Source organism: Emydura macquarii, unplaced genomic scaffold (assembly GCF_026122565.2).
Source record: "Emydura macquarii macquarii isolate MOO-44397 ecotype Brisbane River unplaced genomic scaffold, CSIRO-AGI_Emac_v2 contig_1836, whole genome shotgun sequence".
Classification (NCBI taxonomy): Eukaryota; Metazoa; Chordata; order Testudines; family Chelidae; genus Emydura; species Emydura macquarii.
The window spans coordinates 138,727-210,516 of record NW_027131973.1 but is presented as its reverse complement, the minus strand read 5'-3'; the positions used below and the strand labels follow the sequence as shown (position 1 = coordinate 210,516).

The window sequence follows — 71,790 nt, the reverse complement described above, 5'->3', positions numbered from 1 at the left end:
ACTCTTTCAGCACCTTAACAGAATAGCTCTCGCTGCTGCAGGACCTGAAGCCAGGATCTTAACAGCAGGGAGCCTAAAGTTCCACACTAAGGGTGAAATCTTGGTCCCATTCACATCAATGGCAAAACTCCCGTCAGGGCCAGGATTTCACCCTAAATCCATGTTTAGGGACTTAAATAAAAGGCCTGATTTTCACTGGCCATAAGCCTCCAGTGACTCCTACTGGAGTCATCCTGTGGCCTCTAAGGATGGGTGAGCTCATCTGGACCAGAGAAGAACTGACAGGAGAGTAGCTGAAATCTTAAACTCACAACTTAGAGGTTCAAAACAATTAGAGTAAAAATTTGGGGTGGAGGGTCTGCTCTGTCTGTTTCCCTGCCTCTCTGGTTCCATAGAGGACAAGAAATACCAAAATGCAGTACAAATAAAAGCATGTTTCTGACTTAAAGGAAACCAGGCTGTGTTGGAAATCTCAGTGGGGTAGATTCAGGCACACAGAATGTGTATGTGTGTGGGGGGAAAAGGGGGAGCGGAGGTGCACTAACCAGATCGCAGTGGCACGGGGTCCTGAAACAGGGCGAAAAAGAGGTGTAACGAGACCTCCTGCAATCTCCCAGGGCATAGGGATGTCTCAGACTGTAATGTAAAGTGGACACACTGTAGTAGATTGTCTGATACCTTCCTCCAACCAGCCCTTCCCTCCTCCTGTGACCAATCTCACAACAGCCTCATGGCAACTTCAGCAATTCCGAGTATGGAAAAGCAACATCAGGAAGTTGTGTCTGGGTTTCCAACTGGCGAGAATATGCTAAAGTTTTGTGCCATTTTGAGGAAGAGTTACTCACTCTGGCTCCGTTTAGCCACCATGTCTTTTCTCCCCTCGCCTCGGGTCTGTCCCTCTTCTCTTCCCTGCACACACTAAGCTGCTCCTGGGATTCCTTCTACCCCCGGACATGCTGCGCAGTCTGGTCCTCCATCCCCCCTTTCCCTGGTGCAGCCAGACACAGAGTTTAATCTAGGCTGTGCTGATATTTCTATGATCTGTCACTGTGTGGTGTGTCCGGCACCTGGTGTTTGTTCCGGGTGAGTGAGATCACTGTGTGGCAGGGCAAAGGGCTGTGGGAGTTTTGAGGTGGGTGTAGACGGACAGGCTGTCAGCACTGCTGAAATTCAAATTTTCTTCTGATTGTTGGACCCAGGCCAGTGCTGGGAGCTGTCCTGACCCCCAGTGTGTCTGCACAGGTCTCAGGGGCTATTTCACCTTGCGAACCAGGGAATTGCAGCTTGGGTGTCACAACCTTTCCTCATTTTTTTCCAATTTTTTTTTTACAGTTGTTGAATATTAACCAACTCTTGTCAGGGCCAGGATTTCACCCTAAATCCACATTTAGGGACTTAAAGAAAAGGCCTGATTTTCACCTGCTGTGAGCCTCCAGTGACTCCTACTGGAGTCGTCCTGCGACCTCTAAGGATGGGTGAGCTCATCTGGACCAGAGAAGAACTGAGAGGAGAGTAGCTGAAATATTAAACTCACAGCTTAGAGGTTCAAAACAATTAGAGCAAAAATGTGGGTATCTGCTCTCTCTGTTCCCCTGCGTCTCTGGTTCCATAAAGGATGAGAAACACCAAAATGCACTAAAAAGAAAAACAAGCCTCTCACTTTAGAGGAAAGCAGGCAGTGTCGGAAATCTTACGGGGGGAGATCCAGGCACACACAGTGTGTGTGGTGGGGGCGGGACATGTCCTGTCCAGATCGCAGTGGCACGGGGTCCTGAAACAGGGCGAAATAAGGAATGGACATCCTGCCTAATTCACACATCAAAGAGGTGTAACTAGGCCTCCTGCAATCTCCCTGGGCAGGGGTGTGTCTCAGGCTATAATGTAATATGGACACACTGCAGTAGATTGTCTCTGACACCTTCCTCCATCCAGCCCATCCCTCCTCCTGTGACCAGTCCTACAACAGCCACGTGGCAACTTCAGCAATTGCCAACACTGAATTTGTAGCCTATAGAACTAGCCTGCTTGCTTGCATTATTATTAGAGATATTTTTCATATATATTTTCATACGATTGTGATATTAAATAATACAATTATATATTTTATTCAGGTGTAATGCAAAAGTACCTTATAGGCCACATCCTGGATGACAGCTACCGTTAGTATATATATATATATATATATATATATATATATATATATATATATATATATATATATATATATATATATTAACTTTTGGCTTAGATAAGTATCAATGTATAACAGGATAAGACATATATGGTCATAACCTTTACCCTAGACAAGTCAAGGGACATTAAAAGAGGAAGGGGCTGTCCCCGGTTACTAAGAAACTTTACAAGAACACCACAGAACCCACAATAAGCTAGAAATAACAAAGGTGAGATAAAAGACCACCTGGAAAAGGATGTGGATACGTCAATAATACGTACGAACCTAGTAGCCAATAGATTATATGTACCCCAAAGGTTTGGAGGTGGAAAGGCCAAGTATGGGCCGGAAAGGAGGATCCATATTCTTGGGGGTATAAGAAAGATCAAATCCAGCTCATCGGGGCAGTCGACTGTCAGCTATCCCTGCTTGAAGTTTTATTTAGTGTTAAGATTCATTCTTTATTTTATATTCTTAAAGTTGTAATGTTAGTCTTAGCTTATAGCTCTTAGCTTTGAAGCAGTGCTTATTCCACTCAACTCCAATTTGAGAAATTAAACATCTCTTTCAACCAAGTCCAGGAAGAGTGTGAGTATACTAGTTTAAAGCATATCATAAATATATGTATCAAATAAGTCTTTACATTTAAGATTGTATTAATCCATTATTCATTTGATTATTCATTTTATTGTCTCTATATCAGTCATTTGTTTATTATTTGATGTTATCTTAATAAATTTTTAAAATTATACAAATATTGGTTATCACTGGAATTTTTCCTGTGTTGTACCCGGGGTCCTTATAAAACTCACCTGAAGCCTGATTAAGGATACGAACCTCATAATCCTTTAATTAGAGCAATTGGCAAACTTCTTACCCTATTCAATAAATTAATAACCATAAATCAGGCTACAACTGGCAGGAATACGCTAAAGCTTTCTGTCGTTTTGAGGAAGTTACTCTCGTTGGCTCCTTTCAGTCTCCATGTTCTCCCTCCCCTCCCCTCGGGTCTGTCTCTCTCTCTTTCCCTGCACATGCTGAGCTGCTCCTGGGATTCCCTTCACCCCTGGACAGGCTGTGCAGGCTCCTCCTCCATCCCTCCTTTCCCCGGCGCAGCCAGAACCAGAATTTAACCTAGGCTGTGCTGATTTTTCTATGATCTGTCACTGTGTGGTGTGTCCAGCACCTGGTGCTGGTCCTGGGTGAGTGAGATCATTGTGTGGCAGAACAAAGGGCTGTGGGAGTTATTAGGGGGCTGTAGATGGACAGGCGGGCAGCACTGCTGAAATTCAGTTTTTCTTCTGATGGTTGGTCCCAGGCCAGTGCTGGGAGCTGCCCTGGCCCCGAGTGTGTCTAAGCTGCCCTCAAGGTCTCCTTCCCCTGGCAAGACAGAGAATTGCAGCCTGGGTGTCACAACCTTTATTCATTTTTCTTTCCATTTTTTTTTCGGTTGTTCAATGTTAATTACGCAACTTCAGGCATTTCCCCAGTGGAAAGAACCATTGATCTTTGCTCTGCAGCTGGTTCTGTCTCCCATCAGATCTGACCCTGTCTATAACCTCCTTCCCCCTCCCAGGCTGCCCTGATTCCAACACTACGCTGAGCGACTGTCTTCTCCAGTCTTCCCAGTTACCCGTGGTCCCCACAGCCTCTGAGCCGCCCCAAGCTCCCCACAGCTCTTCCTCTGCAGGGGTGAGAAGCCCCCATCTTCCGTCTCCTGTGTCTAGGGGAATCAGTGACGGTTTCTCTCTGGTGAGAACGTCACACACACAGTGACAGATGCCAAGGCACCTGTGCTGTGCTGCTGCTCTTGTTGCTCCCACACACACCACGTGGGGCTTCGGAGGCCGCTACACAGCGGCAACGAGCAAGCTGAGAAGTGTGCACAGTGTATAATGAGAGCTGGCAACTCTAGGTCATGTCAGTGTTAGCTAAATACAGCTGCCACCTGCAGCAGCCCCTGGCCATTGGCTGACACAGTGAGCCACTGGGACACAGACGCTAAACCCGGCACTCTCAGGGATCATTTGTTAGCCAGCTCTGCTCGCCATTAATGTGACAGTTGTACATACATTCCTCAGGGCGGAGATTTTATGAGGTCACGTCAGTATTTTTCTCATCTGAAATATTCATCCATGCCGTGTCTCACGGGATCCCTCAGCCCTGTGAAAAAGACACCAGAGTATTGTTTTCAAGGCTCCAAAGTCACATGACACTTTTTCCTCCTGGGGTTAAATTCAGCACTGTCATGAGGAAAAGAAATGCCTTCAGTAAAGTCAGGAACCAGCTTGCAGGCAAAATGCCTCCAGCTTACTCCTGTATGTGCTGCAGGGACATGTTCCCAATTTCCCAGGGCAGAAGGCACCACTGTGATCATCTAGTCTGATCTCCTGTATCGCACAGCCAGAGACCTGCTCAAAGGAATTCCTAGAGCAGACCTTATAGAGAAACATCAACCTTGTTTTAGAAATTCTCAGTGACGGAAAATCTGCCATGACCCTTGGTAAATTGCTCCAATAGTTAATTACTCTCTGTGTTTAAAAAGTGCACACCTTATTTATAGTCAGAATTTGTCTAACTTCAACTTCCAAGCACTGGATGGTGTTAGACCTTTCTAGGCTAGCCTGAAAACCTCATTCTTCAATATTGCTTACCTATGTGGGTATTTGTAGACTGTGATCAAGTCACCCCTAAACCATCTCTCTTAGACTCAAAGAGCTCAATCTATTTAGTCTATCACTGTAAGGCAGGATTTCTAATCTTTAAGGATTCCTCTGGCTTTTCTCTGAATCCACTTCAGTGTATCAACATCCAACTTTAATTGTGGACACCAGAACTGGACACATTAGTCCAGCAGCAGTTGCACACTGCCAAGGAAAGAGGTAAAATAACTTCTCTACCTCAACGTGAGATTTCCCTGTTTATCATCCCAGGATCACTTTAGCTCACCACAGGATCACACAGGGACCTCATGTTTAGCTAATTATTCCTTCACACTCTCAAAATCTTGTTCAGTCACTGTTCCCACCTTTGTGTAAGTATCGTCTTCCTTCTTTGTTCATAGACACATACATCTACAGAGCTATATCAAAACACATATTGTTTGCTTCGACCCAGTTTACCATCCAGTCCAGATCCCTGTGAATCAGTGAGCCGTCCTCTTCATTATTTATGATCTCCCAATTTTTGTGGGATCTGCAAACTTTATCAGTCTTCAAGCATGAGAACGGTAGGGATCTGGGTTCCTGCGGGGTGTCCCTGCTTACCCCTGTCATTTAACAAGGCAGAATAAAGTTTTTCCTCCCAATGGACATACACGTTGCACCTGTTGACTTTGAATATCGTCTCTTATCACTATGTTTTGTTAGGTCCCTCTCAGGACATCTCTTCACCAGACTATCGCCTAAATAATTTGGTGACATCTGCAAATAACAGAATCATAAAAAATTAGGGACGGAAGGGATCTCAGGAGGTATCTAGTCCAACCCTTTGCTCAAAGCAGGACCAACCCCAATTAAATCATCCCAGCCAAGGCTTTCTCAATCCGGGCCTTAAAAATCTCTAAGGGTGGAGATTCCACCACTTCTCCAAGTAACCCATTACAGTGCTTCACCACCCTTCTAGTAAAAAACGTTTTCCTAATATCCAACCTAGACCTTCCCCACTGAAACTTGAAACTTTTGCTCCTTTTTCTGTCATCTACTACCATAGAGAACAGTCTAGCTCCATCCTTCCAGGAGCCCCGCTTCAGGCAGTTGAAGGCTGCTATCAAATCCCCTCTCGTTCTTTTCTTCGGTAAACTAAACAAGCCTAGTTCCCTCATAAGTCATATGTTCCAGCCCCCTAATCATTTCTGTTGCCCTCTGCTGGACTCCAGTTTGTCCACAACCTTTATCTAATGGGGGGCCCAAAACTGGAAACAGTACTCCAAATGTGTCCTCACCAGTGCCAAATAGAGAGGAATAATGTTGCCACCTCACTGTTCACCCCCCTTTCTAGATTGTTAGTAACTATAAAATATTTACTGTGCTATTTGTTAACAAGTGCCTAATCCCCCTCGCTGTGTTTCTCTCCCTTCCTAGGCACACTGAGCATTTCCGAGCCTGATCAGTGCCTCGACACTCTCATGGCAGCTTTTAACCTCACCCCCTCCGACCTGTCAACATTCATTCTAAACGGCATCCCAGGGCTGGAAGATGCCCACATCTGGATTTCCATCCCTTTCTGTATGTTCTACATCATCAGCCTATTGGGAAATTTCACGGTACTGTTTGTTGTTGGCAAAGAGCAGACCCTGCACAAGCCCATGTTCCTTCTGCTCTGCATGCTGGCCCTCACAGACATCGGCCAGTCTAGCTGCATCGCGCCGAAGGCTCTGAGCATATTTTGGTTCCATTCCAAAGGCATCACTGTGGATGGCTGCCTCACCCAGATTTTCTTCCTTTACGTGCTTGGTGTTACGCACTCAGCCGTCCTCATGACAATGGCCTTTGATCGCTATGTCGCCATATGTAATCCTCTGAGATACGCCACCATCCTCACCAACGCACGAATTGCTAAGCTAGGACTAGTGGGTTTGATTGGAGCTGTGCTCTTGGTTCTGCCCATGACCCAGCTATTGCAGAGGCTGCCATTCTGCACCCACCGCATTATCCCCCACACATACTGCGAGCACATGGCTGTGGTGAAGATGTCATGTGGGGACACCACCGTCAACCGGATGTACAGCCTGGTGATGTTATTAGTGATCATCGGGTCAGACCTGATACTCATTGGCCTGTCCTACGGACTGATCATCAGGGCCGTCCTCAGGATCTCCTCCAAAAAAGCCAACCGAAAAGCCCTCAACACTTGCACACCCCACATGTGTGTGCTGCTGCTGTCTGGTATTCCCTTCCTCTTCTCGACCCTGACACACAGGTTCGGTCAGGGCATCGCTGCCCACGTTCATATCCTTTTGGCCAACCTCTATCTCCTTGTGCCCCCCATGCTCAACCCTCTCATTTATGGGGTCAAAACCAAAGAGCTTCGTGACAAAGTGGGAAAATACACCTGCAGAATGTGATTGCCTGTGGTCACTGACTTTAAACTTGCGTGACAGGAGGGGGAAAGGATGTGTCCTCATTAATCAAGGGTTCTCTGCCCCATTTGGCTGAGCTCAGCCTTGTGGCAGTTCACAGTCTGAGAAGTTCCTCACACCCGGGGTCTCATCACTCCATCACCAAGCACTGCCCTCTCCCACCATCACCTGATCTTTTTCAGCGTCATCACACATCATCCCCCACCCCCTCACACGATGTGACTCAGCCTTTCCATGACTTCCCGACCACCAGTACTTATGGCTTCCCATATGCTTTCACACCTATTTCCCATCAGTATGGTTGCTGACTCTCACCATTCCTCACTCTCCCCCAGCTTTCACTCTTTTGCCCCTCTCTGCCATCACAAGATCACCAGCTCTGCCACCCACCAGGCCCCAACAATCCATTCCACTCCTGAGTCTCTCCAAATCGGTCATCAGAAAGGATGTGGACAAATTGGAGAGAATCCAGCGGAGAGCAACAAAAATGATTAGGAGGCTGGAGGACAAGACTTATGAGGAGAGGCTGAGGGAACTGGGCTTTTTTAGTCTTCAGAAGAGAAGAATGAAGGGGGATTTGATAGCAGCCTTCAACTACCTGAAAGGGGGTTCCAGGGAGGATGGATCTAGGCTGTTCTCAATGGTAGCAGCTGTCAGAACTAGGAACAATGGTCTCAAGTTGCAGTGGGGCAGCTCTAGGGGAGCGAGAATCCAGCCGGTCTAGCTGGGAGGCTGGTCCTGCTCTGCCGCTCAGGAGAGCTGGGTTCATTCCCTTGGTCTGTGTGACTGTGGGCAAGCCCCAGAGTGTCTCTGAGCCTCTGCACGAGCAGATAACAGCCCTGCCCTGCCTCACAGAGGTGGCAGGAAGATGAATACTTTCAAGGTGATCAGATACTCTGAGGAGGGTGCAGGAGGAGACTCTAAGATCCCGTCTGTCAGGCATTCAAATAGCAACACCCCTGACATTTGACTGTCTGTTGTTCCAATATGAGGGCCTACAGCTGCCAGTACTGATATAATATTCGGAAATATTTGCAGACTAAATATCCCCCAGAGACACTTAGGGATTGATTCTGATAACACTCAATCTGATGCCAATAACTACCAGTTTTCATTCCATGATTCTGTAAAGACAGCTGGACAATAGCATCACACCCCACCCATGTCAGCTTCCAACAACAGCAGCTTCAGTGCTTCCACCTTCATCTTGATTGGAATCCCAGGTTTCAAATCAGCCCATGTCTGGCTGGAGTTCCTTCTGTGCTCATTGTACCCATTCTCTCCTGAGGAATTGTAGCACTGTTTATATCATTAAAATTGAGCATAACCACCAGGCCAAGTTTGAGTGGGTGGCTGTGTGATCCCATGAGTGAGTGGGCTTGCCAGTGGGCGCATGGGGTTGCAACGCCACTCAAGTTTGTCCTGGCTGATCCTTCACAGGCCAGCTGAGAAGGGCTCTGGTGTTACAGCACCCTGCTCTGGGTGACCAGAAGTGTGTGGTCCGGTAACATGAGTGACAGAAGCTCACTCTTTGAGCTAGAGCTGGGCTGGAAAACAGAGGAATTTCCCCCATGAAAATTTTGACCTATAGTAAAATGTTTCCATTTCATCCATTTTTGTGGGTGGGTTTTCATAGAAAAATGATAATTTTCCAGTAAAAATTCAGTTGCCATGGCCCTGCCCATATCCCCTAGAGAAATTGCAGTCTTATCATCTGCCTCTTTCTCATAACAACAATGAATCTTGCACTGACTGAGTCTATGGCTGCACTCTGGGTATGGAAAGGTGTAAACCTCCCACCCAGTCAATGCTTCACCAGCTACTCTAAGCAGCCTTCACATCTCCATGCAGCCCTCTCCATCCTCTACAACAGCACCTTCAGCAGATCCTGTGGGCAGTGGCTACTGTGACAGGCCCCAGTAGCACATCTCCGATGAACCTGTGCTCTCAGGGAGTTGGAGATGGTCCTAGAGCATTGTGCAGGTACAAAGAGAGTTTGGAATGTGAAAACCCCAATACCCTGAGCCCTGAGTCAGGATTTCTCAATTGGTCCCATTTCCAGAGGTACACTGTGCTCTGGGACGGAGAAGAGCCCATGCAATATCAGTGAGTAGTTCTCAAATCCCTTAAAGTTTATTTGCTCCTGGAAGTTTAATGAGCAAATCCCTGTTCAAAGCTTTTATTCTCTGGATCAATTGTGAATGTAGGAATTCAGAGCTGTGTTGCTTTGTGGTAAATGTTTGTATAAGGCACATGGAATAGTTTTGTTTCCTGACTGGATGATGGCTCCAACATTTCTGCCCTGTATCAGCCCCTCATTTACAGGGCATCCTGCATCTCTGCCCCCTCTCTGGTCTCCGAATGCCAGATGTCAGCCACCTCCTATTCACTCTCTTGGGGTGGAATCCCACCATTCTCCCACCCTCAGACTGGGCCCTGGGCAACAGCACACTGAGAGTCAAATTAGTTTGCCCAGCAGCAGCAAGTTCTGCACCTGTGGTTCTTCCCTTTGGGAGTCTGTGACCTGTGGTGATAAGAGGGACCAGCCTTCCTGAACCAAAATATAGTTCAATCTGGACTGTAGGAATCAAGCATCACATAAGAGAATAAGAGAGTTTTAAAACAAGCCTGTACATTTATCTCAAGCCGTTCAATTCTGATGGGGACCCAGGCAGGCTGAGTGTCTTCTGATTTCCCTGACGGTGTCCGTGTGTCTGTTAGTCTGACGCGCTTCTCAGCACCAGCTGCCCCACCTCTGGAAAGACTCTAAGCGCTGGCAGAACAAGCTGTGTAACTTGGCTGGAGCCCAGAAATGGGTGTTACTTGGCAGTCCTGTGTTCTTGGGGAACCAGGGCACAAAACCCCTACTCTCTCTGGCTCATCTGAATACCGCACCCCAGCCCCTGCTTGAACCAGAAACCAAAGGCTGCTTGTACCAGAAACCAAAGGCATCTCAATATGAAAAGGCAATGGAAGACACACCTAAAACCCTCCCAACAACCCCTAACCTCATCTACATCGAAGATGTAAAAAGGAGGCATCTCAATTAGCACATCGAATGGAGAACAGAACCCTCATCTACATCGAAGATGGAACAAGAATTAGCATAGCGTATGGAGAACCAACCTCCAAAGCAGGGACCTCACTCAACTCTGGGATTGCCAAAGCAGGGACGCACTGCATGATGGGAGATCTCTGCTCTTGATGTAAATGGACTCACACCTGCACACACCCAGCTCCGCAGTTATCAGACCATTCTAGTTATTGATATGCAAAACACCAAATCTGCCTAGTTGCTTTGTGAGCTCCCTCAAGGAACACTGCCATAGTCAGGAGTGATCAGCTCCTATCGTCCAGCATAAAGAAAACCACTCTGGGATACTTCCTTGAGACATTGTTTACCCATAAACCAACCTGGGGTCTACAAAAATCCCTACCCAAGTTCAAACCCCTGTTTTGATGCTTGGATCCAAACTCTGCATCAGTTCCACTGGAACCTGTCTTCTCTTCCTGACTGATCGTGTTGGGGGCTCTGCCTATCTCAAGAGCTCCGGACCCTCAGCTGAACAGCCTGTCCCCTGGGAACCTCTGAGCTGCACGCAGTGGTGAGACCCCCCCCCCCCAATCTTCCCCCAACACTCTCTCTCTCTCTCTCTTAGTCCAGGTATAACTTTGGTCATCAAACCTGGGCTAGCTTTCTCCAATGCCCCAACTGTAATTCTGTAGTATTGTAAGCGTTTGATTGTTTTTTGTCTCCTTGCATGGTATCACTGTTAGTATCATAAGTTTTATATACCTGACAATAAACTAACTGTTATAATCAAGCTGGTTGCAAATCTCTCTCTCTCTCAACTTCCTATCTTGCTCTGCTGCAAAGCTTCTCTTACCTAAGCCAAAGATCTCTGGAGTGCCAAAAAATCCTATGGGGTTTGCTCATCAAGGGGGTTACTGCTAGAACAATTGTAGAGTGAGCTGGGAGGCAGCTGAGAAGTGCTGCTCTGCCTAGCCTACGGAGTCCAGGAGTATATAAGGGTGCAGCTGAAAGTGCTGTTTGGACCCAGCCTGCTCAAGAAGTGTGCTCTATTCTTGTACGTTGCAAAGGGGCATATAAGGGTGGCCTCTAGAAGTGTGGTGTTACCCAGCCTGCTGAGTTCAGGGACATAAAAGGGATCAGCTGACAGTGCTGATACCCCGGTCCACTCAGATGCACTCGATCAATCTGGAATGTGTGTATGTATCTGTGGGGGGTTTATTTGAATCTGGGGCTGGAGGAACCCAGCCCTGAAAACCTTAGGTCCTGCAGGATAGCTCCAATGGAAGGGGACTTGTAGCCATATGAATACACAAGTAACACAAGCAGTACATTAATACAATCACACCCCTAGAATCACACCCCCTTCCAAGAAGGTAACCCTAATAAATGAGTATACCTCAAGGTGACAGGCACATCTGGTAACATGGGGTCTTCTCAGCGTGAAGCTCAGGGTTTGTCTATTAGCCTCCTGAAGTGTTTATTGAGAGATGGCTTTTCTTTACCTATTGTTTCCCTTCTGCTTCTTTTTCAGCAGCCTACTATTAAACTAAGACTAGCCATACTGGCAATATCCCGATATTTAACCCAATATACCCAGACAATCATCAGCCCAAGACTGGGTTTAACATACATATTCATAATTATGGCAGCTCAGCTCCATGTCTGTCAAAGTATTGTTCCAGTGTGGCATGTATTTTATCAGTACCGGACAGAGACAGCCAGAGAGAGAGCAATAGGCGACTTTCATGTGTGAAATGAAGTTTGATTTCCATGAATACTCATGCATTTCACTTTTAAACCCACATTCCGCAAAGCCCCATTGAACACTATCACAGGCGCTGGGGTTACTCTGTACTAGACAAGTGGTTTTAAACCTGCGGTCCTCAGACCCTTAGGGGTTTGCAGACTATGTGTTTGATTCACACCGTCATTTTAAATTTTGTAGATGACTGGAAATGAAAAAAGATTGAAAACCAGCGTACTAGAGAGTGAGAGCCTAGGGAATGACTATCATATATGTTTATTCCAAAGCCTGTACTACTTTGGATAAAGGCTGCAGATTGACGACAAAGACTCTAATGGCATATTAACTCAAGGATATTAACCCAAGGATAGAAGAACTACTAGTTGCATAGGATTTCCCAGACTAATCTTTGATGACAAGCGAATGAATGCGGGCCGAGAGGCTACAATCTTTTCAAATTCTCCAGAAATCCAGATGACCCACACTATATTTTAGGTCCCGCTCTAACCTGAGAAATCATCACTGAAAGAAGATCTGAGAGAAAAGAATGGGCGTACATGTGTGTCCTTAAAAGATAGTACTATAAATCTAATGCCAAATCTTTTCATCATAATACAATTATTACAAACCCAACTTTCATTACATTCTTGTATATAAAAAAAAAGCCACAGATTTGTTGGAATCTGTACAGAAAGGAACAGGGATAACTTTACTACTTAATGGCCTTTGTTTAGAAAGTATTTCAGAGGTATTCCAACTACTCTATGCAATGGGCTTATCCTATTATTTTTTTCTTCAGTGAGCAGTTGCATGACACTGTCTGCTGGTAACTGACCAGAAGCTGTTCATAACACTTAAATGCAAGGTCCTGCACACAATAACTCTGTAATACTTGCGTAAGAATTTCCAAAAAGTCATGAGCCAACAGAACCGCTGGTCTGTGTCTCTGTTTCTGCAAAAAGTAGAGATGAGGTTCAGGTAAGGGGATTATATTGTGGCTATCTGTAATTTATGCCCATCAACTGTTACATGAGTAAGGCTGAACTAACTTGCACACTGAACTGCACATGAGTGAAATCTAACATTTGCACTATTCATTGTGACACCAACGACTCTCCCGTCGAGATGAAGTAACTGTCTGTGTTAGCTTGTAACATGCCAAATATGTACAGAACCCTTGTCTGGGGAGAGGATGGGGTCCTATGAGGTAAATACAAGCCTGTAGGATGATCGACCTCTCTGCATTCAGTCAACACTGGCCAGGCAAAGTACTTACGCTTCTCTTTGAGCAATTCTTGGGGGTCAGAGTGTATCACCAGGAACATTTGGGTAAGTGAAAGTTAATAAAGCCCGGTTCCCCATCAAATTTACACATGTAAATCTGGTGTGACGCTCTTCAAGTCAATGTTCCTGAACTCAGAAGTTGGATAATTACAGTAGTGAGGATATTTTTTAAAAGTCTCGGGGGAGCTATCAACTTTCCACATTTACATTATAAAATTTGTCTAACTAGTGCGTGTCAGGAGAAAATTTTCTCTGGGAGCAGGTTATCTCACAGCTCTCCATAGCATGGCTTCTTCTACCTTCCTTGCAAGCATCTAGTACTGGACACTGGATACTAGGCTAGATGGCCTACTGGTCCAATCCAGTCTGGCAATGCCTATCTTCCTATTGCTGGCGTAAATCCAAGACTATTATTGCTAATCTTCTGTAGATGGGCGCATTGAAGTCTTGCACTGAGAGCAGAATGATCTCTCATTAAATATCATCTAGTCTCATGTTATTTTTCTTTTTAGGAACTTTGACAGCTCACATAATGCAAGGGGCAAGTCCAATGACACCAAATTCCAACTTGTAGTGTTCCTTCTCACCGAAACATTTGGGCAGGAAGACATCCATGTCTGGATTTCTAGCTCCTTCTTCTATATATTACTTCAATATTAGGAAATTCAGTCTTTCTGTTCATTATAGAAACAGACCCAATCCTCCATGAGCCCATGTACATTTTCTTTTTAATATTGGCTGTCACAGACCTTGGTTATCCATATCCACTCTGCCGACAACACTGGCTATATTCTGGGTTAACTCGAGGGAAATCAGCCATGACGCCTGTTTGCCCAGGTGTTCTTCATCCACTCGCTTACATTCACTGAATCCTCCATGCTCTTGTTCATGGCCTTTGACCCCTTCATCGAAATCTGTATCTGGCTGAGATATGATTCCATCTTAATCCATCTTAAACAGAGTAGCCAAGATGGGACTGGTGTCTCTGCGAAGAAGGGTGATTCTAATTTTCCCACTCCTCATTCTCCTGAAACAGTACCGATACTATCAAGACAAGATCCTCTCTCATTCCTACTGCCTGCACCAGGAGGTCATGAAGATGGCTTGTTCAGATATCAGAGTCAACAGCACCTATGGCTTTTTTGTATCTTTCTCTTCAATTGGGTTGGATTTACTGCTCATCCTCCTATCTTATATGATGGTCCTCTAAACAGTGCTGAGTATCGCAATCCATGCGGAGCGCCTCAAGGCTCTGAACACCTGTGTCTCCCATGTCGGCGGCGTCCTGCTCTTCTACATGTCAGGGATTGGCTTGTCAGTGATATAGAGCTTCGTGAAGAGCTCTTCTCCCATGGTTCAGAATGTCCTGAGCAAAGTCTCTGTGCTGGTCCCGCCCCTGAACACCTGCGTCTCCCACGTCTGCGTTGTCCTGCTTTCCTACATGCCACTGATTGGCTTGTCTGTGTTGTACAGATTCATGACTAGCTCTTCTCCCTTGCTTCAGCATGTCCTGGGCAATGTCTGTTTGCTAGTTCCTCCCCTTATGAACCCAATCGTGTACAGTGTAAAAACCAAACACATTCGTGTGAGGATAATCAGGGTGTTCATAAAGTGAAGGTTCCTTTCATCACCCAGCTCCATCACTGGTGACACGAGAGATGAGCTACCGAACTCACTCACCAGCTGCTAAGGGAGGACAGCGCACTGGGGGAACAGGCCCCAGGCAGGCAGCAGCATTTACACAGCCACTGTGTTTGTGTAGAGCCAGGGGATGGGTGGGATGTTATCACATAAAGAGCTGTATCGGTGTCAGCTCAGACCTCAGAATTGCTGTGGATACAGTCAGTTCAGAGAAGGAACATGGATGTTTTGTCCCATTCTCCATGACCTGTCACTGTCCCGTCTCTGATTAAGCACCCAGGGGCCATGAGAAAAGCTTCAGAGCTGTTTTGCAGTTGCAGTCCTGGCCCTTCCTGAGCACTCTGTCTGCTGCGTGATCCATGAGAGCAGCACAAGCTGTGAGAGGGGCTATTCCAGGGGCACAGCCACCCACCCTTCCCCAGCGCTCTCACCCAGGCATGTCAGAGACTGGATTAAAGCAGGAGCCCCAAGACATGCCATTCAGGCATCCCCCTACTCCCTGCATGGCTCTGCACACAACACATCTGCTGAGCACCCCCTACCCACCGTCCTACCCCCAGGCAGAACACAGCTGCATGTGTGAGGGAGGGTGACACAAACAGGAGTCATGACAAGAGACTCAGGCCCAGGGATCCCTCGTCCAGGGCTTAATAATAAAACCTAGCTCTTATCTAGCACTTGTCGTCAAGAGATTGATATATTAAACAGTAAGATGTGGGCACAGGACCACATGGGATTCACGCAAGGGTTCTGAAAGGTGAAATTGTAGAACCATTAACTGTGGTATGTAACTTATCATTTAAATCAGCTTTTGTACCAGATGACTTGGGGATAGCTAATGTGATGGCAATGTTTTAAAAGGCTCTAGAGGCGATCCTGGCAATTACAGTCCAGTAAGCCCAACTTCAGTACCAGGCAAATTATTTGAAACTGTAGTAAAGAACAGAATTATCAGACAGATAGATGATCACAGTTCCTTGGGGAAGAGTCAACATGGTTTATGTGAAGGGAAATCATGCCTGACTTATTGGGAAAAATTGGTAGGGGAAGTAGAAGTGGATGGTAACCTGGGCAGCAGTGACCATGAGATGGTAGAGATCAGCATCCTGACAAAAGGAAGAAAGGAGAACAGCAGGATACGGCCCCTGGATTTCAGAAAAGCAGACTTTAACTCCCTCAGGGAGCTGATGGGCAGGATCCCCTGGGAGGCTCATATGAGGGGGAAAGGAGTCCAAGAGAGCTGGCTGTATTTTAAAGAAATCATACTGAGGGTGCAGGAACAGAGCAACCAACTTGGCTTAACAAAGATTCCATTTGAATGTGAATGGAGAATGGGCACCTAACTCGCCTCTGAACATCTCCCTCCACCCTCCCTACCCCAATGACAGTTGTGCAGCTGTGCAATTACCGTAGCTGGGCTAAAAAGACAAAGGCCGTCAGTTCACGGTCCTCAGGCTTCAGGGCATGTGCTGATCTCTGATGGGGGCTCAGGAAGCTGCACTTCCCCATGGCAGGATATTGCACCCTTTGTGGAAATCCTACGTTTGAAACAAGGATGCGCAAGAGCCTGTCCATGTGGACGTCACAGTCTCAGGGATTCAGCACCGGGCTCATCAGCCAGGAGTAGCAGCAGATGCTCAGGTTCTATGACAATGAGCAGCAGCACAGAAATGATGATAGATAAATAAGCACATCTAACCCTCGATTCTTCTTTTCTCTCTGGGGTTTTAGCAGTGCAGGACAACTCTAGCTAGTCTGCAAGTCTCAGTTTGCCCTGACAATCTGAGCCTCTGTTATTGGTGAATCATTTCTTCCCTCCCAGGGTAGGCTCTTAGGTTGAAATTCTCCATGGTCTGTTTTCTGCTGTTCCCACTGCTCACAGAGTGCAGGGAATTGTCCCGGAGTCCTGGCCAACCTGAGAGTCCACTGGGACTATACGGAGAAATCATAAAGGTCCCCGTCCAGCAATTGTGAGTGTCAAATGTGAGATTTGTACACTCATTCTCGGGTTGCAGTAAGGAGATTTTCTCTCTCTGCTGCGTGGGATTTGGGTGAGTTGCCTGTTTCTGCAATATAGTTAGTGCTAAGGGCTCGCGAACGGTTCAGGTGAAGAACAATCTGGGCAGGAATTCTCCAGCACAGAGACTTGAACTGTTTAGTGTTGTCAGAAACATGAAGGGATTTAATATTGGAATTAAAGATTTATTGTAAGTACTTTAGATAAATATTTGTTTTTAAGATCAGTTCCTTGTCTCTCACTGTGTCCTTCTAACTGACTTAGTATCTTCCTTTTTTTTGGTCTTTGTGGTTTTTTTCTCTGGTTCTCTCAAGTTTTCCTATTCAGCAACTTTACTGCCAGGTTAAGTCGTGTAGCCAGACCCTCTGCAGTCGGTATCTGAGATACCCGAGATTTCACAACACAAATGGGTCACACAGGGCTTTACAGACTGGCCAGATTCTGCTCTCACATTCTGCCTTCAGCGGCTCACTCCAGATTGACGCTGGCATCACTGATTTAAGCAAAATCAGGGCCCCTGTGTTTTGAAATCCCCATCTTTCATGCCCGGTCTCAGAGCTCCACCTAAACTGGGGGTCTTCTTTTAGACTCTTTCAGCACCTTAACAGAATAGCTCTCGCTGCTGCAGGACCTGAAGCCAGGATCTTCACAGCAGGGAGACTAAAGTACTACACTAAGGGTGAAATCTTGGTCCCATTCATATCAATGGCAAAACTCCCGTCAGGGCCAGGATTTCACCCTAAATCCACATTTAGGAACTTAAATAAAAGGCCTGATTTTCACCGGCCATGAGCCTCCAGTGACTCATACTGGAGTCGTCCTACGGCCTCTAAGGATGGATGAGCTCATCTGGACCAGAGGAGAACTGAGAGGAGAGTATCTGAAATCTTAAACTCACAGCTTAGACGTTCAAAACAATTAGAGTAAAAAACTGGGGCACTGGGTCTGCTCTGTCTGTTCCCCTGCCTCTCTAGTTCCATACCAAAATGCAGAAAAATAAAAGTAAGTTTCTGGCTTAAAGGAAACCAGGCAGTTTTGGAAATCTCACTGGGGTAGATCCAAGCACACACAGTGTGGGGTGGGACGTGCAGTATCCAGATTGCAGTGGTGCAGAGTCCTGAAACAGGGCGAAATAGGGAATGGACATCCTGCCTAATTCACACACCAAAGAGGTGTAACTGGCCCTCCTGCAATCTCCTGAGCAGGGTGTGTCTCAGGCTGTAATGTAATGTGGACACACTGTAGTAGATTGTCTCTGACACCTTCCTCCATCCAGCCCATCCCTCCTCCTGTGACCAGACTTCAGCAATGGCCAACATGGAAAAGCAACAGCAGGAAGTTGTGTCTGGGTTTCTAACTGGTGGGTATATATTAAAGCTTTGTGTCTTTTTGAGGAAGAGTTACTTGCGCTGGCTCTTTTTAGTCTCCACGTCCTCTTGTTATACTTCTAAAAGAAAAGACTGGCAGGAGCATATTCAGGGGCACAAGGCATTATGCCACATTTATTGTACATGTAAGAATACGAAAAAGCCGTCACATTCACACACACATTCATAAAGTTCTGCAAGCTGCTGTGATACAATGACCAGTCCTTTTATGCATTGCTCGAGTCAGCCCAGTGGCCGACTAGGCTGGGCACGAGGAGGGAGCCAGGCCTCTGTCAGTCAGGAATCCGATGTTCCAAGATGACAATTGCAGAATGAGACCCATAGTTTCATGTGGCTGGAAGGCATTCATATTTACATTTCACTTTTCTTTTTTTTAACAGGCTTTCAATTTTATGGGTTTTTTTTTTTTTCCCTGGTCATCTCTTACCACCCACAAAACAAAGCCCACGACCTTTTTTTTTTTTTTTTTTTTTTTTTTTTTTTTTGAGTCCTTGCTATAAGATCTTCCAGCATTCAGATGTTGTTAATCTGAAACACAAAGCAGAACAACCTTCCCCCTCCCTATCTGGGAGGTATCACTAAACATTTCAGCTAATTTAATTAACTTATTCTCAGACACAGCCAGGCCTCAGTCCTTTTTCTCCCTTCCCTTTTTCCCTGGGAGAGGACTCTTGAGCTTTTAACTGTGCTTTGAGCTCCCCTCCCTCTTGGGGCTCAGCAAATTCATCACAAACCCTGGCTGGTGGTTTGCTTAGGGCTTACTGAAATTTTCAGAGGCTTCCAGGGTGTCACAGAAGGCATTTTTCATAGGACTCTGATAACAAATTTAACTGGCACTATTACTTCTGCCAAGACGTCTATTTTCAGGACCCCTTTTCCTTCCAAATTCATTGAACTTGATTTCTCCCTTTATTTCTCCTCTTTCCTACCTGATAGAGGATGTTTTTGTAAATACAGTTACAATGCTCATTGATTTTTTTCTGCTTCATGCAGTACCTCGCTTCTTTTTTTTAAACACGATACCATACACAACAATATTAGTAACAAGACAAACAACACATAAAACACAAAACACAATCTTTGTTGCAACAGTAGATCCATGATTTTGTTCTTTAGCTGTTTTGCTGAGGCCAGCTTTTCCTGAAGTTCTGAAAGATAAAAAGAACATTTTTATACCCCCTTCTGAGGGGATGGCAAATTATTGATTAAAATACCCCTTTCTTTTACAAATCTCCTTTTTGATTGCAAGCAAAACAGAGGAATTACCCTCATATTTTCCTGTGTTTTTGTTCTATAGGCAGGCCAGGTTTGTAATGGCTTCTACCTTTTAAGGTTTTAGGGTGAATCTTCCTTTTCTTTTTATTCATGAAATTAACGGGTACCTCAGTTTCCCTTTTTATACAGCAGGCCAGGTTTGTAATGTTTTCTCTGCTGTGCCAAGTTTAAAGATTATTTACAGGTAATAGTTGAGAAGTATCATTACCATAAGGCTTTTTAAGATGAGGTGTGTTTTCAGTTACCATTTCCCCCCCCTAAAATCTATCCACATTATACATTGTTGCAGAGTTACTCATTAATATTAAATTTATTTCAGGGTTTAATAATAACAATAACATTAGCATCAAATCTCTGACAAGTATTACAAGTGGGTGTTTGTAAGTATTTTGTTATACCGTGCCTTTTATTTAGACAATTTGTCTCTGGGGCTAGGGTGTTCATTATCCTTTTGGAATCTTTGCATAGGCTTTCATTTAATTACATCCTTGGAGTTCTGGTGGGATAAGTTTTTAAGGGAGTCTTGTTAGCAGGGACTTGATTCTTATTTTTCTTTTGTGTCCATTATGTGCATGCAGCCCCTTTGTGCTACCATCTCTGGACAGTTCTCCTCTTTCCCTGGCATATCAGCTATGTAATTTGCATCAACAGACACCACTGGTTGTAAGTGTTTTGTTTGTTCTTAAAGCACACAGTGATCTGAAAAAGAAAACAAAACCTATCCTGGTTCCTTTATGAGATCTTGTAGGATTTTTGGTTTACATTTTTTTCAACCCTTCTACAATATACACTGCATATGTCATGGGAAAATGCACATTTCTTTCATAATTTAACTTCTCTATAATGTTAAATTAATCATATCAATTTTTACATAAGGTGTAACTGTTTGTTTTGTGCTTAGAGTTTTCATGTACCCTTACCAAAGTGACAGTCTAATTACTCAAAGTCACCTTAAGGTTCAGTGATTTGCATCTTACCCATTATGCTGCTCCTAGGAGACACTTTCTTTTTAATTTCTTATTCTTTTACTGCAGCTCTGATCTGCTATTTTGTAACCAAAAAAACAAAAAGAATCCAGAATCTTTTCCCATTCTCCTGTTTTTGGCTGCCCCTCCACAGCCATGGCCACATTCTTTGGTTCTTATTTAAAACGATATTAAACCTATAAAGCACTGAGGTACCTCTCAAGGGTTAAATGCTGAATAACAAAGCCAAACAGAACTAATTGACCTTTTTTGGCAAAAAAGTGTTTGCCAGTTTTGCAACTTTGAATGAAAGATTCAAATGGAGTTTTGTGGCGTTATTTAAAAAATCCAAAACAAAACCAATTTATCTTAAACTTACAAAACAGGGTTTTACAAACCAGAAATATTAGTTTAGGTCCTTAAAACGTGACAGATTTACACAATGTATTTGCACACACATTTTTTTCTCCTTGCACCGAACTAATTATATTTAACCAGCTGCATACACATTACCTTTCCTTTTAATCATTTGGAGGCTGTTAAGTTCCAAAGAAACACTTTTTTTCCTTTTGGGATTTTAACTAAATCATCCATATTCAAATTATTTCAGTCAGGATTCACAGACCATTCCTTTGGGGGAAAATGGGTAGAAAGGCGGGGGGGTAGAAAGAGAGAAGAGAGAGAGAGAGAGAGAGAGAGAGAGGCAGTAGCAGAGGAATTAGGAAAGCCTAAGCCAAGAAAAATATAGACAGTATCAAGTGGGGCTCCGTGGGCCAGAGCATTTGAACCCACATCCCAGTCCGTATCCCGGATTAAATGACAGTTCTTCTGGTGTCCAGAGTTCTCTGCCCAAACTTTTGCAAAAGCTGCTTAAATGGTGTAAATTCTTGTACAAAAGGCAGCGCTTCCTTCTTTTCCTTGGGGATATTTCTAGGCTGTGTTTTCTTAAACATTTTAGAATCATAGTATCATAGAATATTAGACTTGGAAGGGACCTCAGGAGATCATCTAGTCCAACCCCCTGCTCAAAGCAGGACTAACCTCAGCTATATCATCACAGCCAGGGCTTTGTCAAGCCTCAGCTTAAAAACCTCTAAAGATGGAGATTCCACCACCTCCCTAGGTAACCCATTCCAGTGCTTCACCACCCTCCTAATAAAAAAACTTTTTCCTAATGTCCAACCTAGACCTCCCCAACTGCAACTTGAGGCTGTTGCTCCTTGTTCTGTCATCTGCCACCACTGAGAACAGCCTAGCCCCATCCTCCCTGGAACCCCCTTTCAGGTAGTTAAAGGCTGCTATCAAATCCCCCTCATTCTTCTCTTTTGCAGACTAAACAAACCCAGTTCCCTTAGCCTCTCCTCATAAGTCCTGTGCTCCAGCCCCCTAACCATTTTTGTTGCCCTCCGCTGTACTCTCTCCAACTTGTCTACATCATTTTTGTAGTGGGGGGCCCAAAACTGGACACAATACTCTAAATGCGGCCTCACCAATGCTGAATAGAGGGGAATAATCACTTCCCGCGTCCTGCTGGCCATGCCCCTCCTAATGCAGCCCAATATGCTATTGGCCTTCTTGACAACCAGGGCACACTGCTGACTCATATCCAGCTTTTTATCCACAGTTACCCCCAGGTCCTTTTCTGCAGAACTGCTGCATAGCTCATCGGTCCCCAGTCTATAGCTGTGCATGGGATTCTTCCTCTGCACTTTTCTTTGTTGAACCTCATTAGATTTCTTTTGGCCCAATCCTCCAGTTTGTTTAGGTCCTTCTGTATCCTATCCCTACCTTTCAGGGTATCTACCACTCCCCCCAGCTTAGTGTCATCCGCAAACTTGCTGAGGGTGCAATCTACCCCATCCTCCAGATCATTAATGAAGATGTTGAACAAAACCGGCCCCAGGACCGACCCCTGGGGCACTCCGCTTGTGACCGGTTGCCAGCTAGACATGGAGCCATTGATCACTACTCGTTGAGCCCTATGCTCTAGCCAGTTCTCTATCCATTTTCATAGTCCATTCATCCAACCCATACTTCTTTAACTTACTGATAAGAATACTGTGAGAGACAGTATCAAAAGCTTTGCTAAGGTCAAGGTATATCACATCCACCGCTTTCCCTACATCAACAGAGCCAGTCACCTCTTCATAAAAAGCAATCATGTTGGTCAGGTATGACTTTCCCTTGGTGAATCCATGCTGACTGTTCCTGATCACCTTCCTCTCTTCCAAGTGCCTTAAAATGGATTCCTTGAGGACCTGCTCCATGATTTTTTTCAGGGATTGAGGTGAGGCTGTCTGGTTTGTAGTTCCCTGGATCCTCTTTCTTCCCTTTCTTGAAGATGGGCACTATATTTGCCTTTTTCCAATCACCAGGGACCTCCCCCAAATGCCACGAGCTTCCAAAGATAATAACCGATGGCTCTCAAATCACATCAGTCAACTTCCTCAGCACCCTCGGATGCATTGCATCTCGACTTGTGCCTGTCCATTCTTTCTAAATAGTCCTGAACCTGTTCCTTCAGCACTGAAGGATGTTCACCTCCTTCCCATTCTGTGCCGCCCAGTGCAGTAGTCTGGGAGCTGAACTTGTCTGTGAACACGGAGGCAAAAAAGGCATTGAGTACCTCATCTTTCTCCACATTCTCTGTCAGTAGTTTGCCTCCCCCATTATGTAAGGGTCCCCCACTTTCCCTAATCTTCCTTTTGCTGGTAACATGCCTATAGAAACCCTTCTTTTCCCCTTCACGTCCCTTGCTAGCTGCAACTCCAATTGCTTTGGCCTTCCTGATTTCATTCCTGAATGTTCAAGCAGTATTTTTATAATCCTCCCTAATCATCTGACCAAGCTTCCACTTCTTGTAAGCTTCTTTTTTGTGTTTAAGCTCACCAAAGACTTCTTTTTTAAGCCAAGCTGGTCGCCTACCATATTTGCTATTCTTTCTGCTCATTGGGATGGTTTGTTCCTGTGTTCTCAATAAGGTTCTTTAAAATACAGCCAGCTCCCTTGGATTTATTTCCCCCACATACTAGCCTCCCAGAGGATCCTACCCATCAGCTCCCTGAGGGAATCAAAGTCTGCTTTTCTGAAATCCATGGTCCGTATCCTGCTGTTCTCCTTTCTTCCTTTTGTCAGGATCCTGAACTCGACCATCTCATTGTCATTGCTGCCTAGGTTGCCACCCACTTCTACTTCCCCTACCAAATCTTCCCTGTTTGGAAGCAGCAAATCAAGAGAAGCACGGCCTCTAGCTGCTTGCACCAGCACTTGCACCAGGAAGTTGTCTGCAACACTCTCCAAAAACTTCCTGGATTATCTGTTCTCTGCTGTATTGCTCTTCCAGCAGATGTCAGGGACATTGAAGTCCCCAATGAGAACCAGGTGCTATTAACTAGAAACTTTCCCTATTTGACTGAAGAAAGCCTCATCTACCTCATCCTCCTGGTCTGGTGGTCTAAAACAGATAACCACCACTACATCACCCCCCTTTCTAGATTGTTAGTAACTATAAAACATTTACCGTGTTCTTTGTTATCATGTGCATAACCAACTCGCGGGGCTTCTCTCCCTTCACAGGCACCCTGAGCATTTCTGAGTCTGATCGGTGCCTCAACCACCTTATGGAGACTTTCAACCTCACCCCCTCCGACCCGTCCACATTCATCCTAAACGGCATCCCAGGGCTGGAAGCTGCCCACATCTGGATTTCCATCCCTTTCTCTGTGATCTACATCATCGGCTTGTTGGGAAATGTCACGGTTCTGTTTGTTGTGAGCAAAGAGCAGACCCTGCACAAGCCCATGTTCTTGCTGCTCTGCATGCTGGCACTCACAGACATCGGCCAGTCTACCTGCATCGCGCCGAAGGCACTGAGCATATTTTGGTTCCGTCTCAAACGCATCCCTGTGGATGGCTGCCTCACCCAGATGTTCTTCGTCCACACGGTTGCTGCTATGCACTCAGCCGTCCTCGTAATAATGGCCTTTGATCGCTACGTCGCCATATGTGACCCTCTGAGATACACCACCATCCTCACCAACGCACGAATAGCTAAGCTAGGGCTAGTGGGTTTGATACGAGCTGTTCTCTTCATTCTGCCCCAGCCCCTGCTACTGCGGAGGCTGCCATTCTGCACCAACCGCGTTATCCCCCACACGTACTGCGAGCACATCGCTGTGGTGAAGATGTCGTGTGGGGACACCACAGTCAACCGAATGTACAGCTTGGTGATAACAGTTGTGAACATCGTGTTAGACCTGACACTCATTGGCCTGTCTTACGGGCTGATCATCAGGGCCATCCTCAGGATCTCCTCCCAAAAAGCCCACCGGAAAGCCCTCAACACCTGCACAGCCCACATCTGTGTGGTGCTGATGTCTTATACTCCCAGTCTCTTCTCTGCTCTGACACACAGGTTTGGTAATGGCATCGCTGCCCATGTTCACATCCTCTTGGCCAACCTCTATCTCCTTGTGCCCCCCATGCTGAACCCTATCATTTATGGGGTCAAAACCAAAGAGCTTTGTGAGAAACTGGGGAAATACACCTGCAGAATGTGATTGCCTGGGGCCATAGATGAGGGGGAGGAGCACATATTTTATGAGGAGAGGCTGAGGGTGTCATACTTGTTTGATTGGGGGGGCATTTAGTATATGGTTTAACATTAATATGATAAAATCATAATGATTCATGTAAGATGTGCCATGTCAGGTACTGTTAGAAAGGATGTGATGTGCTGAGTAAGATGATGATGCTTATGTTCATGTATTATATGTAAAATGGAAGTTATGGATGTATTTGATATTTCTGTATGTCAATTTGGGCTGGCTGGGAAAAATCCCAGACAGAGGGGCGGCAGAACAATACCTTTCTTAATGGCCCATTAAGACACACAGGGATGCAAGCGGCCGAGGAAGAAACTGAAGGCATACCTGAAGAGTTACCAGGATTGGCCCCTGTGACTCTGGACTGCATTTTAGTTCCTGTAAAACTCCACAGACAGCATTTCCAGGGCCGGAAGATATATAAGGCAATGGCCTGGGAAACCATTTTGTCTTTGTTCCTTTTCAGCTACAGACACATACCTACCTCTGGATCAATTCATTTTGCAAGTGAACCGAAAGACTAAGACCCATCCAGGCACTGGATATATACCAGAGGAACTGTACAAGCCTGCAACTCCACAATTCTCGCAGAAACTGGATGTATATGGACTTTCAATCATTTGTATGTATCTGATTTGCTTTCACCCTTTAACATTTCTCTCATGATTTGTTTCTTTCTTTTTACAATAAACCTTTAGTTTTAGTTACTACAGGATTGGCTGGTAGCGTAGTATTTTGGCTAAGATCCAAACTTATATTGATCTGGTACTGTGGCTGACCCTTGAGGTCAGAGGGAACCTTTTTAGTAAAGAGCATAGAGTTTAAATAACTGGTCTCTTTACTGGACCTAGTGGCCGATTGGGATCCAGAGGCTGAAATGCAGTAAAGGGGGCTGTGTGCATTTGTATACTGGCTTCTTGATAACCAGTGTGGGGAATCAGAAGCACAGTCTGAGGCTGGTTGGGAAGTCTTACTTCAGTGCCACCCACCAGTGCTGGGAGAATTTCCTGTCCTTTTACAGCCTGCCCTGACCTTGGCATTATCAGGTGGCTACCCTGGGCACGGATGGGTCACAGAGGGAACTGGGCTTGTTTAGTCTGCAGAAGAGAAGAGTGAGGGGGGATCTGATAGCAGCCTTCAACTACCTGAAAGGGGGTTCCAGGGAGGATGCAGCTAGGCTGTTCTTAGTGGTAGCAGCTGTCAGAACTAGGAGCAATGGTTCAAGCTCTAGGGATGCGAGAATCCAGCTGGTCCACCTGGGAGGCTGGTCCTGTGGTTTGGTATCTGCTCTGTGTGTCAGGAGAGCTGGGTTCATTCCCTTGTCCTGTGTGACCATGGACAAACCACCGACTGTCTCTGAGCATCTACACAAGAGGATAATAGCCCTGCCCCACCCTGCCCTGCCTCACAGAGAGGGTGGGAGGACGAATATGTTTAAGGTTCGCAGATACTTTGAGGAGGAGGCCAGAGGAGACCCTAAGATCACATCTGTCAGGCATCAAATAGCAACACCCTGACATGTGGCTATCTGTTGTTCTAAAATGAGGGCCTACAGGTGCTAGTACTGATGCAATGTACTGGGAAATATTTGCAGACTAAAACCCCCTAGAGACACTGAGGGACTGATTCTGATAACACTCACTGTGATGCCAATAACTACAATAGTTTTCATTCCATGATTCTGTAAAGGCAACTGGACAATTCCATCATACTCACCCATGTCAGCTTCCAACAATAGCTTCAGCTCTTCCACCTTCATTTTGATTGCAGTCCCAGGTCTCAAAACAGTCCACGTTTGGCTGGTGTTTCTTCTGTGCTCATTGTACCTGTTCTCTGCCCTCAGGAATTATAGCACTCTTTATATCATTAAAGCCGAGCAAAGCCAGCAGGCCAAGTTTGAGTGGGTGGCTTTGCCACCCCATGAATGAGTGGTGTTGCCGGGGGGCACATGGGGTTGCAGCACCGCTCAAGTTACTCCTGGATGCTCCTCCATGAGGCCAGATGAGAAGAGCTGCACTATTACAACACCCTGCTCTGGGTGACCAGAGGTGTATGGTCCGGTAACATGAGTGACAGAAGCTCACTCTTTGAGCTAGAGCTGGGCTGGAAAACAGAGGAATTTCTCCCATGAAAAATTTTGACCCACAGTAAAATGTTTCCATTTCATCCATTTTTGGGGTGCGTTTTCATAAAAAGCTGATCATTTTCCACTGAAAATTCAGTTGCCATGGCCCTGCCCATATCCCCTAGAGAATTTGGAGTTTTATCATCTGCCTTTTTCTCATACAAGCAATGAATCTTACACTAACTTAGTCTATGGCTGCACTATGGGTATGGAAAGGTGTCAGCCTCCCACCCAGTCTATACCTCACCAGCTACTCTAAGCAGCCTTCCTATCTCCATGCAGCCCCTCCTTTCTCTACAACGGTCCCTTCAGCAGATCCTGTGGGCAGTGTGACAGGCCCTGGTAGCACATCTCCGATGGATTTGTGCTCCCAGGTAGCTGGAGATGGTCCTAGAGCAGTTGTGCAGGTGCAAAGAGAGTTCAGAATGTGAAAACCCCAATACCCTGAGCTCTGAGTCAGGATTTCTCAATTGGTCCCATTTCCAGAGGTGCAGTGTGCTCTGGGACGGAGAAGAGCCCATGCAATATCAGTGAGTATTTCCCAAATCCCTTAAGGTTTATTTTCTCCTGGAAGTTTAATGAGCAAATCCCTGTTCAAAGCTTTTATTCTCTGGATTGATTATGAATGTAGGAATTCAGAGCTGTGTTGCTTTCTGGTAAATGTTTGTATAAGGCACATGGAATAGTTTTGTTTTCCTGACTGGATGATGGCTCCAACATTTCTGCCCTGTATCAGCCCCTCATTTACAGGGCATCCTGCATCTCTGCCCCCTCTCTGGTGTCTGAATGCCAGATGTCAACCTCCTCCCATTCTCTCTCTTGGGGTGAAATCCCACCATTCTTCCACTCTCAGACTGGGCCCTGGGCTACAACACACTGAGAGTCAAATTGGTTTGCCCAGCAGCAGCAGGTTCTGCCCCTGTGGTTCTTTCCTTTGGGAGCCTGTGACCTGTGGTGACAAGAGGGACCAGCCTTCCTCAACCAAAGCATTGTTTAGTCTGGACTGTAGGAATAAAGCATTACAGGAGAGAATAAAAGAGTTTTAAAACAAGTCTGTACGTGTCTCTCAAGCCGTTCAACTCAGATGGGGACAAGGCAGGCTGAGTGTCTTCTGATTTCCCCAGCATTCTCTGTGTGTCTGTTAGTCTGACGAGCTTCTCAGCACCAGCTGCCCCACCTCTGGACAGACTCCCAGCACTGGCAGAACAAGCTGTGTGACTTGGCTGGAGCCTGGAAATGGGGTCTGCACAGCACAAAGCTCAGGGTTTGTCTCTCAACCTCCCTGAAGTGTTTAGTGACAGATGGCTATTCCTGAGCTCTTGTTTCCTTTCAGGCTTCTTTTCCAGCAATCTGCTATTAAACTAAGACTAGCTATTCTGGTAATATCCCTATATTTAACCCAATATACCCAGACAATGAACAGCCCAAGAATTGGGTTTAACATACACATTCATAATTATGGCAGCTCAGCTCCATGTCTGTTGCAATACAGTTCCAGGGTGGCGTGTATTTTGTCAGTACAGTACAGAGTCAGCCAAAGAGAGAGCAATAGGTGACTTTCATGTGTGAAATGCAGTTTGATTTCCATGAATACACATGCATTTCACTTCTAAAACCACGTTCCCCAAACCCCCACTGTAGCACTAGAACAGATACTGGGGTTACTCTGGACTGGACCAGTGGTTTTCAACCTGCAGTCCTAGGACACCAGGGGGTTTGCAGACTATGTGTTAGATTCACGCCATCATTTGAAGTTTTGTAAATGTCTGGAAATGAGAAAAGGTTGAAAACCAGTGTACTAGAGAGTGAGAGCGCAGGGAATGATTGTCATATATGCTTATTCCAAAGCCTGCACGTCTCCAGATAAAGGCTGCAGATTGACAACAAAGACTCTAATGGGAACCAGTCAAATATTAACGCTATGATATAAGAGCTATTAGTTGCATAGGATTTCCCAGACTAATATGTGATAAGAAGCGAATGAATGGGGGCCGAGAGGCTGAAACCTTTTAAAATTCTCCAGAAATCCAGATGACCCACACTACCTTTTAGTTCCCCCTATAAGCTGAGCAATCATCACTGAAAGAAGATCTGAGGGGAAAGAATGGGCTTACATGTGTGTCCTTAAAAGATAGTACTATAAATGTAATGCCAAATCTTTTCATCATAATACAATTATTACAACTAAACTTTCATTACATGCATGCCTTTCAAAAGCCAGCCACAAAGTTGTTGGAATCTGTACAGGAAGGAACAGGGATAACTTTACTACTTAATGGCCTTTGCATTAGAAAGTATTTCAGAGGTATTCCAACTACTTTTTGCAATGGGCTTATCCTATTATTTTTTTCTTCAGTGAGCAGTTGCATGACACTGTCTTCTGGTAACTGACCAGAAGTTGTTCCTAACACTTAAATGCAGGGTCCTGCACACAATAACTCTGCTATACATGATAATTTCCAAAAAGTAATGCGCCAACAGAACCACTGGTCTGTGTTTCAGCAAAGAGTAAGGATGAGGTGCAAGTAAGGGGATTATATATTTACGCCCATCACCTGTTACTAACTGCATATGAGTGAAATCTGACGTTTGCACTATTCATTGTGACACCAACGACTCTCCCGCCGAGATGAATTAACTGTCTGTGTTAGCTTGTAATGAGCCAAATATTTACAGAACCCTTGTCTGGGGAGAGAATGGAGTCCTGTGAGGGTAAATAGAAGCCTGTAGGATGATTGAGTGTTTGTTTGAGGGAAGGTGACAATTGTAAAATCACACTGTCCTCAAGCAGGCTGTGGAACTCACAACCACAAGATATCAATGGGACCAAGACTTTAGTAGGATACAAAAAGGGTCTGGTTACAGTACAGGGGACTTTTTTAAAAAAAGATTTGGGAAGGCTATAGCTGTAACTACCTGAAAGGGGGTTCCAGGGAGGATGGATCTAGGCTGTTCTCAGTGGTAGTAGATGACAGAAAAAGGAACAATGATCTCAAGTTGCAATGGGGAAGGTCTAGGTTGAATATTAGGAAAAAGATTTTCACTAGGGGGGGTGTGAAACACTGGAATGGGTTACATAGCGAGATGGTGAAATCTCCATCGTTAGAGGTATTTAAGCTGCGATTTGAGAAACCCTGGCTTGGATGATTTAGCTGAGGTTGGTACTGCTTTGAGAAGGGGGTTGGACTAGATACCTCCTGAGGTACCTTCCAACCCTAACCTTCTATAATTCTATGATTAAATTGGTATCACTACTCTCCTTGTTCAAAATTTACGCTTTATTTCTCGTCTGAATTGGTCTGCTTCAGCTTCCATCCATGGAATCATGTTATAATTTTCTCTGGTAGATTGAAGGGCCCATTGTTAAACATTTGTTCTTCATGCAGATACTTACAGACTGTGATCAAGTCACCCCATAACCTTCTTTTTGTTCAACTAAATAGATCGAGCACTTTATGTCTATCACTGTAAGGCAGGTTTTCTAATCCTTTCATCCTTCTCGTGTCTCTTCCCTGGCCCTTCTCCAATGTATCAACATCCTTCTTGAAATGTGGACACCAGAAATAGACACAATATTCCAGCAGTGATCCCATCTGTGCCAAATACAGAGGTAAAATAACCTCTCTACTCTTACCTCAAGATTCCCCTGCTTGTACATCCCGCGTCACATTTGCTTTTTTAGCTCCAGTATCGCACTGGGAGCTCATGTTCAGCTTAACCCCCAAATCTTTACCAGAGTCACTGCTTCCCAGGATAGAGCCCCCCATCCTGCATTCCTTGATTCTGGATGCGTTTCTTTGCATTTAATTGTACTGAAATGCATATTAGGGAGGAACAGAGGGAAGGAGTGAGTTGTCCAAGGTCACAGAAGAAGGCTGTGGAAGAGCATGGAAGGGAAGCCAGTTCTTCAGAGTCCTAGGAGAGCACTTTAACCTCTGACCCATCCTTCATCTCTAGGGGCTAGAGGCTGGGGTGCGGGCAACTGGCAGCTCAGCATGCCATTTACCAAACACTCAGGGAATTAACTCCTGTAACATCACTAAGTAAACAGGAACACATGACCAACTCCTTTCCAGATAGTAACGCCGAGTCATGCTTTTTCCTAAATCTGTTACAGGACAAATCATCCAACAGCCAGGGCACAGATCAGAGGTCAGAGTGGACAAGCCACCCAACATGAGCATCCAGTGTGACACGGAATGGGCTAAAGTGACCCTTAGGAACATAGGGCTGGAAGGGATCTCCTGGATCAGGCAGACCGGTCCACAGCTATGGCAGGCGACCCCGGCATATCCCCCAGGGCAGAAACATGCCAAGGCTCATCTTAAAACTAGTTGAGTTGTTTGCCCCCCACTGCTCCTTCAATAGCTCTTCTTCCTCCCTGGTGTTTACCCCCAGAGGTATTTACAGAGCAATCCAACCCCTGCTCAGCCTGTGTTTTGTTAAGCTAAAACAGCCAAACCTTCTCTGCACTTGGGCCAATCTGAATTCATCTTTCTTGAATATGAATGACCAGATTTGCACAGAGCTTTCCACAGCAGGGCTCACACATGCCTTGTATCATTATATTGATACTTCCCTGTCTGACCTGATACATTCTAGGAGCTTGTTAGCCTTGTTCACAGCCACATCCCTTGGTGGCTCACAGTCACCCTGGCCCTGACTAATACACCCAGCTCTTTCTTCTCCTCTGTCCTTTCCAACTTACCCTGGGCTGTATGAACAGAGGTGTAGCGAGTAGAAGTAGGAAGGTGATTTCACTTCTGTAGATGACGTTGGTGAAACCAATGTTGGAATACTGCATCCAGTTCCGGTGCCTCCAATTTTTGCAAAGGATTTTGAAAGATTGGAGACGGTGCAGAAAGAGCAACAAAAGGTTTTGAGGGGCTGGAGAAAATGCCTAACTGGGGCAGCTTTCAGGAGCCGAACATGCATATCTTATCCAAAGAAAGACTGAGCGCTGACTTGATTATAGCATTCAAGCACCTTCACAGGGACAAAATACCGGGTCCTGAAGGGCTCTTTAATCTAGCAGGGAAAGTTATCTGAAGAATCCCAGTGGCTGGTAAATTAAATCTGGAAATTATTTGCACATTTTTGGGTGATTAACCAATGGAACAAACTCAAAAGGGAAATGGTGACTTCTCCTGATATCTCCAAATCATGTCTGGATGCCTTCCTGGAAGATGTGCTTTACAGATGAACACAAGTTAGGCTTTCATCAAACAGGAGCCAACAGGCTCAGCAGAGGGGTAAATGGGTGAATTCTGCAGCCTCTGATATAGAGGAGGCCAGACTAAACTATCCTTAATAAGCCTCAATTCCCCAAAGCATAAACCCTCAGGAACTCTGCTGCCCCACGTAGGATCCTGATTAGCTAACAAAGCAGCCATAGCTACAATGTCTAGGTGAAGACTATTTCTTTCTGCTTTCCTTGTCCCTTCAGGTAATTGCTCTATTTTCTGAGTCCCTCGTAGTGGGGTCTTGGTTACCCCGAGGCCCTCTGGTCCTAAAGGCCCTCTTTGTCCAGCAGCCTCTTTGAATATAAATATATAAATATGTGTATAGATTTCTGATAGGTGATATTCCTAATAATACACCCTTTCTCCAAAGGAGTCATATGACCCCAAGATGTGCAAAATATGCTCTGCTAGCATATCATCTAACATAACATAATTAATCCATAATTTGGAAGAGAACTAAAGGGATGGGATGATATTCACCTTTTCATTAACTACGCACCCGGGCACCTGACATCATGTTGCTCTACAGGTTCAGCTGACCCAGGTCACTTAATCCCAGATTGATCATTACCCACCTCCACGTGTACACACCAGGCGAACTGGCCATTGGCTGACTATCACCACTGGTCTTCCAGATCAGCACAGCTGTGTATGTAGGGCTGGGACAAACGTGCAGGGCTTATGTCAGTGCCAAGTGCGAGTTTGGCCTTTTCAGTGATTTTCCACTGTCTAGTGCTAAGAGGCCCTGCTCCCACAATTCTCTAGCACTCAGGCTCACCAAACTTGTCCATTGCAATACTGCATAGTGGTTCAGCACCATCACAACAATCACTACAGGCTAAGTTAGACAGGCTTTGCTCTGGAGATTCAGGAACTGAACCGGCCCAAAGGAAGCCAGGGAGTTTTGGGACCCACCCTAGTTTCCCTGTGTCTCTGAGAGAGCATCTTCCCATTTGTTTGCCCCTTTCTTGAGGATGTAGCCTTTTCTCAAAGCCTGCCTGTGTGAGCCTGGGCCCAGTCACCATCGTGCTCAGCTCTGTCTGTGTGACAGGCCCAGGGGTGAAACTGACCTTTATCCTGAGGCTGCTTTCTCCCAGCTAGGCCAACAGAGATGACGCCTCCGTGGCCGTTGTTCCATTGTTTGGCTGTTAGACCCATTCAGCCCCAATAGCTTGAGCACACCAGACTGGTGCATGGCCTGAAATCCTTGTCTTCCCTATGACACTCCAACCCTCCTCTCAGAGATCCAGCACCTACACTTTACTGTGGGGAGCAGATCAACAGTCACCATGAGCACCCTACAACTGCCCCAGATACCCAGGGGTTGGACTCACTAGGATTCCCAGAGGCCAGTTGTCCCAGGAGGGTGTGGTAAGGCTGTGGCCTTTGACAGCCAAATGTCAGGGGCGTTGTTCTTTGGATCCCTGGCAGACCTGATCTTAGGATCTCCCCTGGCCCCCTCCTCAGAGTATCTGAGCACCTTGAATGTATTCATCCTCCTGCCACCTCTGTGGGGCAGGGCAGGGCAGGGCAGGGCTATTATCTGCTTGTGCAGAGTCTCAGAGACATTCATAGGTTGTCCATGGTCACACAGAGCAAGGGAATGAAACCCAGCTCTCCTGACACACAGAGCAGGGCCCAAACCACAGGACCAGCCACCCAGCTGGACCGGCAGGATTCTCGCTACCCCAGAGCTTCCCCCTGCACTGTGGATAGAGGGGATAGCAAGGAGGCAGTTAAAGGGGTTAGATTCTCTGGCCTGCTCCCCACCATCCATCTGTAAAATGCATCTCTTTGCACTAGGTAACATTTGTGCCTATTTTACACAGGTTTATAAGGCAACACGAGGGGTGCGGCTGTCGAAGAGTCAGGCCCACCATCAAATCGGATTCTGGATCTGAACTAAATGGGAGAAAAAATGCAAGGATTTCCCAGAGGTTAACGCTGGATGGCTACTGGTTGCCATAGACAGAGCCCAGCTGCTGTGCACCTCACACTATTCAACTGCACTGACTTGTGTCAGACTCATGTGGAGAAATTGTGAGAGCAGTTAAACAGCTGCCACAGGCATCCCAGTCAGTGGTGCCTGCGTATAGCGAGGCAGTGTGACCTAGTGGATAGAGCAGTGGACAAGTCTGTGGCTTCTAATCTCAGCTCTGCCACTGGCCTGTGGCGTAACGATAGCAAAGTCACTTCACCTCCCTGTGACTTCGTTTCCTTATTATCTATCTTTTTTCTAATGATTCCCAGCATTCGGTTAGCTTTTTTGCCTCTTGCTGCACACTGAGCAGGTGCTTTCAGAGAACTTTGTACAATGGCACCAAGATCTCTTGCCTGAGTGGTAACAGCTAATTTAGACCCCATCATTTTATAGACAGAATTGGGATTATGTTTTGTAATGTGCTTTACTTTGCATTTATCAACATTCCATTTCTTCTGCCATTTTGTTGCCCAGTTACCCAGTTTTGTCAAATCCCTTTGTAACTCTTTGCAGTTTCCTTTGGACTTAACTATGTTAACTAATTTTGTGCCATTTTTTGTATCATCCTTTTTTCAGATCAGTTATGAATATGTTGAACTATACTGATCCCAGTACAGACCGCGGGAGGCACCACTATTTATCTATCTCCATTCTCAAAACTGACTATTTATTCCTACCCTTTGTTTGCTAACTTTTAACTAGTTACTGGTCCAGGAGAGGACCTTCCCTCTTATCCCAGGACAGTTTAGTTTGCTTAAGAGGCTTTCTGAAAATCTATGTACACTGTATTCACTGGATCACCTTTGTCCACATGCTTGTTGACCCCCACAAAGAATTCTGATATATTAGTGAGGCATGATTTCTCTTGACAAAAGCCATGTTGACTCTTCCCAGGAAATTATGTTAATCTACGAGTGTATTAATACTGTTCTTTTCTATAGTTTCAACCAGTTTGTCTGGCAATGAAGTTATTTACTGACCTGTAATGGTGCCTTTTTAAAAAACTGGCATTACAGTACCTATGTCCCAGTCATCTGGTACAGAAGCTGATTTAAATGATAAGTTACATACCAGAGTTAGAAGTCCTGAAATTTCACATATGAGTTCCTTCAGAAATCTTGGGTGAATCCCATCTGGTCCTGGTGACATATTACTGTTCAATTTATCAGTCTCCTGATGGCACATGCTATATGAAAGCTAGGTTTTATCATTAAGCCTTGGGTGAGGAATCCCTGTACAGCCAACTACTGCTCCAATCCAACTGCAGGCCCATCCAGCTGGGGCATGGCTTTGGTGCTGTTAAATGCCTCAGATACCAGATCCAAGTACTTATATTATAGCCTGTAGGTGCCCAGGGTTCACATCCTGCTCTGTGCGCCTCACATCCCCAGGCACAATCCCAGCCCTAGCAAAGACTGAAGAATAATAGTAAATTCTGTTCTAAACTCAGGACCCAGGACAATTGAGTGAGTTTGATCGCTTAATATTTCATTTAAACTATGCATAATTAATACGTGGAAATGCCGGCCACCAGGTGCTGTTGTTTACGAGATTAGGAGAAAAGAAGCAGAAAAGTTAGAAGAGTTTTTATCTCTGTAAGTTCCTGATCGTGACCTTCTGCTCCCATCCTGTCCTGTGGCTGGGGAAAGGAAGGAGGGTCTTGTGGGTAAGGCAGGGTACCAGGATTTAGTCAACTCACATTTAATTCCGAGCTCTGGCACAGACACCCTGTCTGACTTGGGACCTTGACATGCAGAGCAGAGCCCAAACCACAGGACTGACTGGATTCTCTCCTCCCCAGAGCTGCCCCCTGCGCTGTGGAGAGCGGGGATAGCAAGGAGCCAGTTACAGGAGTTTGATTCTATGGCCTGTTCCCCACCAGCTCCAGTGGAGTGTAGAGCAGCCGGAGAGAAATCTGACCTTGCAGAAATATTATTACTCTATTGCATTGGATTGCAGCAAGATTACAGCTGTAACAGCATCATCAGTACCACTCGGCTGCCTTCGAGGAAGCCCTGTGACTCCTCTGAGCCATTCGCACAGCACTGACAGCCTGGATTGCTGGAATAGAGCCTGTGGGAGGGCTTCTGCTGCTGTCCAGTGTGGTGGCATCACCGAGCATCCCCTGGGATTGGGCTTCCTGAAGTTTCCCTTTGGCCATGACAGGGTCAAAGCTGGCACACACTGAACCAATCAGCTGAGGGTCCCAGGTGGTCAAATGGCCCCCAAGGAAATGGGCAAATATGCTTCATAAGGACAGTTCCACCCTGTCTGAGCAGACACTGCCTGCTGCCTGTGCAAGCTCTCCACTGACTCCTTCTCTGTTAAGGTGCAGATCTCTCCTGGCAACTGCTCTCCTTCTCGCAGGTATTGGGTATGTTGGCAGGTTTCTCTGTCTTTAAATCTTTCAAACACCAAGGGAAGGGTAAAGGCTGCCAGCTGTTGAGATGGGCAGATGTTCTGTGCAGCGGCAGCTGACTCTGCTGGGCTGTGGGTGTGACTCAGTGAGAGGGGCTGGAGAACATGCAGCACTAGGTAGATGGGGGACCCTTCACTCCATGTGCCCATCTAAGTATTGTAAAAACGCCGATGCCCCGAGTCAGGATTTCTCAATGGGTCCCATTTCCGGAGGTGCAGAATGTGTGTGCTATGCAATGGAGACTAGGTCTATTTGCTCCTGGAAATTTAATGAGCAAATACATGTTCAATGTTTTTATTCTCTGGCTCTATTGAATGCAGGAATTCAGAGCTGTGTTGCTTTGTGGTAACAGGTCACATAAGGCACATGGAATATTTGTGTTTCCTGTCTGGATGAGGGGTCCAGCATTTTTGCCCTGTGGAACCTACTCAAAGTTACAGGCAACCTGCATCTGTGTCTCCCCTCTGGTCTCAGAGTGCCAGATGTCGGCCTCGTCCCTTTCCCTCTGGTGGTGTGGAATCCCACCATTTTCCCACCCTCAGGCTGGGTCCTGGGCTACACTACATTGAGAGTCAAACTGGTTTGCCCAGGAGCAGCAGGTTCCATCCCTCTGTTTCTTCCGTTTGGGAATCTGTGACCTGTGATGGAAAAAATGACCAGCCAGCCTTCCTGAACCAAAGTATTGTTTAATCTGAACTGTAGGAATAAAGCATCACATGAGAGAAGAAAAGAGTTTTAAAATAACAGTCTGTACATAGAATCATTTAGCCCAGTTCCCTGCACTCATGACAGGACTAAGTGATATCTAGACAATCCCTGGCAGCGCACTTGTGTATTGCTTCACTCTGGGTTTGGAAAGGTCTAAACCTCCCACACAGTCTATACCTCAACAGTTATTTGAAATTTTGTAGGGGTCTGGAACTGAAAAAAAGTTAAAAACCAGTGTACTAGAGTGTGACAGCCCAGGAAATTATTATCATATATGCTTATTCCAAGGACTGTATCACTCTGGATAAAGGCTACAGATTGACAACACAGACCTTAAGGGGAACCAGTCAGCTATGAATCCCAGGATAGAGGAGCTAATAGTTGCAGAGGATTTCCCAAGTTTGCAGAAATCCAGATGACACACGCTCCGTTTTAGATCCCCCTCTAAGGAGAGCAATCATCCCTGAAAGAAGATTAGGTGGAAAGAATGGGTTTACAGGTGTTTGCTTACAGTTAGTTCTATAAATGTAATGCAAAATCTTCTCATCATAATACAATTATTACAAACCAAGCTTTCATTACATGGATGTCTATTGAAAGCCACCAGCAGAGTTGCTGGAATCTCTACAGGAAGGAGGAGGGATAACTTTACTACTTAATAGCCTGTGCTTTTGAAATTATTGAAGATATACTTTGCAATGGGTTTGTGATATTAATTCTTTCTTCAGTGAGCGGTTGCATGATATTATCACCTGGTAAATTACCAGAAGCTGTTTCTAACACTTACATTCAGGGTCGTGCACACAATAACTCTGCAATACTTGTGAGACTTTCCAAAAAGTCGAGACAACAGAACCGCTGGTCTACGTTTCAGCAAAGAGTAAAGATGGGGTTCAGGAAAGGGAATTATATAGTGCTTGTGTGTAATTTATGCCCATTACCTGTTACAAATGAACTAACTTGCACACTAAACTGCACATGCATGCAATCGAATGTTTGCACTATTCACTATTAGTGATGCTGACCCCTCTCCTGCCGAGATGAAGTAACTGTCTGTATTAGCTTGGAACTTGCCAAATATCTACAGAACCCTTGTCTGGGGAGAGGATTTGGTCTTGTGAGGGTAAATAGAAGCCTGTAGTATGATCAACCTCTCTGGATTCAGTCAACATTGGCCAAGCATTTTAGGTTTTCTTGGAGCAATTCATAGGGTCAGAGTGTATCACTGGGAACTTTTGTGTAGGTGAAAGTAAATAAAGCCCGGTTCTGATCAAATTTACACATGTAAATCTGGAGTGATACTGTTGAAGACAATGTTCCTCAAAGTCACAACCTGGCCAATTACAGTAATGAGGATTTTTATTAAAAGTCTTGGGGGAGCTATTAACTTTCCTGATTTACATCAAGAAATATGTCTAACTAGCAACTTTCAGAAGGAAACTTTGTCTGGGAGCAGGTTGTCTCACAGCTGTCTATTGCAGGGCTTCTTCTACCTTCCTTGGAAGCATCTGGTACTGGCCACTGGATACTGAGCTAGATGAACTATGGGTCCGATACAGTCTGGCAATGCCTCTCTTCCTATTGGTAGTGTAAATCCGAGACTGTATTTGATCATCCTCTGTAGTTGGGCTCCTAGAAGTCTTGCACTAAGAGCAGAATGATGTTTCATTAACTATCATCTAGTCTCCTCTTATTTTTCCTTTCAGGAAGTAAAATTCAAAACGCCTCGGACCTGCCCAGTGCATCATGTCAGCTGTCAATGACACCAAATTCCAACCTGCAGTGTTCCTTCTCACTGGAATATTTGGGCAGGAAAACATCCATGTCTGGATTTCTATCCCCATCTTCTTAATATACGTTACTTCAGTATTAGGAAATTCACTCATTCTGTTCATTATAAAAACAGATCCAACACTCCATGAGCCCATGTACCTTTTCCTTTCCATGTTGGCTGTCACAGATGTTGGCTTAATCATATCCACCATGCCAACAACACTAGGCATATTCTGGTTTAACTCTAGGGAAATCAGCCATGATGCCTGTTTTGCCCAGCTGTTCTTCATCCATTCACTTATATTCACTGAATCCTCCGTGCTCTTGTGCATGGCCTTTGACCGCTTTGTGGCAATCTGTAACCCGCTGAGATATGCTTCCATCTTAACCCTGCCGAGAGTAGCCAAGATGGGACTGGTGTCTCTGCTAAGAGGGGTGTTTCCAAATTTCCCAATGCTTATTCTCCTGAAACAGTACCGATACTGTCAAGCGAACATCCTCTCCCATTCCTACTGCCTCCACCAGGAGGTCATGACAATGGCTTGTTCTGATATCAGAGTGAATATCATCTATGGCTTCTTTGTAACAGTCTCTTCAGTGGGGTTGGACTTGCTGCTCATCCTCCTATCTTATGTGATGATACTCAAAACAGTGCTGAGCATCGCGTCCCATGCGGAGCGCCTCAAAGCCCTGAACACCTGCGTCTCGCACATCTGCGTCGTCCTGCTTTCCTACCTGCCAGGAATTGGCTTGTCAGTGATATACAGATTTGTGAAAAGCTCTTCTCCCTTGGTTCAGAATGTCCTGGGCAACATCTATTCGCTGATCCCGCCTCTGATGAACCCAATTGTGTACAGCGTGAAAACAAAACCCATTCGTGTGAGGATAATTAGGGTGTTTGTAAAGTGAAGTGTCCTTTCATGACCACAGCACAGGGGGCAGCTCTGGGACAGCAAGAAAACATCAATTCGAACTGGAAGGCAGGTCCAGTGGTTTCGGCTCTTCTCTGCATTTCAGGAGAGCTGTATCTGATTCCCTTGCCCTGTGTGACCATGGACAAGCCCCCAACTGTCTCTGAGCCTCTACAGAAGTGAGTAATAGCCCTGCCCTGCCCTGCCCTGCCCTGCCCTTCCGTGCCCTGCCGTGCCTCACAGAGGTGATGAGAGGATAAATACATTCAACGTGCTCAGTTACTGTGAGGAGGCTGGGGGAGACTCTAAGATCAGGTCTTCCAGTGATCCAAAGAGCAACACCCCTGACATTTGGCTGTCAGAGGCCACAGCCTTACCACAGCATCCTGTGACAGGTGGTCTCTGGGAATCCTAGTGAGTCCAGCCCCTGGGTGCCTGGGGCAGGTGTGGGGTGCTCAGGAGTGACTGTGGATCTCCTCCACACAGTGAGTTTTAGGTACTGGATCTCTAAGGTAAGGGTTGGAGTGTCAAGGGGAAGCCAAAGGTTTCAAGCCATGCACCAAACTAGTGTTCTCAAGTCATTGGGGCTGAATGGGTCTAACTGCCAAAAAATGGAGCAACAGCCACGGGGACATCATCTTAGATGGGCTGGCGGGGAGAAAGTAGTCTCAGGACAAAGGTCAGCTTCACCCCTTGGACCTGTAACACGGACAGACCTGAGCACGATGGTGACATGGCCCAGGCTCACACGGGGAGGCTTTGAGAAAAGGCTGCTTCCTCAAGAAAGGGGCAAACAAATGGGAAGGTGCTCTCTCAGAGACACAGGAAAACCAGGCTGGGTCCCAAGAGCTCCTTGTCTTCCCTTGGGCCTGTTCTGTTCCTGTATCTCCAGAACAAAGCCTGTCTAACTTAGCCTGTAGTGGTGCATGAGATAGATGAATGCAGACATGTGACAGCTGCTTGTTATTTTAAAACCATTTTCTGTAATTCTTTGTGCTGTTTGCTAATAAAGCCACTTGTTTTAAGGAGGCTGGTGGTGACTGTACAGCTCTGGTCAGAAGCATCTAAAGGGAAGAGACTCTGATGTCCAGTTTGACCTGAATGGTGATAAGCATTTTGGCATACATAGATAGGGTATTGTACCCAGCTCGAGGAGGGGGACAATTGTGAAATTCCACTCCAAGACAGGAAAATACCTGATTTAGATGGTATCGAGACCATATGTTCCGGTTGTACTGTGAGAAACCCGATTCTTCTTGACCGGAGTATCTTTTTGTTGAATGCCGTTAAGCATTCAGAGGAGTAACTTTTAAATTGGTATCTAAGATAACGATGCACTCAAGACAACGATTCTTAGAAGTTAAGACCATAAGGGGCCATTTTATCATCTAGTCTGACCTCCTGTGTATCACAGACTGCAGAATTTCCACCATTCACTCCTTTAACAAGCCTAATAATTTGGGTTTGACTAAAGCTTAACTTGTGTTCATCTCTAAAGCAGATCTTCCAGGAAGACATCCAGACTTCATTTGGAAGTATCAGGAGATTTCACCACCTCGCTTGGGAGTTTGTTCCTCTGGTTAATCAACCTCACTGTGAAAAATGTGTGACTAATTTCCACATGTAAGTTGCGTGCCTTCATTTTACAGGTTCTTGTTATACCTTTTTCTTCTAAATTAAAGAGCCCCTTAGGACTTGGAATTATGTCCCTGTGACGGTACTTGTATAATGTAAGCAAGTCAGCCCTCAGTCTTCTTTTGAAGAGCTGGAGAAAATGACTTACAATGACAGACTTCGAAAGATGAACCTGCTTAGCTCATCCAAATTTCTTTGTAGGTCATTCTGCATCCTCTCCAGTTTTTCCATTATTTTTAATACAAATTTTGGGCACCTGGACCTGAATGCAGAATTCCAGCACTGGTCTCACTAGTGCCACCTAGAGAAGTAAAATCACCTCCCTGCCTCTACTCCCTGCACCCCTGTTTATATAGACATGGTTAGTTGGAAACAACAGAGGAGGAGAAAGAGCTGGGTGTGTTAGTCAGTTCCATCTTGACTGTGAGTCACCATTCTAATGGGGCTGTGAACAATGCAAACGAGTTCCTAAAATGTATCATGTGAGACAGGGAAGTATTGAAAGCCTTATACAAGGAACTGGCGAGCCCTCCTTCAGAAAACTGAAAGAAATTGTGGTCACTGATATTCAAGAAACATGAATTCAGACTGACTCCTATGCAGAGAAGGGCCCCAGGGGTGGTCAGGTTAAAGGAGAGCCTGTCTTACTAGGAGAATGGTTGTTAATGTAGCATGCTGAGCTGCCAGGAGCCCCCTCCCCAGATTAGTCCCCAGAGAGAAGGATGGATCAGAGGTTGAAGTGCTACCCTGAGACTCCGAGGAACTGGTTTCAGTTCCATGCTCTTCCACAGCCTTCTTCTATGACCTCGGGCAACTCACTCAGTCCCTCTGTGCCTGTGTAATATGGATTTTAGTACGGCTAAAAGTAAAGGTATACATCTAGCGTCAAGGAATGCAGGCTTGGGGACACTATCCTGGAAGCAGTGACTCTGAAAAAGACCTGGGGATTATGGTGGAAAATCAACTGAACATGGGCCCCCAGTGTGATGCTATGGCCAAAAAAAGCTAATGTGATGAGGGATGTACTTTCAAGGGAATCTTGATGAGGAGTAGAGAGGTTATTTTATCTCGGTGTTTGGCACTACGGCGATAGCTGCTGGAATATTGTGTCCAGTTCTGGAGTCAACAATTCAAGAAGGATGTTGATAAATTAGAGAGGGGTTAGAGAAATGCTACAACAACGATCAAAGGATCAGAAAACATGCCTTCTAGAGGGAGACTCAGGGTGCTCCATCTATTTAGCTGAACAAAGAGGTTAAGGGGTGACTTGATCACAGTCTGTAAGTACTTGCACAAGGAACAAATGTTTAACAACGGGCCCGTCAATCTGGCACAGAAAGTTATAACACAATCCAATGGGTGGAAGCTGGAAATAAAGCACAGATTTTAAACAGGGGAGTAGTGAGTGTGGACTCAAAGCAGCCTGCAAGGCTCTTGGTCCAGGGTTGTGGGGTTCCGGAAACAGAGCAGTTGCCTCAACCGGGGGACAGAGGTGACTGAACAAGCATGCGAACAAAGCTTTGATTGAAGAAATATTACTTATTTTTTTACACAATAGAAGATAAAGTATGCAAACATAACTGCAACAGACAAGAAACCAAATAAAAATACAGAGGCCTAATATTTTACCATATATGTAATCATTTTTCATAGTACACAATTCTATTATCTACTCTCTTGTGCTTACAGACAGATGGTCATTTGTAAACTTTCAATTATCTTAAAACAACTGTACTTTCATACTTTACCAAAAGCACTTCTTTCCCTAAGCCCCTTGGGCAGAGTCGACTCTAAGAAGTATTAGCCGTCCCTTGGACGCTGCTGGTTCATAGAAGGCCTCAATCCAGCTACCGAGGATCCCAGCAGGCTGCAGTCCAAAGTGTGATTGACTTTTGGGGTTTAAATACCCTCAAGCTGATCAAGCTGATTAATTTACTTTTTCAGCTTGCCTCATCATGTGACATAATTAGTGGGCATTTCTGCTTAGTCATCATGACTTGTGGTCATTTCCAGGTGTCACTCAGCCGAGTGTGGTCAGCTTCGCCCTCTATTTGTGCTGTGCTAGCATCCAGACAGCCCTTATTAGGTCCTTCCAGCCCCTTCTTTGCCTGTTCATGTTTCCACCAAACTTTACTATTCTATCTTAAAGCACAAGCCCATTAACTATTCTTTTTATATTCTACGGTGAGAAAAATGTACCAAGTGTCATGGTGGAGTCTTTATGACTGACAATTTTTAAGTCAAGACTGGCTGATTTTCTAAAAGCTCTGCTTTAGGCATTATTTTGGGGATGTTCTCTGGCCGGTGCTATATAGGCTGTCAGACCAGAGCCTCACAACGCTGCTGTCTGGCCGTGGGCTCTGTGCATTTCTGAATTTGTACAGTGGTGTAAATAGCACTGCCTGACCGCACAGGGTGTTGTATTGTAAACAGGTTAAAGGTTGTGAGGTGCTCACATGCTACGGTATTTGGGGCCATAGCTCAGTGCCTTTGATAGATGTCAGCTCTGTGTGCCCTCTCAGGCTGATCTGGGGCATTAGCTGTAGAACCTGACGTCTTTCCAACACCCCTTGGTGATGAGGATTGTCATTAGCACAATGTCATTTTACGAGGGGTGCTGGGCTCCTCCCACAGTTCTGCATTCAGAGGGGAATCGGGATGTGCTGTAAGAGAGAGCGAAGGATCTGGAGTATGTGGCCTGGCCTCCCAGAGCCCTGCTGGGCAGCCCATGAGTCTGACCCTGATCCCCCACATGCTCCAGGAACAAGAAGAATCACTGTAGAGGTGGAGACAGACCTGAGACCCTGGATCAAAATCTCCAACATCCATTGCAAAGTTTGGGGGCAGCTGGTTCTGGGTTGGTGCGGTCCAATATAGAGATAGTTGCAGGCATTTGGAACAGGGGTTGAATCACGCCCATGTTTATTAGGAATGTGTATGTCCTTGCTTATCTGTGTGTGCATGTGTCATTCCTGGACATGAGGAGGAGAAGCTATGAGCTGTGTCTGAGGCATGCAGGGAATCTGCAAACCAGTCGTTAAGTCTGGCTGTCTATGGCATAATGCTGTCTCTAAAACAGGAGGCAGTGTGTCCCACAGGACACAGAAAATTTGTCTCTGCCACTCATGGCCTGTGTGACCAAAAATGTCCAATAACTAACCCTTGGTACCTTCGTCTTGAGTGCTCAGCTTCAGATGCGGCCAGCAGCGCCAACCACTCTTGTGATTTGAGTGGGAGTCTCACACTATTTCCTGTTTTTCTTAAAGTCCCAACTTATGGGATCCAGAATGTGCATGGGAATCTCAGCTTTCCAATTTATTTTTAAAAGTTTTTTTAAAGAAGTAAGTTGCAGAAATGTCAGAAAAGATGAAGCAGGTGCGTCGAAAGGGCTTCAAAACCAGAGGCAAATGAAAAAGAACCCTAAATACATATATTTTAAAAATTGGTTATTATAAAACTATCCCTTGATTTTTGGGGCTGTGACCCATAATTTTTTAATGGGGCTGGCAATTCTGCAGACCAGATTTAAAAGATCTGCTCTAGTTGATCCACAAGGCACTGGGTTCAGCCCCAAAATTCCTTGAGTAAAACACTCTCGTCTGTGTCTTGCACAAGCTCAGTATAGATGATTGTGATGGACCTTTCTAGCCTTAATATCATTTAATGTGGATGCATCCCACAAATCACTGGCCAATGGAAAATGAAAGCCTTGAGCCTTCGGTGTCTCAGATTTCCATCTTGAATAATGCCAATAGTTTTCTTGGCAGCATACAAAGGAAAAAGGAATGTGTCCTCTATCCCGCAATGAGCTCTTGCAAGCTAGAGACCTAATACCTAACGTTCCAATATGAGGGCCTACAGCTGCCAGTACTGATGCAATGCACTGGGAAATATTTGCAGACTATAAACTCCCTAGAGAGACGAGGGACTGATTCTGATACACTCAGTGTGATACTGATAACTAAAATCGTTTTCATTGCAGGCTTCTTAAAAGCAGCTGGACAATAGCATCACACCTCACACATCAGCTTCCTACAGCAGCAGCTTCATTGCTTCCACCCTCATCTTGACTGGCGTCCCAGGTCTCAAAGCAGTCCATGTCTGGCTGGCGTTCCTTCTGTGCTCATTGTACCTGTTCTCAGGAATTGTAGCATTGGTTGTATCATTAAAGCTGAGGAAAGCCAGTAGGTCAAGTTTGAATGGGTTAGTGGAGTTGCCAGTGGGCGCATGGGGTTGGAACACCTCTCCAGTTTGGCCTGACTGATCCTCCATCAGGCCAACAGAGAAGTGCTCTGCCATTACAATACCCAGGTCTGGGTGACCAGAGGTGTGTGGTCCAGAAACACGAGTGAGAGAGGCTCATGGATTGAGCAAACCTGGTCTGGAAAACAGAGGATCTTACCCATGAAAAATTTTGACCCACAGTAAAATGTTTCCTTTTCATCCTTTTTGGGGACGTATTTTCATAGAAGATTGATCATTTACCACTGAAATTTCAGTTGCTATGGCCCTACCCAACTACCCTACCCTAAGAGAGATTGCTGGCTTTTCATTTCCTTCTGCTCAGAAATGAAGGTGGCACTGGCTGAGTCTATGGCTGCATTCTGGGTTTGGAAAGGTCTAAACCTCCAGCCCAGTCTATACCTCACCAGCTTCTCTAGTCAGCCTTCCCATCTCCATGCAGCCCCCTCCACCCATACAACAGCCCCTTCAGCAGATCCCATGGGCAGTGGCTACTGTGACAGGCCCCGGTAACACACCTCTGATAAACCTGTGCTCCCAGGGAGCTGGAGAGAAGCTTAGAGCAGTTGTGGAGGCACAGACATTGTTGGTGGGAGGGCCTGGCTATCAGGGGATCACTGAGATCTGTGAGTAACTTTGGGGATCCATGGATTTGGGTCCCCCCCTGTATTCCCCAGGGAGAAGGGAAGGGACATCCCCTCCTGGAACAATCTAAGGGAAATTTCCAGGTAGGAGCTGTGTGGAATCTCCCTTCACCAACCTGCACCCTGGGTTTGTATTGCAGGAAAGGGGAGTGCCGGGGAGAAATCTGACCCTATATAACTACTATTAGTCTGATTTACTGTATTGCAGCAAGATTACAGCTGTAACAGTATCATCAGTACCACTCGGCTGCTTTCGAGGAAGCCCTGTGACTCCTCTGAGCCGTACGCACAGCGCTGACAGCCTGGATTGCAGGAACAGAGCCTGTGGCAGGGCTTGTGCTGCTTTCCAATATGGTGGCATCCCCGAGCATCCACTGGGATTGGGCTTCCTGCAGTTTGCCATTGGCCATGACAGGGTTAAAGCTGGCACACACTGAACCAATCAGCTGAGGGTCCCAGGTAGACAAGTGGCCTGCAAGGAAATGGGCAAACATGCTTCATAAGGACAGTTGCAGCCTGTCTGAGCAGACACTGCCTGCTGCCTGTGCAAGCTCTCTGCTGACTCCTTCTCCGTTAGGGTGCAGACCTCTGTTGGCAGCTGCTCCCCTTCTTGCAGGCATTGGGTATGTTGGCAGGTTTCTGTGTCTTTATGTTGGCAGTTTTTCAGTCTTTAAATCTTTCAAACAAAGAAGGGAAGGGCAAAGGCTGCCAGCTGTTGACATGTGCAGATGTTCTGTGCAGCAGCACCTGACTCTGCTGGGCTGTGGCTGTGACTCAGTGACAGGAGCTGGAAAGCAGGCAGCACTAGGCAACTGGGGGACCCTCCACTTCATGTGCCCGTGGTCTATAGGGGATCATTATGGGGGACACAGAAACCCCAGATTGAAAGGGAGCTCAGAGTGTGAAAACCCCGATGCCCTGAGTCAGGATTTATCAACGGGTCTGTGGCAAACAGCCAGTTCCACCCTAGAGGGTCTCACGCTTCTGTTTCTTGTAGGGGCCAGGGCATCTCCAGTCACACCATCTTCCCCGAGGAAGGGGTAGGGACCCAGGCCCACCCAGCCCTCTGGGTCCCAGCCCAGGGTCCCTATGAGAAGTAGTTATGTGCTGCTGACACCGTGTTCCCAACTGCAAATTCTTTTCCCCTGGGCTAATTTTCCCCCTCCTTCTGTCCTTCTGGCTTCTTGAGCCTGGTACCTTCCTCCAGTCCACTCCTCCACAAAATCTCTGCACTCTGGTCTGATCTTCCTCACAACTCAGCACTAATATAAGATAATATAAGATAATCTAGCACAACACACCTACTTCTCTCAGCTCATGCCCTGTCTGTTTGGGTCAGAGGGTTTTTATGGAGCGCCTGGCTGGTCTCTAATTGGCCTCAGCTGCTCCTAATTGCCCCCTAACGACACTCAGCTAAACTGCAGGGAACAGAGCCCTGAGCATTCTGAGGCTTCCCCCACTCCCTTTTCTACTGTTATTGGGAAGCTGGCTGTGGGGGTCTTCTGCTGCTGCTGCTGTGAGCACCCTTCCCCTGCTGCTGCTGCTGCTGCTGCCCCCCCCCCCCCGGCCCCAGCCTTTGGGGCACCCCTGCCCCTTCCCTTCCCCCTCCCCCCTTCCCTGTTACTGCCCCCTGCTTCTTCTGCAGCTCCCCAACCTGTGGCCTTCTCCCTGGCTTGTCTGATTGTTTTGCCCCTGGTTTGTTTGTTTGTCTGCCCTGCCCCTGCCCGTGCCAAGGGCTCATCTTTACATGCTCATGCTCCACATCCTTCACTTCCTTGCCCTCGCATCCTGCCCTGACACAAAGTGGTGGACCTGTTACCACCTGTACAGGGCGAGGACCCCCGGTGGGCCAGTCTGTATTCCAACATGACCCCACATCCCACTGGGGACATCAGTTGGCGGCTCCTTTATGAAGCCCTGAGCACGGGCGTGTACTTGGCACGGTTCACCCCTCACCCTGATACCTGCCCCTACTGCAGCATGAGACACACCCTGGCGCATGTCTATCTTGAGTGTGCCAGGTTGCAGCCCTCTTCCGGTTCCTCCAGAACCTCCTGCTGAGGTTCTGGCTGCACTTCTCCCCGCATCTGTTCATTTATGCACACCCTATCAGTGGCCCCACGAAGTTGTGGGACCTCCTCGTCAACCTCCTCCTAGCCCTGGCCAAACTGGCCATCTACAAGACCAGGGAGAGGAGGTTGGCCAGGGGAGTGCTCTGCGATTGTGGGGCCTATTTCCATTCCCTTGTGTGTTCATGCATCCGTGCAGAGTTCCTCTGGGCAGCATCCGCTGGCTCCCTTGACACCTTTCGGGAGCAGTGGGTGCTGTCCGGGGCTCTCTGCTCGGTGTCCCCTTCCGGTTCCCTTCGTTTAAACCTCTGACCCCCACTCCCCTTCCTGTTTTTTCATTTGTTGTCCCAAGCATTCAGTTGCATTCTGGGTCCAGTAGCTCCTCCCATTAGGCAAATAGTATCACTTTCCTACAGCCTTCTGCCTTTGCTATATTACAGGGTCCGATTTCCAGAGTTGCAGTGTGCTTTAGGCTGGAGAATATCCCATGCAATATCAGTGAGTAGTTCGCAAACCACCTAAGGTTTATTTGCTCCTAGAAATTTAGTGAGCAAATCTGTGTTCAAAGCTTTTATTCTCTGGCTTGATTGTGAATGCAGGAATTCAGATCTGTGTTGTTTTATGGTAAGAGATCAGATAAGACAATTGGAATATTTCTGTTTCCTGACTGGACGAGGGCTCCAGCATTTCTGCCCTGTAGAACCCCCTCAATGTTACATCTCTGCCCCCTCTCTGGTCTGTACTAGACCAGTGGTTTTCAACCTGTGGTCCAAGGACCCGTAAGGGTTTGCAAGCTATGTGTTAGATTTCTAAAGGTATTCACACCTTCATATGAAATATTGCAGGGGTCTGGAAATTAAAAAATGTTAAAAACTAGTGTACTAGAGAGTGAAGCCCTGCAAATGAATATTGTATATGCTGATTTCTAAAGCCTGCACTACTCCAGATAAAGGCTGCAAATTGACATCACAGAACCTGAAGGGAACCAGTCAGCCATGAACCCAAGGACAGAGGCGTTAATAGTTGCAGATGCTAATCTTTGATGACAAACTATTGAATGAGGGCCGAGAGGCTGGAATCTTTTCAAGTTATCCAGAAATCCAGATGACACACGCTACGTTTTAGGTTCCTCTCTAACCTGAGAAACCATCCATAAAAGATTACGTGGGTAAGAACGGATTTCCATGTGTGTGCTTACAGATAGTTCTATAAATGTAAGGCCAAAGCTTTCCATCATAATACAGTTATTGCAAACCGAACTTTTATTACATGCATGTCTATCAAAAGCCACCAGCTGAGTTCTTCGTATCTTTACAGGAAGGAGCAGGGGTAACTTTACTACTTAATAGTTTTTGGTTCAGAAAGTATTCCAAATACTCTTTGCAATGGGTTTGTGCCATTAATTCTTTCTTTAGTGAGCAGTTCCATGATATTGTCTCCTGGTAAATTTCCAGAAGCTGTTCCTAACACTTACAGTCAGGGTCGTGCACACAATAACTCTGCAATACTTGTGTGAGACTTTCCAAAAAGTCGAGACAACAGAACCGCTGGTCTGTGATTCAGCAAAGAGTAGAGATGAGGTTAAGGAAAGGGGATTTTATTCTGCTTGTATGTAATGTATGCCCATCTCCTGTTACAAGAGTGTGGCTGAACTGACTTGGACACTCAACTGCATATGAATGAAACCTAACATTTGCACTATTCATTATTTTGGACACCAATCCCTCTCTTACCGAGATGAAGTCACTGTCTGTGTTACCTTGGAACTTGCCAAATATCTACAGACCCATTGTCTGGTGAAAAGATGGGGTCCTGTGAGGGTAAATAGAAGCCTGTAGGATGAACAAACTCTCTGGATTCAGTCAACACTGGACAGGCAAAGCACTTTAGCTTTCCTTGGAGCATCTAACCCTTGGCTCTTCTTTTCTCTCTGGGGTTTTAGCAGTGCAGGACCACTTTAGAATGTCTGCAAGTCTCAGTTTGCCCTGACAATCTGAACCTTTGTTATTGGTGAATCATTTCTTCACTCTCGGGGGAGCCTCTTACACTAAAATTAGGCTGAAATTCTCCAGGGTCTGTTTTCTGTTGTTCCCACTGCTCATGGAGCGCAATAAATTCTCCCGGAGTCCTGGCCAACCTGAGACTCCGCAGGGACTGCAAAGGGACTTCATAAAGGTCCCTGTCCAGCACTGTGACTTTCAGACGTGAGATTCGTACACTGATTTTCATGTCACAGTACGGAGATTTCCTCTCTGCAGCAGGGATTTCGGTGAGTTGCCTGTTTTTCCAATAAACTTAGTGCTAAGGGCTCAGGAAGAGTTCAAATGAAGAACAATCTGGGCAGGAATTCTCCAGCATGTAGACTGGAACTGTTTAGTATTGTCAGAAACTCCATGGGATTTAAATAGGGAGCTAAAGATTTACTCTAAGTCATTCAGACAAATATTAAAATATCATTTCCTTGTCTCTTACTGTCTCCTTCTACCTGACTTAGTATCTTCCTTTTTTTGGTCTCTATTTTTTTTTTCCTGGTTTGCTCAAATTTTCCATTTCAGCAACTTCACTGCCAGGTTAATACATGCAGCCAAAGACACTGCAGTGGGTACGTGTGATAGCCAAGATTTCACAACATGAATGGGTCACAAAGGGCTTTACAGACTGGCCAGATACTGATCTCACATTCTTCCTTCAGTGGCTCACTCCACAGTGACACTGGCATAATTGATTTAAGCAAAATCAGAGCCCCAGTGTTTTGAAATCCCCATCTTTCATGCCCAGTCTCAGAGCGCCACATAAACTGGGGATCTTCTTTCACACTCTTTCAGCCCCCTAACAGAATAGCTCTCGCTGCTGCAGGGCCTGAAGCCAGGATCTTCACAGTAGGGAGCCTAAAGTTCCACACTGTGGGCACGGGGACAAAGGATGTCAGCGCTGGGTCACATTCTTGGGGGGCTGGGAGTTGGGCCCAGCCTTTGGATATGAATTGTGCTCTGTGGGACCCCTGACTTAGGTGAAAAGGCCATGTACTACACAATCAAGAATCATGTGTAAACCACAGCACTTTTCTAGCCTTGAAGTTAGGGAAGGAGAGAGCAAACCAGAGCAACTTTCTAGCAGTGTTCAGAACAGGGTAAACCAGCCCAATACGCATCATGGTAAGGGGCAGGCTATGTTTCCCCCTCCTCCAGACCATTCCTCCCTTCACCACCTGGACAAAGAATGTGGTCAGAGGCTGTTCTCTCTTCTTTACCAGGTAGCATGCCTGTTAGGGAAGGCTCAGGATCTCTCCCCCAGTTCTTCCCTGGTAGCTAGTTATTAAGGGACTTCATGGTCATTCCTGCTGTTAAGATAAATGTATCTGCTATGCACGTTTTGTGGGAAATAACACACAGGGGCGGGAATAATTATACACCTCCCCTGGCCATTAATATTCATTTTATAACCATTTATATCACCAAACAGGGGTTTTATGGGGTGCTGTAGAAGTGTGTGTGTTTACATATTATAGTAGATAAGAAGTTGTCAAGTTGTGAACTCGGGGCTCACATTGTTGGATGCGCGTGACAAACGGGAACGAGTGAATTAGAAGCTGTAACCAAATAAACGTCCCTTATCACTCCACCCGGCTCAGTTGCTCTCTTTTCAGCCGACCCTGCAACACACAGGAAGGGTGAAATCTTGGTCCCATTCAGATCAATGGCAAAACTCCTGTCAGGGCCAGGATTTCACCCTAAACCCATGTTTATGGACTTAAATAAAAGACCTGATTTTCTTCAGTCATGAGCATCCAGTGACTTCAACTGGAGTCGTCCTGCGGCCTCTAAGGATGGGTTAGCTCATCCGGACCAGAGAAGAACTGAGAGGGGAGTAGATGAAATCTTAAACTCACAGCTTAGAGGTTCAAAACAATTAGAGTAAAAAATTCGAGGGGGTCTGCTCTGTCTGTTCCCCTGCGTCTCTGGTTCCAAAATGCAGTAAAAAGAAAAGCATGTTTCTGACTTAGAGGAAACCAGGCAGTGTTGGAAATCTCACTGTGGGAGATCCAGGCATACACAGTGTGGGGTGGGACGTGCAATATCCAGATCGCAGTGGCACAGGGTCCTGAAACAGGGCAAAATAGGGAATGGACATCCTGCCTAATTCACACACCAAAGAGATGTAACTAGGCCTCCCGCAATCTCCTGAGGTAGGGGGTATCTCAGGCTGTAATGTAATGTGGACACACTGTAGTAGATTGTCTCTGACGCCTTCCTCCAACCAGCCCATCCCTCCCCCTGTTACAAAATTTCAGCAATTGCCAGCATGGAAAAGCAACAGCAGGAAGTTGTGTCTGGGTTTCTAACTGGCAGGTATATACTAAAGCTTTGTGTCGTTTTGGGGAAGAGTTACTTGCGCTGGCTCCTTTTAGTCTCCACGTTCTCCTGTTATACTTGTAAAAGAAAAGACTGGCAGGATTTTATTCAGGGGCACAAGGCACTATGTCACGTTTATTGTGCATGTAAGAATATCAAAAAGCTGTCACATTCACATACACATTCATAATGTTCTGCAAACTGCTGTGATATAATGACCAGTCCTTTTATGCGTTGCTCGAGCCAGACTGATTTTGCTCCAAGGAGACACTTTCCTTTTAATTTCTTAATATTTTACTGCAGCTCTGATCTCTATTTTGTTACCAAAAATAAAAAGAATTCAGAATCGTTTTTCATTCTCCTGTTTTTGGCTAACCCTCCACAACCATGGCTACATTCTTTGGTTCTTATTTAAAATGAAATTAAACCTACAAAGCAGACACACATTCCTTAAGTTCTGCAGCTGCTGTGATATAATGACCAGTCCTTTTATGCGTTACTCTAGCCGGCCTAGTGGCCAACTGGGCTGGGCACAAGGAGGGAACCAGGCCTCTGTCAGTCGCGAATCCAATGCTCCAGATGACAATTACAGAATGAGACCCCAAAGTTTCCATGTTTTTACCCATCTTTGATATTTGCTGGCTCTCATTTCAGTCTATGGGCCTTGCTGTATCTTGCTGCCTCTGGGTTCAGTATAGTTGTTAATTACCAGCTAATTGCAAGCATAATGAGCTTTTTATTTCTGAACTTTCTTTGTTCCCAGGGTGGATCCTTCTGTACTTTAGGGTCGTTAATTTGCACTTTAGGGTCGTTGATAGGTATTCTTAGGCCTTCAGGGGCAGGATGGAAATTGGTGTCTTTTTATGCCCTGAGCGTACATTCCTCACTCACGCAAAGAGAATTCATCAAGATATTTTCAGGTTCATTACTACAAGTTTCAGGAAAGAGCTCTCTTCAAGAAACTAACAAGATGGAGTCCACTTATAGAATAATAGAATCATAGAATATTAGAGTTGGAAGGGACCTCAGGAGGTCATCTAGTCCAACCCCCTGCTCAAAGCAGGACCAACCTCAGCTATATCATCCCAGCCAGGGCTTTGTCAAGCCTCAGCTTAAAAACCACTAAAGATGGAGATTCCACCACCTCCCTAGGTAACCCATTCCACTGCTTCACCACCCTCCTAGTGAAAAACTTTTTCCTAATGTCCAACCTAGACCTCCCGACCTGCAACTTGAGACCGTTGCTCCTTGTTCTGTCATCTGCCACCACCGAGAACAGCCTAGCCCCATCCTCCCTGGAACTCCCTTTCACGTAGTTAAAGGATGCTATCAAATCCCTCCTCATTCTTCTCTTTTGCAGACTAAACAAGCCCAATTTCCCTAGCCTCTCCTCATAAGTCCTGTGCTCCAGCCCCCTCCTCATTTTTGTTGCCCTTCTTGGGACTATCTCCAGCTTGTCACATTCTTTTTGTAATGGGGGTTCCAAAACTGGACACGATACTCCATATGGAGCCTCACCAATGCCGAATACAGAGAGGAATAAACACTTCCCTCGATCTGCTGGCAATGCTCCTACTAATGCAGCCCAATATGCTATTACCATTCTTGACAACTACAGCACTGCTGACTCATATCCAAATTCTTATCCACTGTTAACCCAAGGTCCTTTTCTGCAGAACTGCTGCCTAGCCCATCGGTCCCCAGTCTATAGCTCTGCATGGGATTCTTCCATCCTAAGTGGAGGACTCTGCACTAGTACCTGTTGAATGTCATTAGATTTCTTTTGGCTCAATCCTCCAATTTGTTTAGGTCCCTCTGTATCCTATCCCTACCTTCCAGGGTATCTACCACTCCCCCCAGCTTAGTGTCATCCGCAAACTTGCTGAGGGTGCAATCTACCCCATCTTCCAGATCATTAATGAAGATGTTGAACAAAACCAGCCCCAGGTCCAACTCCTGCGGCACTCCGATTGTGACCAGCTGCAAGCTAGACATGGAGCCATTGATCACTCCCTGTTGAGTCCGATGATCTAACCTGATCTCTGTCCATTGTATAGTTCATTCATCCAGCCCATACTTCTTTAACTTGCTGATAAGAATATTTTGGGAGACTGTATCAAAAGCTTTGCTAAAGTCAAGTTATATCACATCCACTGCCTTCCCTACATCCATAGAGGCAGTCAGCTCTTCATAGAATACAATCAGTTTGGTCAAGCATGACTTGCCCTTGGTGAATCCATGTTAACTGTTCCTGATCACCTTCTTCTCTTCCAAGTGCCTTAAAATGGATTCCTTGAGGACCTGCTCCATGATTTTTCCAAGGATTGAGGTGAGGCTGACTGGTTTGTAATTCCCTGGATCCTCTTTCTTCCCTTTCTTGAAGATGGGCACTATATTTGCGTTTTTTCCAGTCATCAGGGATCTCCCCCAGTTGCCATGTGCTTTCAAATATAATAGCCAATAGCTCTGAAATCACGTAAGCCAACTTCCTCAGAACCCTCAGATGCATTGCATCTGGCCCCATGGACTTGTGTATGTCCAATGTTTCTAAATAGTTCTGAACCTGTTCCTTCAGCACTGAGGGATGTTCATCTCCTCCCCATTCTGTGCTGCCCAGTGCAGTAGTCTGGGGTCTGACCTTGTCTGTGAGGACAGAGGCAAAAAAGGCATTAGGTACCTCAGCTTACTCCACATCCTCTGTCACTAGGTTGCCTCCCCCTTTCTTGAAGGGGCCCACACTTTCCCTAATCTTCCACTTGCTGGTAACATACCTGTAGAAACCTATCTTGTTCACTATCACGTCCTTTGCTAGCTGCAACTCCAATTGCACTTTGGCCTTCCTGATTTCAGTCCTGCATTTTTGGTAGTATTTTTATTATCATCCAGTGTCATCTGACCAAGCTTCCACTTCTTGTAAGCTTCTTTTTTGTGTTTAAGCTCACCAAACACTTTTTGTTAAGCTAAGCTGGGCTCCTACCATATTTGCTATTCTTTCTGCACATAGGGATGTTTTTTTCTGCACCTTCAATAAGGTTTATTTAAAATACAGCCAGCTGAGGGAGTCAAAGTCTGCTTTTCTGAAATCCATGGTCCATATCCTGCTATTCTCCTTTCTTTCTTTTTTCAGGATCATGAACTTGAACATTTCATGATCACCGCCTATGTTGCCACCCAATTCTACTTCCTCTACCAAATTTTCCCTATTTGTAAGTGGCAAATCAAGAGGAGCACAGCCCCTAGTTGGTTGCTCCAGCATTTGCACCAGGTAATTGTCCGCCACACTCTTCAAAAACTTCCTGGATTATCTGTTCTCTGTTGTATTCCTCTTCCAGCAGATGTCAGGGTCATTGAAGTCCCCCATGAGAACCGGGTCCTGTGAACTGGAAACTTTCCCTAATTGACTGAATAAAGCCTCATCTGACTCGTTCTCCTGGTATGGTGGTCTATAACAGACATCCATTGCGACATCACCCCCCTTTATAGATTGTTAGTAACTATAAATTATTTACTGTGTTATTAGTTATGATGTGCATAACCAACTCACTTGGCTTCTCTCCCTTCACAGGCACCCTGAACATTTCTGAGCCTGATCAGCATTTCGACCACCTTATGGCGGCTTTCAACCTCACCCCCTCCGACATGTCAACATTCATACTAAATGGCATCCCAGGGCTGGAAGCTGCTCACATCTGGATTTCCATCCCTTTCTTTACGTTCTACATCATCAGCCTATTGGGAAATGTCACGGTTCTGTTTGTTGTGAGCAAAGAGCAGACCCTGCACAAGCCCATGTTCCTGCTGCTCTGCATGCTGGCGCTCACAGATATTGGCATGTCTACCTGCATCATGCCGAAGGCACTGTGCATATTTTGGTTCCGTCTCAAACGCATCACTATGGATGGCTGCCTCACCCAGATGTTCTTCGTCCACGCGGTTCCTGCTATGCATTCAGCCATCCTCGTGATAATGGCCTTCGATCGCTACGTCGCCATATGTGACCCTCTGAGATACGCCACCCTCCTCACCAACGCACGAATAGCTAAGCTAGGGCTAGTGGGTTTGATACGAGCTGTAATCTTGGTTCTGCCAGAACCCATGCTACTGCGGAGGTTGCCATTCTGTGCCAAGCGCTTTATCTCCCACACGTACTGTGAGCACATCGCTGTGGTAAAGATGTCGTGTGGGGACACCACAGTCAACCGGATGTACAGCCTTGTGATAACAGTTGTGAACATCGGGTTAGATCTTACACTCATAGGCTTGTCTTACGGGCTGATCATCAGGGCCGTTCTCAGGATCTCCTCCAAGAAAGCTCACTGGAAAGCCCTCAACACCTGCACAGCCCACATCTGTGTGGTGCTGATGTCTTATACTCCCTTGCTCTTCTCTGCCCTGACACACAGGTTCGGTCAGGGCATTGCTGCCCACGTTCACATCCTCTTGGCCAATCTATATCTCCTTGTGCCCCCCATGCTGAACCCTATCATTTATGGGGTCAAAACCAAAGAGCTTCGTGACAAAGTGGGAAAATACAGCTGCAGAATGTGATCACCTGGGGCCACTGACTTTAAACTGCATGACAGGAGGGGGAAAGGATGTGTCCTCGTTAATCAAGGGTGCTCTGCCCCTATTTGGCTGAGCTCAGCCGTGTGGCAGTTCACAGTCTGAGAAGTTCCTCACACCCAATGTCTTAGCAATCCATCACCAAGCACTGCCCTCTTCGACCATCACCTGATCTCTTTCAGGATTGTCACCCGTCATCCCCCACCCCCACACACCCAGTCACTCGGCCTTTTCATGACTTCCCTATCACCAGCACTGATGGCGTCTCATATGCTCTCAGACCTGTTTTCCATCACTATGGTTGTTGACTCTCACCATTCCTTTCTCTCCTCCATATTTCACTCTTTTGCCCCTCTCTGCCACCACCAGGCCCCAACAATATATCCCAGTCCTGAGTTTCCCCAAATCAGTCATCAGAAAGGAGGTGGACAAATTAGAGAGAGTCCAGCGGAGGACAACAAAAATGATGAGGGGGCTGGAGCACATGAATTATGAGGAGAGGCTGAGGGAACTCGGCTTGTTTAGTCTCCAGAAGAGAAGAGTGAGGGGGCATTTGATAGCAGCCTTCAACTACCTGAAAGGGGGTTCCAGGGAGGATGAAGTTAGGCTGTTGCCAGTGGTAGCAGATGTCAGAACTAGGAGCAACGGTCTCAAGTTGCAGTGGCACAACTCTAGGGAATCCAGCTGGTCCTCTGGTTTGGTATCTGCTCTGTGTGCCAGGAGAACTGGGTTTATTGTATCATTAAAGCCGAGCAAAGCCAGCAGGCCAAGTTTTATTAGGTGGCTTTGTGACCCCATGAGTGAGTGGGGTTGCCAATGGGCGCATGGGGTTGCAACACCGCTCAAGTTTGTACTGGCTGCTCCTCCATCAGGCCTGCTGAGAAGGGCTCCACTGTTACAACACCTTGCTCTGAGTGACCAGAGGCGTGTGGTCCAGAAACACAAGTGACAGAACCTCACGGTTTGAGCTAGAGCTGGGATGGAAAACAGAGGATTTTCCCCCATGAAAAATTTTCACCCACAGTAAAATGTTTCCTTGTCATCCATTTTTGGGGGTGGGTTTTCATAGAAAACTGATCACTTTCCAGTGAAAACTCAATTGCCATGGCCCTGCCCTTATCCCCTAGAGAAATAGGAGTCTTACCATCTGCTGCTTTCTCATAACAGGAAAAAATCTTGCACTGACTGAGTGTATGGTTGCACTCTGGGTATGGAAAAGTGTAAACCTCCCAGACAGTCTGTGCCTCACCAGCTACTCTAACCAGCCTTTCCATCTCCATCCATCTCCCTACACCTCTACAATGGCCTCTTCAGCAGATCCCATGGGGAGTGGCTACTGTGACAGACCCCGGTAGCACATCGCCGATGAACCTGTGCTCCCAAAGGTCTGGAGAGGGTCCTAGAACAGTTGTGGAGGCATAGAGATTGTGGGTGGGAGGGCCTAGCTATCAGGGGATCACTGAGATCTGTGCGTAACTTAGGGAATCCATGGATGCTGTCTCCCCTCCTATATTCCTCAGGGAGAAGTGAAGGGAATTCCGTTACTGGAACAAGCTGAAGGAAATTTCCAGGTAGGAGCTATGTGGAATCTTCCACCCCCAGCCTGCACCCTGGGTTTGTAATACAGAAAAGGGGGCTACCGGGGGGAAATCTGCCCCTGCATACCTATTCTTAGTCTGATATATTGTATTGCAGCAAGATTACAGCTGTAACAGCATCACCGGTACCACTCGGCCACCCTCAAGGGAGCCCTGTGACTCCTCTGAGCCGTACGCACAGCGCTGACAGCCTGGATTGCAGGAATAGAGCCTGTGGCAGGGCTTGTGTTGCTGTCCAGCTTGGTGGCATCACCGAGCATCCACTGGGATTGGGCTTCCTGCAGTTTGCTATTGGTCATAACGGGGTTAAAGCTGGCACACACTGAACCAATCAGCTGAGGGTCCCAGGTGGCTAAGAAGTCCCCAAGGAAATGGGCAAACATGCTTCCTAAGAACAATTGCACACCGTCTGAGCATACACTGCCTGCTGCCCGTGCAAGCTCTCCGCTGATTCCTTCTCCGTTAGGGTGCAGATCTCTGTTGGCAGCTGCTCCCCTTCTCGCAGGCATGTGGTACGTTGGCAGGTTTCTCTGTCTTTAAACTTTTCAAACACCAAGGTAAGGGTAAAGGCTGCCAGCTGTTGACATGGGCAGATGTTCTGTGCAGCGGCAGCTGACTCTCCTGGGCTGTGGGTGTGACTCAGTGACAGGGGCTGGAGGGCAGGCAGTACTAGGTAGCTGGGGGACGCTCCACTCCATGTGCTCATGGTCTATTCCATGTGCTCATGGTCTGTTCCAGGTACACAGAAACCCCAGATTCAAAAGGAGCTTGTACTGTGAGAACCCTGTTGTCCCAATTAAGGATTTCTCTCAGTCGGTCCGATTTTTAGAGGTGCATTGTGCTCTGGGCTGGAAAAGACCCCTGAAATATCAATGAGTAATTCCCAAATCATCTCAGGTATATTTCCATCTGGAAATTTAATCAACAAATCCATTTTCAAATCTTTTATTTTCTGGCTTGATTGTGAATGCAGGAATGCAGAGCTGTGTTGCTTTGTAGTAACAGGTCAGATAAGGCACATGGAATAGTTCTGTTTCCTGACTGGATGAGGGCTCCAACACTTCTACCCTGCAAAATTCCCTCACAGTTATAGGGCTAACTGCAGCTATGCCCCCTCTCTGGTATCAGAGCACCAGATGTCAGCCTCATCCCTTTCCCTCTCCTGGGGTGGAATCCCACCACACTCCCACCCTCAGACTGAGCCCTGGTACAACACACGGTGGGTCAACTGGGCTTGCCCAGGAAGTCCAACTTTTACATGTGAAATGCAGTTTGATTTCCATGAATACTCATGCATTTTACCTTGAAACCCCCTTTTAGCTGAATAACAGGTGCTGGAGTTACTCTGCCCTAGACCAGTGGTTTTCAACATGTGGTCCTCCGACCCCTGGGGAGTCTGCAGATTATGTGTAAGTTTTCCCAAAGTAGTCACAGCTGCATTTGAAATGTATTAGGTGCCCACAAATAAGAGAAGGTTGAAAACCACTCTACTAGAGAGTGAGAGCCCACGCAATGAATATTGTGTATGCTGATCCCAGTTCCTGTACCACTCCGGATAAAGGCTGCAGATTGACATCACAGAAACTGAGGAGAACCTGTCAGCTACTAACCCAAGGATAGAAAATCTACCAGCTGCAAAGGATTCCCCAAACTTTTGTTTGCTGACAGGCGATGGAATGAAGACCCAGATGCTGCAATCTTTTCAAGTTCTCAAGAAATCCAGATGACACACGCTACATTTTTGGTCCCCCTCTAACCTGAGAAATCATCTCCGAAAGAAGATCAGAGGGGAAAGAATCGGTTTATGTGTGTGCTAGAGTATAGATGGATAAATGTTATGCCCAAACTTTTCATTGTGATACAATTATTATAAACCAATTTTTAATTCCATCCATTTCTATCAGAAGCATGTTTATGGAAAGCCAGCCGCAGAGTTGTTGGAATCTGTAAAGGAAGAAGCAGGGGTAACTTTGTTACTTAATGACTTAATGACATTAATTACTTAATGACTTAAAAAGTATTTCAGAGGTATTCTAAATCCTGTTTGCAATGGGTTTGTGCTACTAACACTTTGTTCAGTGAGCAGTTGTATGATACTGTCTCCTTCTAACTGACCAGAAGCTGTTACCAGCACTTACATTCAGAATCATGCACACAATAACTCAGCTACACTTCTGCAAGACTTTTTAAAAAGTCATGAAACAACAGAACTGCTGGTCTGTGTTTCAGTGACGAGTAAATGATGAGGTGGAGGAAAAGGGACTATAGTAGTTAGTTGTATGTAATTTACATCCATCACCTTTTATACGAGCATGGCTGATGTAATTTGCAACTCAACTGGATATAAGTGCAAAAATATTGTTTGCACTATTCACCATTTGGGACAAGTCACTGTGTGTGTTAGCTTATAACTTGCCAAATGTCTACACAGACCTTGTCTGGGGAGAGAATGGGGCCCTGTGAGGAAAAAGAGAAGCCTTTAGGATGATTGAGCTCTTTGGATCCAATCAAGACTGGCCAGACAAAGCACTTCAGCTTCTCCTGCAGGGATTCTTGAGGTTCAGAGTGTATCACTGGGAGCGTTTGTTAAATGAAAGTTAATAGTGCCCATATCTGATCAAATTTACACATATAAAGATGGAGTGAGGCTGTTGCAGTCGATGTTCCTGAACTCAGAACCTGGCCTAACAATTTATCCCACGTCCTGCAAAGAGGCAGTGGTGTAATTTGGGCTCTTGGGAGCGAAGAACATTATAAAAAAAATAGGCAATGAAACACATTTATAAATAACATCAAAATAAGAGAGATAAATACAATGACCATTTTCACCACGTGCTTCCCATGGGCATAAACATGGTACATTGGGCCACACTCAGAAGTGGAGGGCCAGAGAGGATGTTTGAGGGAAGGTCATAATTGTAAAATCATACAGTACTCAAGCAGGCTGTGGAACTCACAACCGCAAGATATCAATGGGACCAAAAGTTTAATAGGATACAAAGAGGGATTGGTTATTTCTATGGAGAACCAGAAAATCCAATTACAGTAGAGGGGACTTTTTTAAAAAAATGTTTGGGAGCGCTATAAAGCTTCCTCATTTACATTATAAAGTATGTCTAACCAGTGGGTGTCAGGAGGAAACTTTTCCTGTGGGCAGGTTATCTCACAGCTGTCTATTGCAGGGTTTCCTCTACCTTTCCCTAAAGCATCTCTTACCGGCCACTGAATACTGCGCTAGATGGACTACAGGTCTGATGAAGTCTGGCAGTGCCTATCTTCCGAACGGTGGTATACATAAGTATATAAGAACGGCCATACCAGTTGGACCAATGGTCCATCTAACCCAGTATCTTGTTCCGACAATGGCCAATGACGGGTACTTCAGAGTGAATAAATAGAACAGGTAATTGTCAAGTGTAAATCCAAGACTATGGTTTTTTTTATCTTCCTTGAACTCCTAGAAGTCTCTAGACTTGCACTGAGAGCAGAATGATTTCTCGTTTAAGATCATCTAGTCTCCTGGTTTTTTTCATTTCAGGAAATAAAGTTTAAAACTCCTCGGACTTGCCCAGTGCATCATGACTGCTGTCAATGACACCAAATTCCAACCTGCAGTGTTCTTTCTCACCAGAATACCTGGGCAGGAAAACATCCATATCTGGATTTCTATCCCCTTCTGCTAAATGTATGTTGCTTCGATATTAGGAAATTCAATCATTCTGTTCATTATAAAAACAGATCCATCCCTCCATGAGCCAATGTACATTTTCATTTCCATGTTGACTGCCACAGACCTTTGCTTATCATTATCCACCCTACCAACAACACTGGGCATATACTGGTTTCACTCTAAGGAGATCAGACACAATGTCTGTTTTGCCCAATTGTTCTTCATCCATTCGCTTACGTTAATTGAATCCTCTGTGCTCTTGTTTATGGCCTTTGACCGCTTTCTGGTGATCTTTAACCTGCTGAAATATGCTTCCTGGGCAACATTTCTTGGCTGATCCCCGCCTCCGATTAACCCAATTGTGTACAGTGTTAAAACCAAAGCCATTCGTGCTAGGATAAGCAGGGTCTTCATCAAGTGAAGGGTCAGTGCTTCACCCGCTCCAGAGAATCAAACCCCTGTAAGTGGTTCCTTACTATTCTGCTCTCCACACCGCTGGGGGAGCTCTGGGGCAGCAGAGATTCCTTCCGGTCCAGCTGGAAGTAAAACATAGTGCCTGTGACTTGGGCACTGCTCTGCAGCTCAGGGTCCAAGGTCACACAGGGAGTCTCTGCCAGACCTTGGAATTAAATTTGGGTTGCCTAAATCCTGGTCCCCTGCCTTACCCACAAGACACTCCTTCCTTTTCCCAGCCACAGGACGGGAGCAGAAGGTCACGACCTGGACGTAAAAGAGATCAGATCTCTTCTACCTTTTCTTCTCCCGTTGCACACAACTGTGCGTGTTCCTGTCACACAGAAAAATGTCAAGTCAATTTCTTCAATTCGCCAAATCTCGTACGCAACAGCAGTTGGTGGCTGGGATTCGCATGAGTTAATTATGCATAGTTTAAATAAAATATGAAAATATTAAGCTCACTCGATTGTTCTGGGTTTACAGCAGAATTTATTATTATTATACAGTCCTTGTCACGGCCGGGAGTGTGCCTGGAGATGTGAAGCACACAAAGTAGAACATGATCCCTGGGTACTTACAGGCTAAAATAGGCACTTGGATCTGGTATCTGGTGCATTTAGGAGTGGAAAGGCTGTGTCCCAGTTGGATGGGTCCGAAGTGGGATGGAAGTGAAGAGTTTGCTATACAGGGGTCCTTCAGCCAGGCCGTAATAATAAAACCTAGCTCTCATATGGCACTTGTCATTATGAGATTTATAAATTAAACAGTAATATGTGAGCACAGGAACAGATGGTATTCATCCAAAAGTTCTGAATGAAAACAAACATGAAATTGCAGCACTACTTACTGTGGAATATAACGGATCATTTAAATCAGCTTCTGTACCATATGATGGGGGGATAGCTAATGTAAGGCCAATATTTCAAGAAGGCTTCAGAGGCGTTTCTGGTAAATATAGGTGTCACCACTCAAGAAAGAGATCTTGGAGTCACTGTAGCTATTTCTTCTAAACTTTCAGGCTTTGCTCTGGAGATACAGTTACAGAACCGGCCCAAAGGAAGCCAGGGAGTTTTGGGACAAGGTCTTGTTTCCCTGTGTCTCTGAGAGAACACCTTCCCACTTGTTTGCCCCTTTCTTATGGAAGCAGCCTTTTTTCAAAGCCTCCCTGAGTGAGCCTGGGCCCAGTCACCATCGTGTTCAGCTCTGTCTGTGTGACAGGTCCAAGGTGTGAAGCTGACCTTGCCCTGAGACTGCTTTCTCCTAGCCACGCAATTTGAGATGACACTCCTGTGTCCGTTGCTCCATTGTTTGGCAGCTAGGCCCATTCAGCACCAATGGCTTCAGAACACCAGTCTGGTGCATGGCTGAAACCCTTGGCTGCCCCGTGACACTCTAACCCTCCCCTCAGAGATCCAGCACCTAAACTTTACTGTGGGGAGCAAATCAACAGTCACCATGAGCACCCTACATCTGCCCCAGATACCCAGGGGCTGGAGTCACTAGGATTCCCAGAGGCCAACTGTCACAGGAGGCTGTGGTAAGGCTGTGGCCTCTGACAGTCAAATGTCAGAGGCATTGTTCTTTGGATCCCTGATCCTACGGTCTCCCCTGACCCCCTCCTCAGGACCTTGAACGTATTCATCCTTCCATTGCCTCTGTGAGGCAAGGCAGGGCAGGGCAGGGCAGGGCAGGGCAGGGCTATTATCCGCTTGTGAAGATTCTCAGAGACAGTCGATGGCTTGTCCATGGTCACACCGGGCAAGGGAATGAACACAGCTTTCCTGACACACAGAGCAGGGCCCAAACCACAGGACCAGCCTCCCAGCTGGAATGGCTGGATTCTCACTATCCCAGAACTGCCTCCTGTGCTGTGGAGAGAGGGAATAGAAAGGAGGCAGTTACAGGGGTTGGATTCTCTGTCCTTTTCTCCACCAATCCTCTGTAAAATGCATCCCTTTGCACAAGGTAACATTTGTGCCCATTTTGCACACGTTTATAAGGCAACACTAGGGGTGTGGCTGTGCAAGATTCAGGCCCATCATCCAATGGGATTCTGTGTCCCAGCTAAATGGGATAAACAATGCAAGGATTTCCCACAGAGGTTAACGCTGGATGGCTACTGATTGCCATAGACAGAGCCCAGCTTCTGAGCGCCTCACACTATTCAACTGCACCGACTTGTGTCAAACTCACATGCAGAAATTGTGAGCACAGTTAAACAGCTGCCACAGGCATCCTACCCAGCCCTGTCTGCGTATAGAGAGGCAGTGTGTCCTAGTGGATAGAGCAGTGGACAAGTACATCACTTTTAATCCCAGCTCTGCCACTGGCCTGTGGCGTAATGGTAGAAAATTCACTTCACCTCCCTGTGATTCGGTTTCTTTATTATCTATGTTTTTTTGTAACGATTCCCAACATTCTGTTAGCTTTTTGCCTTTTGCTGCACACTGAGCAGGTGCTTTCAGGGAACTTTCTACAATGGCTCCAAGATCTCTTCCCTGAGTGGTAACAGCTAATTTAGACCCCATCATTTTATATGCAGAATTGGGATTATGTTTTGCAATGTGCATCACTTTGAATTTATCAACATTCTGTTTCATCTGCCATTTTGTTGCGCATTCACCCAGTTTTCTCAGATCTCTTTGTAACTCTTCGCAGTCTGCTTTGGACTTAACTATCTTGAGTAATTTTGTGTCATTTTTTTGGATAAGCCTTTTTCCAGATCAGTTATGAATATATTGAACTATACTGGTCCCAGTGCAGACTGCGGGGGACACCACCATTTACCTATCTCCATTCTGAAAACTGACACTTTACTCCTACCCTTTGTTTGCTAACATTTAACTAGTTACTGATCCAGAAGAGGACCTTCCCTCTTATCCCAGGACAGTTCACTTTCCTTAAGAGCCTTTCGTGAGGGACCTTGTCAAAGAGTTTTTGAAAATCTAAGTACACTGTGTCCACTGGATCACCTTTGTCCACATGCCTGTTGACCCCCACAAAGGATTCTGAAGGATTAGTGAGGCATGATTTCCCTTGACAAAAGCCATGGTGACGCTTGCCAAGAAATTATGTTCATCTATGAGTGTAAAAATTTTGTTCTTTACTTTAGTTTCAACCAATTTGTCTGGTAATGAAGTTAGGTTTACCGATCTGTAATGGGACCTTTTTTAAAAACTGGCGTCACATTAGCTACCTCCCACTCATCTGGTACAAAAGCTGCTTTAAATGATAAGTTACCTACCATAGTTAGTAGTTCTACAATTTCATGTTTTAGGTCCTTCAGAAATCTTGGGTGAATCCCATCTGTTCCTGGTGACTTGTTACTGTTCAATTTATCAATCTCCTGATGACATGTGCTATATAAGAGCTAAGTTATTTATTTTTTATTTATTATTAAGCCTTTGCTGAGGAATCCCTGTATAGCCAACTACTGCCTCCCATCCCACTGAAGGCCCATCCAGCTGTGGCACGGCTTTGGTGCAGCTAAATGGCTCACATACCAGATCCAAGTGCCTATTTTAGCCTGTAGGTGCCCAGAGATAATGTCCTGTTTGTGTGCTTCACATACACAGGCACACTGCCGGCCCTAGCAAAGACTGAAAAATAATAATAAATTCTGCTCTAAACCCAGAACCCAGGACACTTGAGTGAGTTTGATCGCTTAATACTTTAATTAAAATATGCATAATTAATGCGTGGAAATGCTGCCCACGAGGTGCTGTTGTTTAGGAGAATAGGAGGATTCAACAAAGGTACAGAACATTTTTACATGTGACAGAAACATGAACAGCAGTGTGCAATCGGAGCGGAAAAGTTAGAAGAGTTTTTCTCTCTTTTAGTTCCTGATCATGACCTTCTGCTCCCGTCCTGTGGTTTGGGTAAGGGAGGAGGGTTCTTGTGGCTAAGGCAGGGCACCAGGATTTATTCAATTCACATTTAATTCCGAGCTCTGGCACAAACTCCGTGTGTGACCTGGGACCTTGACAGGCAGAGCAGAGCCCAAACTACAGAACCAGCCTTCCAGCTGGACTGGCTGGATTCTCTGGTGACCCAGAGCTGCCCCCTGCACTGTGGGGAGGATGGATAGAAAGGAGTCTGTTACAGGGGTTTGATTCTCTGATTTGTTCCCCACCGGCTTCAGTGGAGTTTAGAGCAGCCTGGAGCTGAGCTGACCGCTGCCCATTGGCAACAGCTTCACAGAGCACAGCACGCTCTATCCAAGACCGTGTTGACGGGTAACACCCCAGAGTGCCCCCCCTGCGGCCTGAGGCACCTGAGGTACCCTGCAGGCAGCCTCTCCTCCCTCTACGGTCCTTGCAGTGACTTACTCTCAGCCTGGAGGACTGAAAGACAATCCCTCTGTGGGTTCGTATTTGTTCTCCAAAACACAGACTCTCTTAGTCTGTGCCCCACCCTCCACCATTTTCCAAGAGCCCCCCTCCACCCTCCTTGCTGGTGTCTGTGTTGGTTCAGGCTCGCCTCAGCTTTCCTGGCTCCTCGTCAGCTGGCCCCCTCTGGTAGCTCAGTCCCTTCCCCCAGGCTGAGCGAGGGCAGCCGTCCTTCCCCTGCTGCTGTGGCCATGTTCTGAGAGAAGAGGCAGCCAGCCCTGCTCCCACGGCTCCTGCAGGTGGCAGGGAGTGAGGGGAGCCAGGCCCTGCCCTGCACTACAAGGCCCCCGTCTCAGTCCTTAAAGAAGCAATAGGCTGGGATTTCCCAGAGCATGAACTATTCCCCAGCTGGGACCATCTTCCTTTCTCCACTTAGCTGCCTCTGACAGCTTCAGACAGCTCCTAAAGTCCCATGAACATTAAAGGACCGCAGTGTGGAGCAGGTGTTGAATCTCCATCAAAGGGAAGAATCCCCGACACACCCCCTTTTATGGCCACTGAATGGCTGGGCTGGGCTAGGAGCTGTCTGTGCCTCTTTTGGGGAGCTGAGGCCCCTTTCCAGCCCTTTCCATGGCTGGGCAGCACAAATGTGGGGGACAGGGAGGGAATCTGGATCTGAGTATCTTGTCAAACTCTTGTGTGTGCGACCCTCACTCACACACGCAGCTCTGTTCTGCCTGGGGCAGTATGCTGGTTTGGGGGGTTCTTTGTGTAGAGCCATCCATGTGGTCGGGCGCTGCCTGAATGGCTTCTCTTAAGGCTCCTGCTTTACTCCTGTCTCTCACACGACTCAGTCACAGGTGCCTGGCTGACGTCATAGGGGAAGGGTGGGCAGCCATGCCCCTAGAATAGCCCCGCTCACATTAGGTGCTGCTCATATGGATCACGCAGTAGTCAAAGTGCTTGGGAAGGGCCAGGACTGTGACTACAAAACAGCTCTGCAGCTTTTCTCATGGCCTCTGGGACAAAACATACACGTTCCTTCTCTGAACTGACTGTATCCAAAGTAATTCTGAGGTCTGAGCTGACGGCGATACAGCGCTTTATGTGGTAACATCCCACCCATCAAATGGCTCTACATAAACACAGAGTGAGGGCGCAGAGAAGGGTGGGTGGCCGTGCCCCTGGAATATCCCATCTCACAGTTAGTGCTGCTCTCATGGATCACGCAGCAGCCAGAGTGCTCAGGAAGGGCCAGGATTGAAACTACAAAACAGCTCTGCAAACACATACATAAATACTGCTGCCAGCCTTGGTCCCGTTCCCCAGTGTGCTGTCCTTCCTTTGCACCTGGTGATGGGGATCATTAGCTCATGTCCTCTCAGGTCCTCTGGAAGTCTCTAGGATGGAAAAGGTAGCTCGTGATTTTCATCTCCTGAGTCATCAGCACTGGAGCCAAGTGATGAACTGGCCCTTCACTTGACGAACACCCTGATTATTCTTGCACGAATGGCTTTCGTCTTCATGCTGTACACAATTGGGTTCATCAGGGGCGGGAGCAGCAAATAGACGTAACCCATGACAGTCTGAACCAAGGGAGAAAAGTTCTTCACGAATCTGTGTATCACAGACAAGCCAAGCACTGGCATGTAGAAGAGCAGGACAACGCAGATGTGGGAGACACAGGTGTTTAGGGCCTTGAGACGCTTCTCATGGGATGCGATGCTCAGCACTGTTTTGAGGATCATCAGATAAGATAGGAGGATGAGCAGGACATCCAACCCCAGTGAGGCGAGTGTTACAAAGAAGCTGTAGATGCTGTGGGCTCTGATATCTGAACAAGCCATCTTCATGACTTCCTGGTTCAGGCAGTAGGAATGGGAGAGGATGTTGGCTTGACAGTATCGGTACTGTTTCAGGAGAATGGGGAGTGGGAATATGAGGATCACCGCTCTTAACAGAGACCCCAGTCCCATCTTGACTATTTTGGATGGGGTTAATATGGAAGCATATCTCAGCGGGTAACAGATGGCAACAAAGCGGTCAAAGGCCATGCACAAGAGCACGGCAGATTCAGTTAACGTAAATGAGTGGATGAAGAACAGCTGGGCAAAACAGGCATCAAAGCTGATCTCCCTAGAATTAAACCGGAATATGCTCAGTATGGTTGGTAGGGTGGATATCGATATGCCAAGGTCTGTGATGGCCAACATGGAAAGGAGACTGTACATGGGCTCATGGAGGGTCGGATCTGTTTTTATAATGAACAGAATGACTGAATTTCCTAATATGGAAATAACGTACATTAAGAAGAAGGGAATAGAAATCCAGACATGGATGTTTTCCTGGCCAGGTATTCCGGTGAGAAGGAAGACTGCAGGTTGGAATTTGGTGTAATTGACAATTGACATGATGCACTGGGCAGGCCCGAGGAGTTTTGAACTTTACTTCCTGAAAGGAAAAGTAACAGGAGACTAGATGATATTGATCGAGACATCATTCTGCTCTCACTGCATGTCTAAAGACTTCTTGGAGCTCAAGAAACATCAGCAAAAACATAGCCTTGGATTTACACTTTAGGATTATATGTTCTATTTATTCCCATTGAATCACCTGCCATTAGTAAATGTCGGAAGACAGGATACAGGGCTAGCTAGACCATTGGTCTGACCCAGTATGGAAGATAGGCATTCCCAGACAGCATCAGACCTATAGTCCATCTAGCCCAATATTGTGTGCCCAGTGCCAGATGCTTCTGAAGAAGGTAGAAGAAGCTCTATGTAAGACAGCTGTGAGATAACCTTCTCCCAGGGAAAGTTTCCTCCTGACTTAAACTTCCTGATTTACACCATAAAATATCATTCCCAAACCTTTTTTAAAAAAATCCCCACTACTGTAATTGATTTTTTTTCCTCATATAAACATCCATTTCCTCTTTAAATCCTACTACAGACTTGACCCCACTGATATCTTGTGGCTATGAGTTCCGTACCCTCCTTCAGCACTATGTGATTCTGCAATTCCGACCTTCCCACAAACACCCTCTTTGGTCCTCCACTTCTGTGTGGGGCCCATTGTATCTCAATGCTCTGCCTAGTCACTCTTGATTGGCTCCAGAGAGGTCGATCATCCTACAGGCGTCTCTTTAGCCTCACAGGACCACCATACTCTCTCAGTGAAAAGGTTCTGTAGATATTTGGCAAGTTACAAGCTAACACAGCCAGTTACTTCAGTGGGGTGGGGGAGAGACTGATGTCCCAAATACTGAATAATGCAAATGCTAGTTTTGCACTAATATCCAGTTGAGTTGCAAGTTACTTCAGCCACGCTCGTGTAACAGGTGATGGGTGTAAATTTCGTACAGCCACTATTATAATCTGTTTTCCTTCACCTCATGTCTATGCTTCACTGAAACACAGACAGCAGTTCTGGTGTCTCATGACTTTTTGGAAAGTCTGGCACAAGTGTAGCAGAGATATTGTGTGCACGATTCTGAATGTAAGTGCTAGAAACAGTTTCTGGACAGTTAGCAGGAGACAGTGTCATACAACTGCTCACTGAACAAAGAGTTAATAGCACAAACCCATTGCAAAGAGTATTTGGAATACTCTGCAATACTTTCTACAGCTAAAGTCATTAAGTAGTAAAGTTACCCCTGCTCCTTCCTGTACAGATTCCAACATGTCTGTGACTGGCTTTCCATAGACATGCGTGGAATTAAATTTTGGTTTGTAATAATTGTATGACAATAAAAAGTTTTGGCACACAATTTATACATCTATTCTTTACCATACACATGTAAACCCATTCTTTCCCCTCTGATCTTCTTTCAGAGATGATTTCTCAGGTTAGAGGGGGACCAAAA

General features: G+C 46.1%; 4 protein-coding genes across 4 annotated transcripts; 3 read left to right on the top strand and 1 right to left on the bottom strand.

Annotated features, from left to right (window-relative positions):
- Nucleotides 1–24,221: 24,221 nt before the first annotated feature.
- LOC137159297 (olfactory receptor 52P1-like) lies at nucleotides 24,222–25,160 on the top strand. The gene has a single exon (XM_067557454.1). It carries the CDS (start codon nucleotides 24,222–24,224, stop codon nucleotides 25,158–25,160), a length of 939 nt encoding a protein of 312 aa, XP_067413555.1.
- Nucleotides 25,161–39,427: 14,267 nt separating this feature from the next.
- On the top strand, nucleotides 39,428–40,363 carry LOC137159296 (olfactory receptor 51G2-like). Its single transcript, XM_067557453.1, has one exon. It carries the CDS (start codon nucleotides 39,428–39,430, stop codon nucleotides 40,361–40,363), a length of 936 nt encoding a protein of 311 aa, XP_067413554.1.
- Nucleotides 40,364–56,880: 16,517 nt separating this feature from the next.
- Nucleotides 56,881–57,855, top strand: LOC137159295 (olfactory receptor 52P1-like). Its single transcript, XM_067557452.1, has one exon. It carries the CDS (start codon nucleotides 56,917–56,919, stop codon nucleotides 57,853–57,855), a length of 939 nt encoding a protein of 312 aa, XP_067413553.1. The 5' UTR covers nucleotides 56,881–56,916.
- An 11,545-nt stretch (nucleotides 57,856–69,400) lies between these two features.
- On the bottom strand, nucleotides 69,401–70,336 carry LOC137159294 (olfactory receptor 51G2-like). The gene has a single exon (XM_067557451.1). It carries the CDS (start codon nucleotides 70,334–70,336, stop codon nucleotides 69,401–69,403), a length of 936 nt encoding a protein of 311 aa, XP_067413552.1.
- Nucleotides 70,337–71,790: the final 1,454 nt, after the last annotated feature.

Coding starts and splice junctions, on each gene's coding strand:
- LOC137159294 (XM_067557451.1), bottom strand. CDS start 70,336: ATGTCAATTGTCAATTACACCAAATTCCAACCTGCAGTCTTCCTTCTC.
- LOC137159296 (XM_067557453.1), top strand. CDS start 39,428: ATGTCAGCTGTCAATGACACCAAATTCCAACCTGCAGTGTTCCTTCTC.
- LOC137159297 (XM_067557454.1), top strand. CDS start 24,222: ATGGAGACTTTCAACCTCACCCCCTCCGACCCGTCCACATTCATCCTA.
- LOC137159295 (XM_067557452.1), top strand. CDS start 56,917: ATGGCGGCTTTCAACCTCACCCCCTCCGACATGTCAACATTCATACTA.